The 52549-nt window shown below is 46.4% G+C and overlaps 4 protein-coding genes and 1 long non-coding RNA gene across 5 annotated transcripts; 3 read left to right on the top strand and 2 right to left on the bottom strand.

The window, feature by feature from the left end:
- Window positions 1-22538: 22538 nt before the first annotated feature.
- efcab2 (EF-hand calcium binding domain 2) lies at window positions 22539-25482 on the bottom strand. Its single transcript, XM_067260815.1, has 7 exons — window positions 25458-25482; window positions 25255-25339; window positions 24587-24659; window positions 24108-24187; window positions 23817-23859; window positions 23459-23525; window positions 22539-22657 (listed from the first exon to the last, which is right to left on the bottom strand). Exons 1-7 carry the CDS (start codon window positions 25480-25482, stop codon window positions 22539-22541), a joined length of 492 nt encoding a protein of 163 aa, XP_067116916.1.
- A 443-nt stretch (window positions 25483-25925) lies between these two features.
- hnrnpua (heterogeneous nuclear ribonucleoprotein Ua) lies at window positions 25926-35337 on the top strand. The gene is made up of 14 exons (XM_067260267.1): window positions 25926-26412; window positions 27001-27115; window positions 28283-28356; window positions 28446-28585; window positions 28797-28896; window positions 29158-29270; window positions 29608-29871; window positions 30164-30283; window positions 30698-30826; window positions 31116-31284; window positions 31600-31902; window positions 32017-32303; window positions 32472-32564; window positions 32750-35337. The coding sequence occupies exons 1-14, from the start codon at window positions 25926-25928 to the stop codon at window positions 32798-32800; spliced, it is 2445 nt and encodes an 814-aa protein (XP_067116368.1). The 3' UTR covers window positions 32801-35337.
- A 247-nt stretch (window positions 35338-35584) lies between these two features.
- LOC136965952 (uncharacterized) lies at window positions 35585-37165 on the bottom strand. Its single transcript, XR_010879353.1, has 3 exons — window positions 36863-37165; window positions 36616-36642; window positions 35585-36032 (listed from the first exon to the last, which is right to left on the bottom strand). It is a non-coding gene; the product is annotated as an uncharacterized lncRNA (long non-coding RNA).
- Window positions 35759-41538, top strand: adpgk2 (ADP-dependent glucokinase 2). Its single transcript, XM_067260266.1, has 6 exons — window positions 35759-36087; window positions 36954-37113; window positions 38490-38680; window positions 39065-39161; window positions 39312-39448; window positions 39854-41538. The coding sequence occupies exons 1-6, from the start codon at window positions 35895-35897 to the stop codon at window positions 40534-40536; spliced, it is 1461 nt and encodes a 486-aa protein (XP_067116367.1). The 5' UTR covers window positions 35759-35894; the 3' UTR covers window positions 40537-41538.
- A 2653-nt stretch (window positions 41539-44191) lies between these two features.
- On the top strand, window positions 44192-49762 carry adgrg7.1 (adhesion G protein-coupled receptor G7, tandem duplicate 1). The gene is made up of 14 exons (XM_067260897.1): window positions 44192-44308; window positions 44502-44611; window positions 44692-44835; window positions 45072-45157; window positions 45311-45444; window positions 45551-45664; window positions 45861-46039; window positions 47030-47182; window positions 47311-47423; window positions 47535-47866; window positions 48249-48330; window positions 48560-48718; window positions 48858-49017; window positions 49556-49762. Exons 1-14 carry the CDS (start codon window positions 44203-44205, stop codon window positions 49760-49762), a joined length of 2079 nt encoding a protein of 692 aa, XP_067116998.1. The 5' UTR covers window positions 44192-44202.
- Window positions 49763-52549: the final 2787 nt, after the last annotated feature.

Genomic DNA, 52549 nt, shown 5'->3' with positions numbered 1-52549 from the left:
ACACCTGGTCTCAACACACTTGGTCTCAACACACCTGGTCTTAACTATAACAGTCTTCTAGACCACAGCCATTTCCCGGCACAGTTAGAACACTTAGGGTGTACATGATTTGTGTCACCCAGATACTTAGATCATATGGATCAATCCCAAAAGGGCTCAAACGCACCTCATTCAGTCAGCCTGAGGGTCGAGGGGAATGGATTTACAGGAGGAACAGAGCGACGAGTGAATTTCACCCCCGGACGCCCCCCCCCCCCCCACACACACACACAGTCTGGGAGAGGGAGACTAGCTCAGCCCTGTCAGGGGGGGCGATACAGCTCTTAAAATACCTCTGTGTGAGTTATGAGTATAAATATTTATAGAAAACCCCCGGAAAGCCATCTATCTGCCTGGAGGGAGGGAGGAACACACACACACCCCACACACACACACACACACACATATTCAACGTACACACACACACCTATACACACACCTATACACATTAAAAAAATATAGAAAGGCACACACATTCACACATTGACAGGCAGGCACAAAGTCAGACACACTCCCATGTTTACCCACAGACACAGTCACACACACACACACACACACACACACACACACACACACACACACACCCTGAGGGAGTCCAGTGGGGTGGACAGCAGGAGAGCAGGGTATACAGATACCACAGTGACAAATTGACCCCCAGTCTACCTCCCCTCACTGTCACACACACACCACACACATACCTCAGACACACACACCACACATACCTCTCACACACACACACACACACACACACACACACACACCACACACTCCATCTCTTCCTATCACTCTCCCCCAGACAGAGACAGCTGTAAAGGATTGTGACACAAACACTTCATAATCTGCAGGTTTGTTGCCATGGACACACGCATGGCAGTTTGAAATGTGCAGAGGGCATGCTCTCTCTCCCCTCCCTCTCTCTTTCCCTCTGTCTCTCCCTCTCTCTCTATCTCTGTATCCAGGACATGGCAGAGTAAGGGGAGCCAATATGTCTTTGACATGGAACCAAATACATCCTTTCCCCTCAATCTCTCTCTTCTCTCCCCCCTCTCTCTCTCTCTCTCTCTCCCCTCAATCTCTCTCTCTCCCCCCCCTCCTCTCTCTCTTTCTCACCCCACCCCTCGTCTCTCTCTCTATTTTTCTCTCTCTTTCTTATTCTCCTTTGCTTGCCATTTCAGTCCACTCGGGTTTAGTCCTGTGTGTGTGTCGTGACAGCCCTAACACGGTTAGCTCCAAACACGGGTGAATCTAATCAGAGGTGTGTGTGTCGTGTCTGTGTCTGTGTGTGTGTGAGCCGGGACTCCAGTGACCCCTGACTCTGGTAAACTGTCCATAAGCAACCTCTATTTGCTTTTATTTATTATTTTTGTGATCAACGTTTATTTATTCTATTAGGTAGGAACAGGAATAATAACTGTAAACCAGGAAGCTATAAAATTAACCACTATAATACAAACGTAAAAAATAATAATAAAAAAAAAAAAGACATGTTTGTGTTTCTGGTTCTCCCGGGCCATCCAGCTGTGAGCTCATATTTACGGACGTTTGTCTCCTTGAACGTTGTGAACGATAAAAATAGACATTGGTTCAATAAAGCTTGATTTGATTTGAAAGCTCAGATCTGGCAGGAACGCACTATATGCCCACAAGCCTTGAGTGTGTGTGTGTGTGTGTGTATGTATGTGTGTAACAGATATGAAGTGTTTGATAGAGACATGTGTTTGTTGAAGCCTATCAATACATGAGTAATACAGACATGGTGGTTCAGAGTTTCAATGAGAGTAACAATCAATACAGAAGTAATGGACACACACACACACACACACGCACACACACAAACACACACACACACACACACACAAACATCATTATCATTAGAATTGGGTATTACAGTAAATTGCATTAAGAAATACTGAAAAGTATAAACCATATATATAATCCACTTAAAGTAATCCACAACTAGTACTCCTTGTATTCATGTGTATCCATGTAATCTGTACAGTATAGAACAGTTTCATGTGGACTGGTTCAGTATAGAGCAGTTTCATGACCGGTTCAGAACATCGTGGTCCAGATGGTATCAGTCCTGTTCTCTGGAACATAAACAAACTACAGGGGAGGCCAAACCTGCATCAATTACTGGTTTGTTAGGAGTTCTGTGTGTGTGTGTGAGTGTATGCCTGTGGGGGATGATTTGTGTGTGAGTGTTGGGATTTGTGTGTGTGTGTGTGTCTGCGTGTGGGGAGAGGTTGGTGGTATAAAGACTACCTTGTTGCTTCAACGAATTCAAAAAGATGGAATGAGACTAAATACACACACACACTCGTACACTTGTGCACACACACACACACACCAACAACATTTATCCTGACGGACATGACTGGCTGTGCTAATGCCCCAAGCAACATCCATTACTCCTTCCTTGAGGGATGAAAGGATGAAGGGAGGGGAGGAAGGGAGGAGGGAGGAAAAGACAGATTGAGAGAGAGGGGGCTGGCAGGGATGGATGGAGGTACGGGTTGCTAGGGAGGTAGAGAGGTAAGGAGGAAGGGAGGGAAAGAAGGAGAGAGGGTGTCGTGAGGAGAGCTGGAAGGAGCAAGATGGGTCAAACAGGGAGGGAGGGAGGGAGGGAGGGAGGGAGGGAGGGAGGGAGGGAGGGAGGGAGGGAGGGAGGGAGGGAGGGGGAGGGAGGGAGGGAGGGAAGGAGGGAGGGAGGGAGGGATGGAGGGAGGGGATGGAGGAGCCTCTTGATAAACGTACAGAGTCATTACAGATGCATGACATTCTGCCAACAGGTAATAAAGGCCATCTGTGTAGCTAGAGATCCAGTTACACACACACACACTCACACATATAACAACCACAAACAACCACACACACACCACACACACACAACCACACACACCACACACAAGCACACATTTGTACAAACACAAGCAGCCAGGAGAGCTATAAAGCCAACATGGTGCCCAGTGCTTGAGATGAGGACCCCGTTGTTCCAGATTAGCTGAGGTTGGTGCGGCTGCCAAAACGCCTGAACAAAAAAACTCAGAAAGAACAGCAGTGTTCTCAGATCTCAATCTGAATGATGAGCATGTTTGTGTGGTGTGGTATGTGTGTGTGGTGTGGTATTGTGTGTGTTGTGGTATAGTGTGTGACTGTGTGACTAATATACCACTATATAACACTAAACTACAACTAAACCAACACACTCAGACTACTCAACTTGTAATAGGCCTACAGGATATAGCAGCATTTATCTGCCTGCCTGTCTGCCTGCCTGCCTGCCTGCCTGCCTGCCTGCCTGCCTGTCTGTCTGCCTGTCTGTCTGTCTGTCTGTCTGTCTGTCTGCCTGTCTGCCTGTCTGCCTGTCTGTTTCTGTGGCTGCCTTGTTTTGCTAATAATGATCAAGGAAGAGGATGGACAGAGGACAAAGAAAGGAGGGAATGTGGAAGGTAGGGATGAATTGATGGATGGAGAGTAAAATGAAGGAATGGAGAAGAAAGCATAGAGGGAGGGATGTACGGATGGAGAGAAGGTGATATGGAGGGATAGAGGAAGAGAAGTAGGGGAATGTAGGGCTGGAGGGCTTAAAGGGTGGAGGAAGGCAGAGAGGGATGGAGGAAGAGGGATGGAGGGATGGAGGAAGGCAGAGAGGGAGATGGAGGGATGGAGGAAGAGGATGGAGGGATGGAGGAAGGCAGAGAGGGATGGAGGGATGGAGGAAGGCAGAGAGGATGGAGGGATGGAGGAAGGTAGAGAGGGATGGAGGGATGGAGGAAGGCAGAGAGGGATGGAGGGATGGATGAAGGCAGAGAGGGATGGAGGGATGGAGGAAGGTAGAAGGGATGGAGGGATGGAGGAAGGCAGAGAGGGATGGAGGGATGGAGGAAGGTAGAGAGGGATGGAGGGATGGAGGAAGGTAGAGAGGGATGGAGGGATGGAGGAAGGTAGAGAGGGATGGAGGGATGGAGGAAGGTAGAGAGGGATGGAGGGATGGAGGAAGGTAGAGAGGGATGGAGGGATGGAGGAAGGCAGAAACCCATGACCACAGGAGTGATGACCTCAGAGTGTATCAGTTTGCTAACAACCACTTTGAGAGTCCTGATTTCAGAGGAAGCTAGGCTGTACGTGTGTGTGTGTGTGTGGTGTGTCGGTGTGTGTGTGTGTGCTGACCTCAATGGAGAATTAAGTAAACCATTATCCTGATACATCTTTTGACTGTACTCAGCTCAACTCTACCCTCACATGAACACAATGTTAGAGACACAGTGGACATGGACGAACAGTGTGTGTGTGTGTGTGTGTGTGTGTGTGTGTGTGTGTGTGTGTGTGTGTGTGTGTGTGTCTGTGTGTGTCTGTGTGTGTGTCTGTGTGTGTGATTCATACGCTGCTAGGAGGCAGTAGACAGAAGGATGCTATTACTACTGTGATCTGAAGGGACCAGACAGGCTTGCACTGTGTGTGTGTGTGTGTGTGTGTGGTGTGTGTGTGTTTGTCTGAGCATGTGTCTGTGTGCATGTGTGTGCATCAGGTAAAGAGAAGAGTGCTATCTTATGGGATTTAAATAAAGTCAAGTCAAGTTTATTTGTATAGAACATTTCAACACAAGGCAATTCAAGTGCTTTACATAAAACCAGTAACCCTTGTGCTGACCTGAAGGGTCACAATGACCCGAAGATAACACAAGGGTTAAAGCATCAAACATAATGCAAAAGAAAACAAGATTTAAAAAGGTCCTTACTTAGCGAACTGCTCCCTATGTCTACCAGAAATCATGCATAAAACGGGGCTCCACCCCTCCCTCCCTCTCTCCCTTCCTGCCCCCTCTCAAGAGGGAGAGGAGGAGAGGGGGCAGGAAGGAGGGATGGTGGGGGGTGATAACATGGAGTGGAAAGGTTTGGGGGGTTGCACAGGAAATGGAGCTAGTCTTACCCACAATGCCGAGGGGGTGAGAGTTTATCGGCATGTAATAAGTTCCAGACCGCTACCCACAGAAGGTAATACCAACCACCTCTCTCCCTCTCTCTCTCCTCTCTCTCTCTCTCTCTCTCTCTCTCTCTCTCTCTCTCTCTCTCGCTTGCTCGCTCCCTCTCCCACACAATTACAATTTAGTCCAATTTTGCTTTATTGTCAGTACACATAAATACAAACACACACATACAAACACACCACACATACACCCACACATAGTAGAAAGGTCAGATCGTGTTGTGGTGTTGTCTATGCTATGTTAGACAACATGAAGGAGAATCAGCCACACACACACACACACACACACACACACACACAGGTGTGTCCTCAGCAGGTCTGGGATTAGTGAAGCAGTGTGAAAGCAAAGCATCCGGTCACTAGCAGCTGCTCTTAGTGTATACACACACACACACATACACACACACACACACACATATACAAACACATACCCACAAGATATGTCTGTCTGTATGTGTGACATGAGTGGAAAAGACACATTCTAGCACACAAATGGCTTCCCAGTAGGGGTTAAGGTGGGCTGAGCGGTGAGGGAATCGGACTAGTAATCCGAAGGTTGCCAGTTCGATTCCCGGTCATGCAAACTGACGTTGTGTCCTTGGGCAAGGCCACTTCACCCTACTTGCCTCGGGGGAATGTCCCTGTAATTACTGTAAGTCGCTCTGGATAGAGCGTCTGCTAAATGACTAAAAATGACTAAATTTTAAGGGGGGTATAGAGTGGGATAAGAGAGGGGGAGAGAGGGGGGGGATGAAAAAGAGAGGGGGAGAGAAAGAGGGGGAGGAAGAGGAAAGGGGTGACATTGGAGACTGATAAGGGGGAGGGGAATAGAAAAATAATGGAGCAGATCGTGCGTGTGCAGCTAGCACTCTCACTCAGTGCGTCTCATGAAGGAGAACCACAGTGGTATTGCAGTGTGTGTGTGTGTGTGTGTGTGTGTGTGTGTGTTCGTGGTGTATGAGTGCTGGTGTGGTGTATGTGGTTCATTTCTGCGCCCGCATGGAGTGTGTATGTGCTTGCATAGTTTGCGTGTGTGAAGATGGAGTTGTGTGGGCGGAAGGTCAATAACACCGTAGCAATAAATGACATCAGAAACATTCCATCATTATTTAATACACTGGTGGCACAGACACACACATACACAGGTCACCTACAGTTCCTTCAACCAGACCACCTTTCTGAGTCACACTCACACTCACTCACACACACACACACACACACACACACACACACACACACACTAGGAGTGTCTCAACTCATTGGGAGCCTGTAAACCAGTCCTATCTGTGTTTCAGGACTAACAACATACCTTACTTACTTAAAAAAAAAATACCTAAGATACGTACACTTCCACTTTCCCAGAAACCCTTTCTTTCACTGAGACGGACGCAGCGCCCAGATTGCTATGGTAATTAATGTCCAAGTTTCTATGGTAACGTACTCCTAATGTTTTTTTTCTTTGTTATTAATCTACTGTCAACATAATCAGGGAATACACCGTATAAGTGTGTGTGTGTGTGTGTGTGTGTGTGTGTACTGTGTGTATGCAGGTCTGCCAGTGTTTACTGCAGACAGTTTGTGTGGTGTGTGTTTTTTACAGTGTATGTGTGTTTGTACATTATATAGTGTATATTATGTGTATATTTGTAAACCTGTGTGTTTGCACAGTGTGTGTGTGTGTCTCTGTACCGTGTATATGCTACTAAAGCGGGTCAGAAGACTGAGCGGTTAGGGAATTGGGCTATTAATCAGAAGGCTGCCGGTTCGTTTCCTGGCCGTGCGGGAACTACAGGGAACTACTGTAAGTCGCTCTGGATAAGAGCGTCTGCTTAATGTAAATGTAAAGCCAAGGCTTTTGTTCTTCAGGCTAGTGCAGTTTGTGTATGTTGAGGGCCCTAGTGTAAACAAACTCTACTGGCCCCAAACACACACATACACACACACACACACACTGATCTCCTCAGCTTCTGTGAAAGTTGTTGTCAGATATGTTTTGTCTCAAAATAGCTGTTTTCTGGGAGAGAGACTTTGTATTTGGGGGCATGGGAGAATCACACAAACACACATTCACACTCAGACACACACAGACCTACAGGTTTTTTTGTATTCATTCAGCTATGAAAGTCAATCAAATGTTGCACATTGGGGCACAGACAGAGGCCACAGACAGATCAGACACACTATAACGACACAAACACACACACTCTTCAAACCTACACACACTACACACACACTATATACGCAAACATGAAAAACAGAAAGTGGCCTATAATGTCATGCATCAAATACAAACCAAACATACATGGGATCAATCATCAACCTCTCTCTTTCTCTCTCTCTTTTCTCTCTCTCTCTCTCTTTTTCTCTTTCTCTCTCTCTCTCTCTCTCTCTCTCTCTCTCTCTCTCTTCTCTCTCTCTCTCTCTCTTCTCTATGTAAATCTATCTATATATCTATGTCACTCTCTCTATATATATATATATATATATATATCTGTCTCACTCTATATATATCTCTCTCTCTCTTTTTCCTCTCATCGTCTTCCTCCCGCTTCTCAGCTTTTCTCTCGTTCTTTAAAAGTCTTAACCATTTCTCCCTCTTCCTCTACTTCTTCCTGTTTCTCTCTCCATCTCTCCATCTCTCCATTTCTCTCAATCTCTACATCTCTCCATCTGTCTCAATCTCTCCATCTCTCTCCTTCTCTCTGTATATCTCTCCATCTCTCTGTATCTCTCCATCTCTCTGTTTCTCTCTCACAACCCCCAGTATTGCACCTCCTCTCATTATAGCATATATGTAACTCTCAAGGGGGCTGTTCAACTGTCTGTAAGACTTGTAAGTGTGTGTGTGTGTGTGTGTGTGTGTGCGTGTGCGGAGTGATAGTGTGTGTTTGGTGTGACGCTAGATTCTCATTAATATCTGCTTCAGCAGCTGTGTAGTCAGAGCCCGTGTGCTAGCAGTAAGATAGCTGCCTGTTTCTGTGCCTGTGTGAAAATGCCAAGGCCCCATTAGGAGCACTGTCTCATTACCAAAAGGCTTACAAAGCCAAGTCTATCGCAGGACAGCCTGCACGGCAATGTAACAACACACACACGCACGCGCACAACACACACACACACACACACTCACACAGAAACACACACTATGTCATCACAGATGTTTAAGATTTCTCCCCCTCCTGTTTTTGCATTCTTTCTTACTACCCACATATATTCCCTCCATCTTTTCTTCTCACACACTTGCTTACTTTGCTTGTTCCTGTCTTTCGCTCTCTCTCTCTCCTTTCCCGCTCGGTCTCTCTCCCTCTCTTTCTACCTCCCACTCTCTCTCCTCCCTCTCCACTCCACTACCTCCCACTCTCTCTCTCTCTCTCTCTCTCTCTCTCTCTGTCTCTCTCTCTCTCTCTCTGACAGTGATAAATTGCCTCCAACTCCGCAGGTGATCCATCTTGCTAGACCCCAGGCCCAAACACGGGGTCTGCAACACCTTCTCTCCTGCCCTCTCTTCTTTCCGTCAGCTTCCCTCCATCCCTCCATCCCTCCATCCCTCCATCCCTCCATCCCTCCCTCCATCCCTCCATCCCTCCCTCCATCCCTCCATCCCTCCTCCATCCCTCCATCCCTCCATCCCTCCATCCCTCCCTCCATCCCTCCATCCCTCCCTCCATCCCTCCATCCCTCCATCCCTCCCTCCATCCCTCCATCCCTCCCTCCATCCCTCCATCCCTCCATCCCTCCCTCCATCCCTCCATCCCTCCCTCCATCCCTCCATCCCTCCCTCCCTCCATCCCTCCACCCCTCCATCCCTCCCTCCATCCCTCCATCCCTCCCTCCAAGGTCAGTGAAGCGTCATAAGGATGATCATAACCATAAGGTACATCAAACCCTACACACACACACACACACACACACACACACACACACAACACACACACACACACACCACCACACCATTGCAATGCCTGTAGTAGCATCAGCAAATGATCGTCCCTCTCTAACAAGCTGCTTGAAAGTGTTCAGGTGAGTACTAATAGTGTTAGCAGCTGCCTACCTGCCTGTCTCTCTCTCTCTCTCTCTCTCTCTCTCTCTCTCTGTCTCTCTCTCTCTCTCTCTCTCTCCCTCTCTCCCCTCTCTCCCTCTCTGTCTCTCTCTCTCCCTCTCTCCCTCTCTCTCTCTCTCTCCTCTCTGTCTCTCTCTCTCCCTCTCTGTCTCTCTCTCTCTCTCTCTCTCTCTCTCTCTCTCTCTCTCTGTCTCTCAGTCTGTCTGTCTGTCTGTCAGTCAGTCAAACAAAGAAAGAAAATGAAAGAAAGAAACCCTGCTTATCCAACCAATTGTACCTCTCGGCACCTGTCTGAGACCAGGTCACACGATCGATAGCCAAGCTTTGCAGACGAGAGCAGTTTCAGACCCTCTCAAACGAGCCCCACTCTCTCTCTCAATCTTTTCCAAGGTAATTGGAGAAGTTTAATAGGGGCCAGTTTCCTATTAGAGTGAGGTCTGGAGGTTGAGAAAACACAGGGGCAATCACCCTCTCTCTCTCATCCCTCCCTCTCTTCCTCCATCCCTCCCTCTCTTCCTCCATCCCTCCCTCTCTTTCTCTATCCCTCCCTCTCCTCCACCATCTATTCCTTCATCTTCCTCCCTCTGCCTCCTACCATTCCTTCCACATCTCCCTATATCTCCTACGCTACCTTCTTGTCTCCGTCTTTCTCTCCCTCCCTCCATCTCTCTCCCTCCATCTCTCTCCCTCCATCTCTCTCCCCTCCATCTCTCTCCCTCCCTCTCTCCAGCTGGTCACACTCGTTTATTGATAAAACAGGCAGAATGGAGGGGGCAGCAGAAACGTATGCGAGCGAGCGAGGGAGGGATGAGTTGAGGGAGGAGGAGAACGGAGAGATGGCAGATGATGTTTACGTCTGTAGGAACGAGGAGAGAGGAGGAGAAAAGGATGAGACAGAGAGGAAACATTACATTTAGTCATTTAGCAGACGCTCTTATCCAGAGCGACTTACAGTAAGTACAGGGACATTCCCCCCGAGGCAAGTAGGGTGAAGTGCCTTGCCCAAGGACACAACGTCATTTTGCACGGCCGGGAATCAAACCAACAACCTTCTGTTTACTAGCCCGACTCCCTAACCGCTCAGCCATCTGACCCCTTGAGAAACAGATAATGGTCTGTTATGAAACAGCAACACCTGCATGCCTGCACACAGACATGCACTCACACACTCAAAGCAGTAAGTGTGGCCAGTATAAAGGCTAGAGTGGCCAGATTTCTTGTTTTAGTCTCCAATTCCCTTGTCTCTCTTTGTCTTTCTCATCCTGTCTCTCCACCCCCCCCCCTCTCTCTTTCTTTCACTCTACCTCAGAATGTCAAACGCTTCTGTCAAAAGCTTCTAAATGCCACCTCACACAGACACTCCCTCACACCCACACCATCCCCCCCCTCCCCTCTATCCCTCACCCTTTGTTCTGTCCTCCCACCTGTTGGCCCTTACACTGACCCAACATGTCGGTTATTACCCCTCCTCTAACCACACACACATACACACACCAAAAACACACACACACACACAGTCCCTTTCCTGCATTGCCCAGGCTGTAGTCATCCTTGTAACACTGATAGTTAAACACAGGAATGCACTTACACCATAGACCACAAAACACACACATACACACACGTACACACACACACAGACACAGGCCATTCCATCTCTCTCCTCTCTCAGGAATGCTCTTACTGTGCTCGTAAAAACACATGCCTTGTTTTAGGCTGAGATTGCATCTACAGAACCTTAAAAGGTACACCCCCCCCTTCCATCTGCTCTCATCTTATTAAGTTACATCCTACAGTCGGCCCTCTGACACGGGAGGGGGGGGGCGGGAGGGGGCCGGGGGTGCGGGGATGGGGGGGGAGGGGGCAGGGGGGAGGGGAAGGGGGGGGGGGTCACGTCCCTTTTCATTCAATCAGTTCAGGAAGTGTAATTAAATCAAATCAACACATTCTGTTTTTGTTAGGGTCGTTTGCTTGCTCTGTGCTCGAGAAGCCCAGCAAGGGGAACATTCTAAATCTCCTCTAGCTTGTTGCAGAACACTCCGCAATGGAACATTCTAGATCTCCTCCAGCTTGGTGCAGAACACTTCAAAGCTCTGCGATGGAACATTCTAGAACCATGAATGATGGATGCTGTTCCGGAATCCTTTAGCAGCCCAGGTGAGTCAACCTCAGATATGGATCTCTGTTGTAGGTGGGGCCCTCGGGGTAAACAGGAAGTTGGACAGGAGGGGTAAATATAGCTTCTTCCTTTCCCTGTGGCTGCCCTGTGTGAGCTACGTAGAGGCTCTGTTACAGCTCTGCATCAACACTGTCTTTCATTCTTCATCTGCTATCTGGAAGAACACCCACACACACTCTGTTGTTCTGTGTGTGTGTGCGTGTAAGTATAAGTACGTGTCGGTGTGTGTGTCTGTGTCTTTGTGGGTGTATACGTACATGTGTATGTGCCTGTGTGTATGCATATGTGTGTATGTCCATGTGTGTGTGTGTGTATGTGTGTGCTGCACTCCATGTGTAAGGGTGTTTATTAGTCCCCAGGTGTAAAGTACATATGAGCTCATACAATCTGTAAATAGACTAACACTGAGCTCATTACACAAGCCAGAGGGATGTGTTTGTGTGTGTGTGTGTGTGTGTGTGTGTGTGTGTGTGTGTGTGTGTGTGTGTGTAAATGGGCCAGCTATACAACCCTGTACCATTACCCTTAAACAGTCCTGAAGCTAACTATTGACTCCAGTCTCCAGGGAGAAAAGCCTATCAGGTTCCTGATCCTGTCGCCTCGGCCCTCCTCACACCTCCTCAATATGACCCACTGGCTTTGGAGGAAAGGACACACCCTACATCTTCACCTGTGTTTTCCCTTTCTCCACCCCTCTCATTTTCTCTGTCCAACTCTTTATGGGACACACACACACACACCTCCTCCCCATTCCTTCACATCTCTTCGACAGCAAGGCAGTGTGTGCGTGCGTGCGTGTGCTTGTGTTGCTAATATTAGCACTGCAGATAGCAGTGGTTCACATAACCCTCTAGTCTTCCAAGACTTCCTCCCCTGCTGTCAGGCAGGGCTGGTTTTATGGACCAGACAGTCCGGTACACACTCTTGTACCTGTGATAGTCCTGTCTCAGTGTCAGTCTACTGTACTGAAGGATAGATGCTACTCTAATGTGATAGTTCTGTCCCAGTGTCAGTCTACTGTACTGAAGGATAGATGCTACTCTAATGTGATAGTTCTGTCCCAGTGTCAGTCTACTGTACTGAAGGATAGATGCTACTCTAATGTGATAGTCCTGTCTCAGTGTCAGTCTACTGTACTGAAGGATAGATGCTACTCTAATGTGATAGTTCTGTCTCAGTGTCAGTCTACTGTACTGAAGGATAGATGCTACTCTAATGTGATAGTTCTGTCTCAGTGTCAGTCTACTGTACTGAAGGATAGATGCTACTCTAATGTGATAGTTCTGTCCCAGTGTCAGTCTACTGTACTGAAGGATAGATGCTACTCTAATGTGATAGTCCTGTCTCAGTGTCAGTCTACTGTACTGAAGGATAGATGCTACTCTAATGTGATAGTTCTGTCTCAGTGTCAGTCTACTGTACTGAAGGATAGATGCTACTCTAATGTGATAGTTCTGTCTCAGTGTCAGTCTACTGTACTGAAGGATAGATGCTACTCTAATGTGATAGTTCTGTCTCAGTGTCAGTCTACTGTACTGAAGGATAGATGCTACTCTAATGTGATAGTTCTGTCCCAGTGTCAGTCTACTGTACTGAAGGATAGATGCTACTCTAATGTGATAGTTCTGTCTCAGTGTCAGTCTACTGTACTGAAGGATAGATGCTACTCTAATGTGATAGTTCTGTCCCAGTGTCAGTCTACTGTACTGAAGGATAGATGCTACTCTAATGTGATAGTCCTGTCTCAGTGTCAGTCTACTGTACTGAAGGATAGATGCTACTCTAATGTGATAGTTCTGTCTCAGTGTCAGTCTACTGTACTGAAGGATAGATGCTACTCTAATGTGATAGTTCTGTCTCAGTGTCAGTCTACTGTACTGAAGGATAGATGCTACTCTAATGTGATAGTTCTGTCTCAGTGTCAGTCTACTGTACTGAAGGATAGATGCTACTCTAATGTGATAGTTCTGTCCCAGTGTCAGTCTACTGTACTGAAGGATAGATGCTACTCTAATGTGATAGTTCTGTCTCAGTGTCAGTCTACTGTACTGAAGGATAGATGCTACTCTAATGTGATAGTTCTGTCTCAGTGTCAGTCTACTGTACTGAAGGATAGATGCTACTCTAATGTGATAGTTCTGTCTCAGTGTCAGTCTACTGTACTGAAGGATAGATGCTACTCTAATCAGCACAGCCTACATCACTAAACACCTTGTTTGGGCATCTGTAGAGTTAGGGTTGAGGTTGTCATATGAATTTTCTTTCTTTTAAAGCTTTTCACAAACTATTAGAGGTTATTTTGTATGTGAGAGAGAGAGTCCCTGTTCAGCATCATTCTGGCTGGGCAGCGTGTGATGACATCATATCAGATGAACTTTCACAGCTCTGTGACCTTTCTACTGATATGAATTGATTAGGGGTGTATGTGTGTCTGCGTGTGTGTGTGTGCGCGTGTGCATGGGTGTGTGTGCGTGTCAGCTGAAAGCACAGGAGTGATTGTGTAACGCAACGAGTTGTGGTATACAAGCTTTTATATTATCAATTTTGAAGCCTAACATGTAATCATAGAGCCTATTTATCCACTTAGGAACCAGACCATATTACTAGACCTTTACTGACACTGACAACTGTCTGGTCTCCCTAGAAACAGTCGGGGGCAACGAATACACACACAGCTACATAAATGAACCAGACAAACAGACACACACAATCACACACACACAGATAGAACCCTGAGATCCATTAATGTGTGTGTTGCCATTCCTGCTGTCCTAAATACCCAAACAAGCTTCCTGTTGAACACACACACTCACACAGTCACACACATGCAGCTTACAATCAAGTGTGAGATGTGTGAAAATCTGTGAGACAAACACACACAGCCATGCATGAGAGAGGAGAGAGAACCATCTATTTCCATCGCTGATCTTGTTATTGATTTGTCTATTTCAAATGTGTTTATTGTGCTTGCATCCACTGTGTTTGTGCTTGAGCCAAAACTAGTTCTGCCCTTCTCAGCGTTGCCATGGTACCCACCAACTGCCGCTCCAGATGACATGGCAGGTGCCCCTGGCACAATCTGGACACCATCCATGGTCCTGTGTGTGCGTTTGAGTGTGTTTCCACAGGCAGAAGGGATGATTAAGGATAGCCAGTCCCATAACCTTCCTTTCCCCTCATTCAGCGCTGAGAAGAGGAGTCCTGACAACCCTGTATTACAGTCTCCAAGCCCTGCCATACCATAATAAAACCGTGATCTACGTGCTCTGTAATCTTAGCAGAACCCCCGAGTGTGTCTCTGTGTGTTTCACACAGATGATGACACAACTATCCTTACCTGAACCAAGATCATGTGTGTGTGAGTGTGTTTGTGTGTCTGTGTGTGCGCCCCATACCAACCGGGAGATTCCGGAAGCTCAGCTCCCTAATTAAAACATCCGCAATACCTCAATCTGTACCACACACACACACACACACAGCCCCAATCCCCAGTGTAAATTCATGTCATGAAACATTAACAGAATTAGTAGTGTGAATTACCCCAGAAAAGTAGGTCAAAAAGTTAGCGAACCAAACTAAGATTATCTAGATCCAATACTCCTTTTTAAAAGAAGACAGGAAGAGAAAGAAAGAGAGAGAGAGGAAGAGAGAGAGAGAGAGAGAGAGAGAGAGAAAGAAAGAAAGAAGAAAGCAAGAAAGAGAGGGACACCAAAAGAAAAGAAAGGATGCTGATGGAGGTAGTAGAAAGAAAAGACACACATGGATGGATGGATGGATGGATAGATAAACACATGATGGTCTCCACATGTGATCTTAACCACTGGAAGCTGAGGCATGCTTTAACAAGCCACTAGGCTCCCTGCTGAGTGATGTCACAACTCTCCTCACACACACTCTAATGGGCAACACACACTCTACTGTGCAACACACACTCTACTGTGCAACACACACTCTACCGTCCAACACACACTCTACTGTGCAACACACACTCTCCTCTCTCTCTTTACTTAAAACACCCACGATTACGCTTTTAGATTACTGATGTGAAAATGACGTATTCACATGCACGCACACGCGCGCACACGCGCACACACACACACACATTCTCTCTTTCTTTCTATATTTTTTGTCTCTCTCACTGCACGTAAGAGTGTTCAATTACATTACATTTACATTTAGCAGATGCTCTTATCCAGAGTGACTTACAGTAAGTACAGGGACATTCCCCCCGGAGCAAGTAGGGTGAAGTGCCTTGCCCAAGGACACAACATCATTTGACATGGCCAGGAATCGAACCAGCGACCTTCTGATTACTAGCCCGATTCCCTAACCGCTCAGCCACCTGACTCCCTAATTGAAGGGGTGTGTCGACAGAGGCAGTGTGTGTGTAATTATAGCAGGAGAGGAAGTCACTAGCTATGACACGACCCCTTTGATGACACAATTAGGGAGAAAAGAAAAGGATTTCTCATTTCTGCAGTAAATGACAAACACGCGCGTACACACACATGCACACACAGGAACGCTCTTCATTAATGGCCTCATTTGGTAGACACACACTCCTAACCCTCTCTCCGTGTCCTCTGCAACAAGCTAATAGGCCACCATGTCTAGCAAACCAAGAGCTCAGAGAGGAGCTCTGTGTGTGTGTGTGTGTGTGTGTGTGTGTGTGTGTGTGTGTGTGTGTGTGTGTGTGTGTGTGTGTGTGTGTGTGTGTGTGTGTGTGTGTGAGTGTGTGTGTGTGTGTGTGTGTGTGTGTGTGTGTGTGTGTGTGTGTGTGTGTGTGTGTGTGTGTGTGTGTGTGTGTGTGTGTGTGTGTGTGTGTGTGTGTGTGTGTGTGTGTGTGTGTGTGTGTGTGTGTGTGTGTGTGTGTGTGTGTGTGTGTGTGTGTGTGTGTGTGTGTGTGTGTGTGTGTGTGTGTGTGTGTGTGTGTGTGTGTGTGTGTGTGTGTGTGTGTGTGTGTGTGTGTGTGTGTGTGTGTGTGTGTGTGTGTGTGTGTGTGTGTGTGTGTGTGTGTGTGTGTGTGTGTGTGTGTGTGTGTGTGTGTGTGTGTGTGTGTGTGTGTGTGTGTGTGTGTGTGTGTGTGTGTGTGTGTGTGTGTGTGTGTGTGGCATCTATAGGTGTTCTCCCCTTGCTTATTGTGGACTGTGGAGATAACAGGCCACTCTACTACAGTGACACCATCTCCCACAGACAGAGGGGGGGGGGGAGGGAGGGAGGGAGAATAAGAAGGGTTTGGTAGGAAAAGGCCAGGGACGTGAATGAGAAGCTCTTCAATTCAGCCGACATCAGCACCCCTTCCATCTCTCCCTCCCTCCCTCTCCCCTCTCTTTCTCACCCATCCATCCCTTCTCACCGTATTGACGAAGCGACCTCTTTATATGGTAATGCCTTCCTCACCTGAGAAGCATGAAGAGCACATTAACACACACACACACATTCACACACAGACCCTGACATGAGAGGCACATTAGTGCTGACTGAGATATGTATGCTGCTCACATCTGTCACACCTTGCTGCCGTAGCAACAGAGCTGGCGCCGTGGTTACGGTCGTCTAGCTGTAAGAGGGCCCATATCCACATCTGGACTGGAGAATCTACACATGATTCTGACACCAGGATGGCCTCCTCAAATGTGCACCATAACTGCCTATTATTAGGCATGAATAATTCATTATTATTATTCATTGCTCATTATTTATTCATATCCACAGAGCAAATGAGGCTGTATTGGAGCCGCAGCAGAGCACGAGGGCAGTGTGTATGTGAGTCTTTTCTACCTAAGGTGTAGGTCACCCACACTGACGTCAAACACCCTTCAAATTGAGCCAAGGACTTTCCCAGCAGTTTCCCTTATAGCTACCACACGCACACACACAACACACACACACACTGGCCCACTTTACAGAACCGAACCCGACTAACCGAGACCAGACCGCTCACCATTTCTGAAAGGGGCGGGGGGTCGAGGCCAACACACACAAGTGGCACCAAGCCCATAAGTGGCTTCATCTGGGGGAGCAGATGTGCTTTTAAGCCTCCAGCTACAAGTGTGTCTCTATAAAACTTAAAACACACATCGCTCTCCCTGATCCCCCCATAGGCCTTACACACACACACACACACACACACATTACCACCGCTCTCCTCCTAGACACCTCTCTCCTGTGTCTCTCTATCCTTCTTCGTTTTTCTTCTTTCCTGAAACAGGCACTCTCCAATTCGTCCGTCCTTCCCTCCTCTCTCTCCTTCTCTTTCCACTCCTCTCTTCTCTCCTCTCTCTCCTTCTCTTTCCACTCCTCTCTTCTCTCCTCTCCCTCTCCTCCCCCTTCCCTCCTCTCTCTCCTTCTCTTTCCACTCCTCTCTTCTCTCCTCTCCTTTTCCTCTCCTCCCCCTTCTCTGCTTTCTTGTTCTCTAACCTAACCCTTTCTGAGTAAGTCTTCATTCTCTTCTCCCATACCTTCTTCTCTCACTCTCCCTGAGATCTGAAATCGAATCAACATGTTTCCATAAGGAAGCCCATTGTTAAGTGTCTCTCTCCCTCTCTCTCTCGCTGTCTCTCTCCCCACCTCTCTCTCTCTCCCTCTCTCTGTCTCTCTCTCTCGCTGTCTCTCTCCCCACCTCTCTCCCTCCCTCTCTCTCTTTCCCTCTCTCTCTTTCCCTCTCTCTCTTTCCCTCTCTCTCTCTCTCTCTCTCTCTTTCTCCCTCTCTCGCTGTCTCTCCCCCCACCTCTTTCCCTCCCTCTCTCTCTTTCCCTCTCTCTCTTTCCCTCTCTCTCTCTCTCTCTCTCTCTCTCTCTCTCGCTGTCTCTCTCCCCACCTCTCTCTCTCTCTCCATCTGTTTCTCACGTCTCCACGCTGTATCCCAGAGTCCCGCTGACAGACACGGCGTTCACAGATCAAGAAGAGGGCCAGTGTTCCGACACGGCCACGGCGAGACAGCCTGGCAGCAGGTCACATCGTCGCGTAGCGTAGCGCCGCGCGTGTCGGTGTTTGGCTCCTCTCGTCACACATCCTGGGGCACGGCGGGGGGGCCCTGCGAGCACGCTCTGAAGGTCACGATTAGCATACCAGTTGTTTTCTGTCAACGAGGGTAGGAGTAGCTTCATGACCCCGTCCCCCTCAGGGAGAAGGTGGAGGGGTGGGGGGGTGGGAGGGTGGGTGGAGGGGTGGGGGGATGGGGGGGTGCGAGGGTGGGGGGGACATGGATACTGAATCTGGGATTAGTGTATGGAGACGCTCAATCGTTTTATCGTTGGAAGTGTTGAAGGATTCTATTTCAGATGGGGAAATATCCAATGTTCACTCCTTCTAAATATTCTGATTTATCTCTCTCTTTCTCTTTCTCTTTCTCTCTCTCTCTCTCTCTCTCTCTCTCTCTCTCTCTCTCTCTCTCTCTCTCTTTCTTTCTCTCTCTCTCTCTCTCTCTCTCTCTCTCTCACACACACACACACACACACACACACACACACACATACAACACACTCTCTTTCTCACCTGCTACAACTTAATAAGAGAGCTAAACAGGGTGAGAAAGAGGTAAACTTGTTATGAACCCAACTCCGTACACCCACACAGACACAAAATCTTCCTCACCACCATCAACTCACACACCTACCCAGCAAATTACCACTTCTCTGGCTATTAATGTTGATTGTGGATATCAATTGTATATGCAAGACTGACATTTGAGACGTTTGATATTTCCTATTTCTCAATCTAAACTGCTGGATGTTACCACCAGTTCAGGCCATTGTTTTGTCCTCCATCTAGACCAGTTACCCGCCTGTGTCTGCCGCTCTACAGCGCCCCCCTCGGCCTCTCTTGGGAACAGCTCAACACCTCCGTGGGCTCTCCGAAATACTTTTGATTGCAGGCAAACCCACAAAATCCAGTTCAGTCGCCAAAAACGATATATACCACTCTGCATTCTGGAAACGAAATTAATTACAAGACCGTCCAACAGAAAGACAGAACATGCCAATAAACACACAGATCTTAATTTTACGAAATTAGTTTCCTGAAATGCCTTCGGTCTCCTAATGACAGGGAGATAAGGGAAGGGTTAGATCGAGTGGAGATGAGAGTAGAACCCCAGATGTTCCAGATTGTCATGCCTCCCCTTGCGCTCGTGACGCCCTCTTAGATTACCCTTACCCGTAGAATAAAGGTGAAAACTTTTTTTTTTTACATCCTGAATAAAAATACATTTAAAAAACCGTTTCATTAAACGTTTTATATGGCGAAAGTCAGTCGGAATGCTTTAAAGAGGTGGGGAAAGGCTACACGGACAAATTACGCACACCAGTGAGGTACAACCAACCAACCTCAAGAGTAACGGTTTTAATTACTCCTGTCCAACCAACCTTAGCCGTTCGCCTGCAAGGCCTTAACGATGCCCCGAAACCCCCGCAGCTTTATAGCCAACATAATGACGCATTTCCTATTCAACCTCAGTTTACAACACATACGCGCTCTGCGCCACGCAGAACGCTGCTATTTGTACCCAATTAAGTATTCCCAGCCTCTCTTCCCTTCTTCCAACCCCAACCCAGCTCACGTCTCCCGCGGGTAGCCTGTGGCCTACACGTTCATGTTTTTGGGCATGGCACCAAAAACTGAACTTGGCAAGGCTGTGTGAAATCCTCTGCACGGTTTACACTCAGATAATGAGGCGCTCGGCAGTCTCTAATCTTAGCCGGCCAACAACACCTTCTCCTGTAACGCTCTCGAGGTTACAGACACAAAAATTGGTTTTCAGGCGATGGGATTATAAAGAGGATTCTCAGTACTGGCTTTGATTGAAACAGGACAGGAATCAAGAATGTTACCCAACAATTGTAATAGCCTAATAATGCTAATCTAGATGGTTTGAATAATGCTGAAACATACCCGTTTGGACAAAAAATCTATTTCTCATGTTAATCAATCATTTTCATCCTCCAACAAAACGATGCATAAAAGAGAAAATAGGTCTAATTGATTTTGGCGTTGAGCCCGATTAGATTGTGGATAAAATGAGTTGAGTCAGATCGATTTGTCGAATAAATTACCATGTTTGGCATAATGCCAATTGTCAGACAGCCTCAGAAGGCAATAGTCTGCACGTGCATGAGCAGAGCTGAGCCGTGCTCGCGCAGCATCACGCATCGATGACCGTCGGTTCACCTCCCATCAACGGCTAAATGAATGATCAAGTAAACTATTAATCGTAAAAAATAACAACTAACTCCACTATAAGCCATGAAAAAGTTGAGTCTGGGGGACAGTGGGTGTAAAGAGCCTATAGCCTTATACAGTCAAAGGGCAACGAGAACATCTTTTACCTTGCTGGAGTATGGACCGGGAATGAGCAGCTTCAGGGCTTGCCGTTTCAACTCCGCCAGCCGAGCGTTGCAGTTCTCACACCAGACTCCCCTCTCAGATCCCGGGGAGCTGCCGCTGGCTGAACCGGGCGACCCTGTCCCAAAACCGGGGGAGCCACCCAGTGACCCCGGGGAGCCTGTTCCGATCCCAGGTGATATGGTCCCGGGGGACCCTGAGAAAGACCCAGGGGAGGATGTGCCCGATCCCGGTGAAGGTGTGCCTGTAGAACTGGGCATGGAACCGGCACCCTCGGGTGCAGGGCGGCCACCGGTACGGGACTCTTCGTACGCTTTCCGGTACCATGTCTCCGGGGAGAAGGAGGCAGATTTGGTCGGGGATGTATCCGTCATCTATGGAACAATAGAAGAATATATCTAGAAATGATCAAAACGTCAAAAACTTGTGACTACAATACTGACACCACAAACACAAGTAATATAGGCTATGCAACCTAGCCTAAAAGGATTAGCTACATAAAAGTAAATCCAGGCACATATATTAGCTAATGTAAGACAGACTCGTGTCATGTAACACAATGTAAGCTAAGGTAGGTGAGCTTTCAGCGACTGAAAACCCATCAGACCGCAACCGATGAAGAAGACGTGTAGCCTACCCCGTATTTTCTGCTCCTGCTGGTCACAGACCTCTCTTTGCTCCCCGAGAGAGAAGTCATGCTGAAGGTGAGGAGAGGGAGACAGGGACTGGGGGAAAGAAATCTATGTTGTTTCACATCCAAGTAGACGCAATCGATTTCAATTCATTCCACGCCCCTCCTAGAGCTTCTCAATCATGAACCAATATCATGCGGATTCGTTATCCATATGGCAACGATGAATAACAGTATCCACTCCGATCACCTATTACGCGTACAGATTAGTTCCAATTAGTTCCTTCTTTTCAGACTTCTGATATCCACAAAACAACTGCCCGAAGTGGTCCACCTGTTTGAGGAGTGTGTGTCAGTCTCCAGGAGCGACCGGACTGTAACGAACCGACAAGAAATGCCATCGACGCAAGGGCTCACCGTAGAGACAGTCCGCAGCGCTAGCCTTGCAGAGCCTCCGCCTGGTATTCCGATAACGTCCGTGTGCCTAGCTAACTAGTCCGCAAGAGGCTGTACTCTTGTGGGGCCAGGGGTGCAGACTAGGAGAGAGGCGCACACATCTGGCTAGGGGGGAGGGTTCTGTCTGCCCCCTCCCTGCCAGCGGACCAATAGCGTAACGGCGTCTGGTTGAGTGACAGGTAAAGCTTGAAATTTCCTGGGTAAACTTCATGAGGGCTTTATAACGTTTAAGCGACAGGTAACGTAGCCTAGGCAACAAAGACGCCTGAAAGAAATACCTGAAGGCTCACGCAGTGACGTTTTTAGATAACGTTAAACTGTAAATGTTAACAGTGATACACAAATGTCTTCGAGTCAATTTAGTAGGCCTGTAGCCCCCTGAACGATTGGAAAAGAAGATGGACAAACGAATAATTTAGTCACGGCTCCTCTAACTTGACAGATTTGGATTTTACTGATCAAACCGAAGATGCACATTTTTGGTGTTCGTTAGCGCGAAGTCTCTCTTTGACAACGTACAGTGAACGAGCGCTGACATTGGGCCGATTGTTCAGTAGATACATAGCGCCACCTGTCGCCTCACACCGGTTACGACGTGGGAACAAAACGGACGTGGAAGGTTTACACAGACAGTATTCGTCAATGGGATAACACATATTCATTTACAAACGAGTCACAAACACACACATATATCTTTTTAGTTGCTTTATTTAGGGTTTAATTGTGTGGTACTATGAGCTGGTTTATATACTGTAACAAAAACTGACATGAGGTGAACTGTGTGTGTGTGTGTGTGTGTGTATGTGTGTGTGTGTGACAGCAGGATGGAGGTAGGTGGACCTCTGTCTCTATCTGTTGTCATCCACGGTCATCATGCTAACAAAGTCCTTGTAGAAGACCACGTCCTTGTCTGGGTCTCGAGCTGCCGACAGCATCTCGTCCATCTCCTCCTGGGTGAAGGGCTCCCCTGGACGGAGAGAGAGAGAGAGAGACACAGAGAGAGAGAGAGAGAGAGAGAGACACAGAGAGAGAGAGAGAGAGAGAGAGAGAGAGAGAGAGAGAGACACAGAGAGAGAGAGAGAGACACACAGAGAGAGAGAGAGAGAGAGAGACACACACACACACACACAGAGAGACAGATAGAGAGACAGAGAGAGACAGAGAGAGAGAGAGACAGAGAGACATATACATTGATTAATATCTCTGTAATTCTACCGTTGCTTTGGCAATATGAACAATTGTTGTTTTCATGTCAATAAAGCCCTTTGAACAGAACAGAACAGACAGAGAGACAGAGAGAGAGAGACAGAGAGAGACAGAGAGAGAGACAGAGAGAGACAGAGAGAGACAGAGAGAGAGACAGATAGAGAGACAGATAGAGAGACAGAGAGAGACAGAGAAAGAGACAGATAGAGAGACAGAGAGAGACAGTGAGAGAGACAGTGAGAGAGACAGAGAGAGACAGAGAGAGTAACAGAGTGACAGAGAGAGACAGAGAGAGAGACAGAGAGAGAGAGAGACAGAGAGAGAGAGAGAGAGAGAGAGAGAAAGGGAGAGAGAGAGAGAGAGAGAGAGAGAGAGAGAGAGAGAGAGAGAGAGAGAGAGAGAGAGAGAGAGAGAGAGAGAGAGAGAGAGAGAGAGGAAGGAAGAAAGAGAGAGGTTATAACCATTCAACTCTGCAAGTTTCAGACCATTTAGATTTTTCGATTCTGGCTGTTCAAGATCCGGAAAGACACTGCAGGACGTATGGTTCTAGGTTCTAATATACCTTCCTGAGTCATGTACTTGGTGAGTTTCTCTGGTTCCAAGTAGCCGTTTTTCTGCTGATCCAGAACCTGTGGACGAATCAGGCCGACAAGGGGGGGGGTGAAGGGGGGTGAAGGGGGGTGAAGGGGGGTGGGGCGTAAGTTGAGCATCTCATCAACTGTAGGTCAATTACAACTTAAGACGCTATCCAAGTTTGAACAAATCAATGGTCTACAGAGGATCCTGCAGAACTGGTCTGGAACTGGAAAAAATTGTCTTGCCCCGTGGTATTTTATGTTGAACCAATCCAAATCGCCTGAACCAATTAAAATCAGTGTTGTTACAGATGTGGATCACTCAACATGTCGGGATATAATCACCTCAAAGGCTTGAAGCAACAGGTCCTCTGGAATGGGTCGGAACCTGCACCCCCCCCCCCCCACACACACACACACACACACAAACACCCCCCCCCACACACACACACACACAAACACCCCCCCCCCCACACACACACACACACACACCCACACACCCCCCCCCAAACACACACACACCCCACACACACACACGCACCGATACATGAATATGATCTTAACACAGAAGGTAAATGTGACATTAATCAACTTGCATATGCACACACACACACACACACCCACAGGTGGACTTACCTTCGCTCCATCAGTACCTTGGTCATGGTAGGGAGAAACTTCTCAAAGCGGACATATCCTGTTGGCTCCTCCTCCTCTATCTGTGACATAGGTTGATATAAAACACAACTACTTTCCCCTAAAAAGCTTCACCAAAAGAAAGTTTGAAAACGCTACAATTTCTATTTTTCAGATTGTGTGTGAAAAAAGATGGAAAAAAATATTTTTGAAAAAAGGTTTATAAAAAAGACATTTGCATCATTGATGTTTGTGTGTGCTCTGCTTTAATAAATGTCCTAGGCTAGGCTTAATCTGGGTCTGCGAAACTAGCCCTACAACAGGTAGGCCTATATGTCAGCGCCCATACTTTAACTTGAGTGTAAACGTTTTTTTACCACTTTTACCAGTCTTTTTAAACATGAATATCTGTACTTCTACTTGAGTGAAGGATGTGTGGACTGTACCATCTCTGTAAAGAGGTAATGGTGTGCTTCTCTCACCTCTGCAATGACGTCATGTAACTCTCCCTCGGTGGGGAAACAGCCTAGGGACCGGATAATGGTGCCGATCTCTCTGTAGCAGGGGCGTTGTTAGACATAAAACTATCCTGGGGCACAGGCCCGTATTCATATCCCTTTTTTTTCTTCCAAGCTTGCTTCGCACAATGCACTACTAGGCTATAGAAACTCACCTTGCTTAACCCCACTATACAACAGTTCAGTTGAATAGTGTAGCCAGCGTAGCCAGTGTTGATATAATAATATCATCTTCTGAGCGCAACATGATATGAGCGTTGATTGGGATACTGCGTTGATTTTTTCCGGGATTATCCATCTAAATTAATGCACTGACTAATAATGTAAATTGTTGAAACTCAAACTTTTGATTTTACTGGGGCACAGCAGATTCATACTGGGGCACGGTACGGCCCCAGTAAAAAAGGGTCTAACGACGCCCCTGCTCTGCAGGATGAGGCATTATGAGTCAGAGGCAGAAAGGTTTCCTGACTCCAAACTTTTATAGCCTACATGGACACACAAAATCTCTGTCACTTTTTCTTTCTTTCTTTCTTTCTCTCTCTCTCTCTCTCTCTTTATGTCTCTCTCTCTTTATCTCTCTCTCTCACACACATAATCACACAGGCACATGCATTGGTGTTTCTGCTTACCGGACGTCAACTGTTTTGTTAAACCCGTGGTCAAACACATCAAAAGCTTCACTGATCTTTTTGTGGACATCCGACACAATGGCCTCTAAAACCACACAGACGGAAATAGCTAGTTATTTGTCAGCGTAGCGATGTGATTTCAGCGTAGCAATGTGATTTCTTGACTATTTTCTAAACAGAAATGTTTTTTTCCATTTTCTTACCTGCACTATCCTTATCGTCCGCCATGTTTTTTGTATTTAGTTACCGTTGCCAGGAGACCGAGGGCAGCATTTGATTGGCAGAGAATAATAATGCTCTTATATTTTTCCTTATCCTGATTAAAAACATAAACAACTAAAACTGTACTGAACAGTTTCGTTCCATCGTAAAGTATTTGTTGTTGTTATGTTAAAGCAAAATATCGAATAAAAGAATATGTTATTTGTTGCAGGTTTAGTATGTTAATTACGGTAGGGGTATATCGTCCTACTGGCATGCTCTCAGGCGCAGATGTCTGTTGTGTGGGGACTTGGAAGGGAGCGTGCTTGGCGCAGTGTAAATTCTTGTAGCCGACTGCTATCCATTTCTATCGCCAAATCGCGTCGGCCATCGTTCCGGCTTTTGTCTTTTCGCAGAAACGTTTTGTAGTATTTTATCTGTATTCATTGTGGATTTTTATCAATAACACAATGAGCTTTATCAACGTTAAAAAGTTAAAGGTAAACGAGCTGAAAGATGAGCTGAAAAGGCGACAGCTCTCTGACAAGGGGCTCAAGGCCGAATTGATGGACCGTCTGCAGGCCGCGTTAGATGAGGAGACTCAAGCCGGCGGTGCTTTCCCTGACACCGAAACCGATGAGAATGGCGCAGAGGGCGGTCAGGGTGACGGGGCGGTTGGCCTGAATGACATGGGCGACGAGGAGGACCTGGATGAAGACCTAGTCGGAGAGAGTATGGAGGCCGAGGAGGAAGAAGAGGGGGACGGGGGCGAGTACGGCTCGGCTCCGGGGGAATGCGCCAACCTCGACGATGATATGGCGGGGGAGGAGGAGGATGCGGGAGTCGAGATGGATAAATCTGGAGACGAGGATGAAGATACTCTTTTAAAAGAGGATGAAGACGAGGAGATGGATAAATTTGATGATGATGCTGCGCTAGTAGCTCTATCCGGTGAAGGTAAGCGAAAGCCTACTATGGACAGTTTGACCCCGGTCAGAATGGTTTGTTGTTGTTGCTAGCTACTGTATAGTACTACCTAGCACATTAGTAGTTCACGTCTGATGACATTTCATTAAATATGGCATGGTGGTCAACAGCCGGTTAGCTAGTTTCCTTGTAGACACTTAGCCTGGTTGGCTAGCTATCAATGGGTTTCAATAGGTCCAATATGGAATGAGGCTAGCTACAGCTAATACACGTCGTCTTTCGGGTATTTGCATATGTATCCATGATTTCGAAGCAGATATGAATCCCGTGTACTGAAAAGTGCACACGTCGTTTACATAATTAGAACTGTTCGTTTCAGTTACAACCGCAAACTAAACTAGCTAGCTTCAGATAAACGTCACCCCTTGATCCCTAGTGGCGAGACTGAGCAATGCATGTGTCCCGTTCCTGACATCCAAGGACAATACAATTAGTCTAACAGCAAATTGTTTGGATGGAATCGCGCCTATATTTCGCATGTTGTAGCTGTGTTGGTGTGCTCTACCTGGCCGGTGTGCTGCACACCTCAACATCTCTCACTGTTTTCTGATTCCCAAGGGGGCGTGGACAAGGATGCTGCCGCAGATCAAAGGAATAAGAAGGGGGTGAAGAGGCGACGAGAGGAGCACGGAAGGGGCTACTTTGAGTTCATTGAAGAAAGCAAATACAGCCGGTAAGCATGGTGACACACCTGCCTGTATGGGTCACCTCCAGCACTCCTGGAGAGCACACTCCTCTAGAACTCAGCCCAGGTTAACAGCTGTCACCACACACACACACACACACACACTCACACACACACACACACACACACACACACACACACACACACACACACACACACACACACACACACACACACACACACACACACACACGGGTGTGAGTGCATGGGCATGGAAGAGAAGGAAGAAAGTATGCTGCTGTGGCAATATAATTGGATTGTACTAAGAAATGGGTCATATTATTCTTATTATTTACTTGACTGATGCCAGGACTGAACAAGTTTGACAAACACTTAGATTACCCAATGCCTTTGTGGGGGTGGGGGGGTGGGGGATGCTGTGAGGTGTGGGGATGTAGGGGGGAGGGGTGACCCAAGTATTGTACAACAATGGAGGAGCAGCTGTGTCTGGACTCTAGACAGCAGGAGGGGAGGGGGAGGGGGTGGGGGTTCATCAATGATGAAAGATGTCTGCAGAGAAACTTCACAACTGATCTGTCTATCAGTCGTGTATATTGTGTATGTGACTGCCAATGGGTGCTTCTTTCAGCATGTGCTAATGCATGTGTGTGCACTCACATTTAAGATCATCACCACTGACTTTGTCCACGTTTCGTCCTTTCAGGCCAGGCGTGGTTTCATGGGTTTCAGATATCTCCCAGTAATCACTCTGATCTCCAACCAACCGTACAGTTAATGAAAGGCCTGATCACAGTGAAACACTTTCATATCGCCAGTTATAAGAGGGGAAAAACAGATTCTCTCCACTTGCATCAGTGCATAGTGTCTGTGCGTTCATTAATGAATTATTTAATTCATCGTTTCCTTCCAAGGCTGGTGATTGGGTAGGCGTGGCAGACCGTTTTAACAGAACCTTGTAGTTCCAGTGGAGTGTTTCCTGTAGTTTATTTCCGAGGTCATATTGAGCATTCGAACCTCCAAAAGGACGGAGGTTGTAGCTCAGGTTCCAATGTGGCAGCACCACCACGTGATGTCATCAGGGAAGTCCTTGGACACGGCCCTCCTTAAAGGGACAGTGTCGCATTGTGACAGGGGTAGAGACGTGTGCTTGCTGAGGAGCCACGCAGCTGAATAGCACCTGTCCTGTTCCAACAGGGCCAAGTCCCCACAGCCCCCCCTGGAGGAGGAGGACGAAGAGTTCGACGACACCACTGTCTGTCTGGACACCTGTAAGTACACAGTGGATATTTCAAGTTTGGACTGGAAACTCAGTATTCCGGAGTCCCTCTGATGTGTGTGTGCGTGTGTGTGTGTGTAGATAACAGCGACCTGCACTTCAAGGTGTCCAGGGACCGCTACAGTGCCTCGTCTCTCACCATGGAGAGCTTTGCCTACCTGTGGGCGGGTGGGCGGGCATCCTACGGCGTGGCACAGGGCAAGGCCTGCTTCGAGATGAAGGTGAGGAGGACATCATCATCTTACACACACACACACACACACACACACACACACACACACACACACACACACACACACACACACAAGGATGCTCTATTTGGAAGAAAGGCACACTTTACTTCTCTGGTGTCTTCTGCAGACACACACACACATCAACACCTCCCCCCCTGCTGATTACAGCCTATCAGTCGCTGACCTGCGTTCTCCTCAGATCATAGAGAAGATCCCTGTGAAGCACATCTCCAGTAAAGGCATGGACATACATGAAGTTCTGGTTGGCTGGTCCTTGGCCAATGGGACGCTGTTACTGGGTGAGTGGATGACTGACTGGTTGTCTGGCTGACTGACTGGTTGTCTTTCTGTGTGGCTGATTGACTGGTTGTCTGGCTGACTGACTGGTTGTCTGGCTGACTGACTGACTGGTTGTCTTTCTGTGTGGCTGACTGACTGGTTGTCTGGCTGACTGACTGGTTGTCTTTCTGTGTGGCTGACTGACTGGTTGTCTTGCTGACTGACTGGTTGGCTGGCTGGCTGTGTGGCTGACTGACTGTTGTTGTTGTGGGGGGGCTCAGGGGAGGAGGAACACTCGTACGCCTTCTCAGCCAGGGCCAAGAAAACCACCGACTGTGTCACCGAGGACTACGGAGAGGGTTTCGACGAGAACGACGTGGTGGGCTGCCTCATAGTAAGACGTCCCACACAACAGCTTTCATTCTTACTTCTTCTGTTTCCCGTGAGTTCCTGATGCATGTTTCTGTTGCTGACAGCTTCTTGCTGTCTTGGGCCCTATGCTGGATCGTAACAGAGCCACCGATAGGAAAGTAGAAAACAGATGTAGTCCAACCAGTAGGAGAGCAGACAGCAATCATACATGCTTTCCTGTTGGTTGTAGTCGTATCTCCTCACCTATTGGTTGGAGTGTGTCTGTTACCTGCGGTCCTGTTTGTTGGAGTGTGTGTGTGTGTGTGTGTGAGAGAGAGAGTGTGTGTCCTCCTCTGACCTGCATGTCCTCTCCTCCCCAGAACCTGGACGGGCCGGAGGCGGAGCTGTCCTTCACCAAGAACGGCAAGGACCTGGGCGTGGCCTACAGCTTCAGCAAGGCCTCCCTGGAGGGCCGGGCCCTCTTCCCTCACGTCCTCTGTCACAACTGCGCCGTGGAGTTCAACTTTGGCCAGCGGGAGGCGCCAGAGTTCCCCGTGCCGGAGGGCTTCAGCTTCCTCCAGCAGGTTCCTGTCAGCCTGAGGGTCCGGGGACCAAAGGGCCCGGACACCAAGGATGAGTGTGAGGTAGGAGGGACAGGCAGGGAGTGTGTGTGTGTGAGGGAGAGTGTGTGTGTGTGTGTGAGGGAGAGTGTGTGTGTGTGTAAATGTTCTGGTCAGAGCAGGGTGCAAACCCCAATAAAACGTAATACCGTAAACCGAGAGGAAGTTCCTCCCCCTTTACTGTTGTGGTATTTACTTTATTTTACATGAAACTACTGTCTCCTTGTTATGGATAAATGAGAATGGTGTTGTGTGTGTGTGTGTGGAACACCTATGGTTTAGGTGTTAACTCGTGTGTAACACCCCTGGTCTCCAGGTCATCGTCATGGTGGGCCTACCTGGCGCAGGCAAGACAGCATGGGTCACCAAGCACACCCAGGAGCACCCTGGGAAATACAACATCCTGGGTACCAACGCCATCCTGGAGAAGATGATGGTGAGGGGGGGGTGGAAGGCTGGGGTCCTGGGGGGTGAAGGGCTGGGGGGTGAAGGGCTGGGGTCCTGGGGGGTGGAGGGCTGGGGTCCTGGGGGGTGGAGGGCTGTGGTCCTGGGGGGTGAATGGGGGGAGGGCTGGGGTCCTGGGGGGTGGAGGGGTGGAGGGCTGGGGGGTGAAGGGGTGGAGGGCTGGGGTCCTGGGGGGTGGAGGGCTGGGGTCCTGGGGGGTGAAGGGGTGGAGGGCTGGGGTCCTGGGGGGTGGAGGGCTGGAGGGTGGAGGGCTGGGGAGTGATGGGGGCTGGTGGGGTGGAGCAAGGACAGAGGGGGGCTGGAGGGACAGACGGTGACCTGTCTTTCTACCTCATCGCTGGTCTCTCGCGGACGTTGGTTTGAAAGGCTGTTCCCCCTCCTCCAGATCGCCAGTCTCAAACGCCAGATGAAGGATGTCACCAAACTCACCACCATCTCCCAGCGTGCACCTCTCTTCCTGGGGAAGTTCATTGAGATTGCTGCTCGCAAGAAACGCAACTACATCCTGGATCAGGTGACCATACATTACCCTCATATTACCCACAACCCATCTCTCTCATATTATCCACAACACACATAATGCCTATCATCCATCTCTCTCAACCTACCATAATGATTATTCTTGTCATGTAAATCTACATAATCACTGTGGCATTATGATGATAATCTCCATTTTTGAACCTGGTCAGAAAGAAAGAAAAAGAGACAGAAAGAGACGAAGTTTAAGAGAGAGATAAGAGAGAGATAAGAGAGAGATATGAGAGAGAAAGACAGTAGGTGAAGGAGTGATTCCTCGTCCTCAGACCAACGTGTCGGCGCCGGCCCAGAGGAGGAAGATGTGTCTGTTCGCTGGCTTCCAGAGGAAGGCCGTGGTGGTATGTCCGTCAGATGATGACTACAAGCAGCGCACGCAGAAGAAGGCTGAGACAGATGGCAAGGACGTTCCAGAACATGCAGTCCTCAAGATGAAGGGTGAGTCTCTCTCTCTGTCTCTCTGTCTCTCGTTCTCTCTCTCTGTCTCTCGCTCTCTCTCTCTGTCTCTCGCTCTCTCTCTCTGTCTCTCGCTGTCTCTCTCTGTCTCTCGCTCTCTCTCTCTCTGTCTCTCTATGTCTCTCTATGTCTCTCTCTGTCTCTCTCTGTCTCTCTCGTCCTTGCTAAAAGCATCTGCGCCGTTAAACATCTGTGCTCTTACAGATAAAACAGTTATGATAATATAATCATATGATACAATAATCATCATCCTATTCCACGTCCGTACTGAGTCAGGTGACCCCTCCTTCCCTCCAGGCATATACACTCTCCCAGAGGCCGGGGATTGCTTTAGCGAGGTGAGCTACGTGGAGCTGCAGAAGGAGGAGGCGTCGGCGCTGCTGGAGCGCTACAAGGAGGAGAGCCGCTCCGCCCTGCCCCCGGAGAAGAAGCCCAACCAGGGGGGGGCGCCGCCCAAGAGGGGGGGGGGCAACCGTGGCCGGGGGGGCAAGAACCAGTTCCAGAGAGGAGGAGGAGGAGGAGGAGGTGACAGGCAGGGACAGAGGGGGGGTCGGGGGGGCTTCCAGATCAGAGGCCACTTCCGAGGAGGTGCGTGCGTGTGTGTGTGTGTGTGCCTTTTGATGTGTTAGGTAGTTCAGTGTTTGCGATATTATTTGTGTGCAGATATACGGTATTCCTCTCCTTCTCCGCCTTCATCTCCCTCTCCCTCCCCAGGTCCAGGACCTCGTGGGGGGGGGTTCAACCGACCCCCGCGGGGGTTCCTTCCCCCTCCAGCCTTCCGGGGAGGGTTCTCCAACAGGGGGAACTTCAACAGGGGGGGCGGGGGAGGCGGGATGCCCAATAGAGGAGGAGCCCCCAGAGGGGGGCCTGGCCGGGGCAACATGGGGGGCAGTATGGGAGGCAACATGGGAGGGGGGCGGGGGGGCAACATGCACAGGGGGGGCAGCATGAACCGAGGAGGAGGAGGGGGAGGAGGAGCCAACAGGGGAAACTTCTCTCAGGTGGGTCACACTTTACTGCCACTGGTCCATTTCTGATGATTGGCATACGGATGGGACAATCAGCTATGATCAAAAGAATATTGTTAACTTTAATGAATTGGAACACAGTACATGTTCTACCGTAGCTACCAGTCTGGTGTCTGATGCCATCTGTCTTTCTCCCAAAAGTTCAGGGGCAGAGGAGGCAATAACAGGGGCTTCAAGAATGGAAACTTTGGCATGAACAAGGCCCAGGCCTTCAACCAGAGCTGGCAACAAGGGGTAAGCATTTCTCTCTCTCTCTGTCTCTCATCTGTTTATATCTCTTTCTGCCTCTCCCTGTCTCTCACTCTGTCTCTCTCTCACCATGTCTTTCTTTGTCTCTGTCTTTCTCCTCTGTCTCTCATTCTCTTTTTCCTCTCTCTCTCTTTCTTTCTCTCTCTGTCTCTCTCTCTCTCTCCTTTCAGTTCTGGAACCAGAAGCCATGGAGTCAGCAGTACCAGCCAGGATACTACTGAGCATGTGCAGTAGAGAGACTTAACTGACAGCACACAGACACGTACACACACACACACACCCAGCGCCTCCGCAACAGTCAGTCTACTGAACCACTGTTCCACTCCACATGTTTTCCTCTCTGTTCCTCCTCCTCCTCCTCTTCCTCCTCCTCCTCGGTTTCCAGATGAAGGAACATTCCATCGCCGTGTTGGAACTGCTGGTTCTTAACGATGCAGCAAAGATTACAAACGCTTTACGATCTCTCTTTCTCTCCTGTTACTTCTCTCTCTTTCTCTCGTGTGGTCTCCTTCTCTCCATTTTCTCTGCGTTCTACTTTTGTACGTTTCTAAGGAGACAGAGATTCGCTGGTGCTTCAGGGTTGGACGTTTTCTAAAACAAAATCTAAACTTTCAGGGTTCTGTGTTTTTATCTGTAAAGAAGTACTTTTTACTATAACAATGATGAAGGATGATGGGTATAGATTCGTTTTAGTTTTTTTTTTTTTTCTGCATTTTTATTATCTTATTACATGTCTGGTTTGTGGACATTGTCAGTCCATAGTTGAATACTATTTGACCTAGAGAGGCTAGGAGGTCTCGGTCGTTGTAGTGCTGCCAGCCTCACGATGAACCTGCGTGTTTCCTGAAGACGCTTCACCTTTTTAGATGCATACATGAATAGAACTATAGCTAAGGAAGATTAGGCCGTAAACATTTAAACCCTGAACCACTCTTCGATGTTGACACCCTTTTCCCCCAACTAATGGAAGGAGTACCGAGGCGACCGTTGATGTAATTTATGTAAATATGGCTCCATCCGTGTAAATAATGGATATAGATCCATTGTAACCCAGAGCAGCAAGGCACTACCTCTTCTTATGCCAGACAGACTAACACCCCCCCCCCCCCCCCCGCCCCATAGCAGGCACATGGAACCCTCCATGATGCCTGTTGCTCTGTGGATCACTGGGCCAGCCTATCTATCAGGACGGGGGTGCATCAGAAGTTAGAAGTCAGTTACTTTAATACCCTCAAGCAGTTGGAATTCTGTTCAAAGGAGTTTTTAGATAGAAGTTTATACTAATGTAGCAATGTAATGCCCCTAGTTTGGTGTAAAGTCTTTTCAAGGTGTTATGTTTTCAGTTGTAATTAATGGAATTGTGTTTTACTTCATAGAACGTGTATTTTGATTTGACTGTTAGAAACGATGTTGGCTTGCATCAGCACTCTTTGTGGAAGCACAATTTTTATGTACGGCTGTTTTCCAGACAGCAAGATGGAAAAGTATTGACCTGAATAACCTTGTTTCTGCTTTGGCACTTGAAACCCTATTGGCTGCAGAATAGCTTTTTAAGTTGTATTGAATTGAAATACCATGAAAGATAAGATTCTACTAGTATTTATTTCATAGTTATATTTCTTAGATAAAATGCTTTGTTAGACTAGCATAGTGGAGACCAATTGTCTCTCTCTCACTTCCATGGACAGTTAGGCACCCAGACCATAATATGAGTTTCTAGTTGACAGTTTGGCTGCCGTGACAACAAGAGTTGTCACTGTAATGATAACAACTGAAATGGTGGATTAATGGTGCTAGGTGTGAGGTGGGAGGGGGAGGCGTCGCTGAGGTACTTTGTTAGGCAATAAACAAAACTGTTTGACCTGTACAAGGTATCTTTTAAAAGACTTATTAGTGTTACCGCTGCGTTCCTTGTACCAAGGTGTTTTTAAAACTGCAAAATAAGCTGACGTAAAAAAGGACACAGTCCCATGTTTATATTAGGTTGTTACATAGTGTCAGACTGTGTAGAGTAATTATATTCTCCTTGATTTGTTGTCAGTTCTTTCACTTTATATTGAATGCACTAGTTATTTTAATCCCCTGCTATGAGCTAAGAATAAAACATATTTTGGGTTGTGTATGAACATTTGATGTCCTGTACGTTTGTGTATCTTAAGTTACGGAGTTCACAAACAAGTCTGATGCAAGGGCAACACCCACCATTCCCATCTTATTTAACGTCAAGTTATTTATTTAATTTTTTTAACAAACTGTTTTAGTCTAAGGGATGGATATCAGTTTTCCGTAGAGAATTTTTTTGTAAAAAATAAATATATATATACAAAAAATGATTAAACTAAATTGCATTGATTATGATTGGCATGCTGTGTACAACTGCAGTTAAATTGAAGTGAGGCTTGCTTGTTGTGTTTGTGGCTGTATGCATTTAAAGTATTTGGTCAAGCAAGAGAGACACATTGTACCGAAAGGATGTTTAACATTTTGTAAGATACAGACATGAAAAAAAAAAAAAAAAAAGTTTCTTTTCTTTTTTATACCTTGCTATGTTTTGTATTTTAGGACAAAAAAATAAGATTGAAAATGTGATTATAAAATGAAAAGAAAAAGCTGACCAAATACTTGTTATTTTGTTGCTTCCCTTTACTGTGGAGGTAAAGAGATGATGTCCGTTGAAGTATGAATAAAACAGCTTAGAGTGCTTGTGTTTGTTTCACTTCCATACATTTACTTTCCTTCCATAAACACCTTTCCTGTGTTTTGGGTTATGTCAGAATTATACACCCAATTAGTTTTGTCTGTTACCTTGGTGTCAACTCTTGCATGACGTTCAACACAGCATGGTACAAGAAAATAAAATCTGATATTTTCAGTCGAGGTTACTTCTCGGATATGGAAGGCACGTTTTATATGGATCTGTTAAGCTTCCCGGTCATGTTGGACATGCTATTTGAGGCTAACGTAGAATGAACACACCACCGGAGGCCGATAAAATGTATGTTGGTTTAATAAATAACAATTTGGATCAAAACGATTACATTGGCTACATGCATCATAGCTATTTCAGTATTAGTGATATAACCGAAAAGGGTAGAAGTAAAAGATCACAAAACATTACAGATTCGTGTATGAGCAGAGCACTACTTCCGCCTTGCTTTGTGCTTCTGTGTCACTCCCCTTTTTCAGTTGAGTTGGACGCTTCGTGGCGCTGGTTGTGTTGAATGGGAAGCGCACACCAGCGAGTAGGAAGATACTAGCTAGTTATCTAGTCAGCAGGTGGGTCGGCTGCAGCTCGGTCCATTGCACCCTGTCACCATGGAGCGAGGAAGCGGATTTTCATACATGAAATATGGGACTGCCGTGTCCCTTTTAGTGATTCTGTTGTCTTACTGGTTTCGACCGCCCCAAAACGTGGGACTAGATGATCGGCTCGATGCTGTGCTCTCATCTCTTCTGCGGGCGGAACGAAAAGCAGCCGTGAACAACGACAGACCTCGGGTGGCCATAGGTAAAAACATTGCAATTAAGCTAGTCTAGCTAGTGCTAGCTACCACATTAGCATTGTATAGGCGAGCTGAATTCATTGACACCCCACCCCAAATGCCTATTCGGCTAACTAGGATGTTAGCGTGCTATTATTCCAAGCGTTTTTGTGCAAATACTAGTTAGTTATTGAAACCAAAAGGAGAAGTACAGTAGCTAGCGCTACAGCTGGCATCACCCTGTGTTCCTGGAAGAAGGCTGATACGAGCTACAGATCACCATTTGAACAATTGCCTTTTGTTTTAATTGAGGGATTTACTAGATAGTTAGCTTTTGTCTATATTTTGTTTTTAAGCTACAGTATTATCACACAGTATTCTTTTCTCAACTACACTTTGCTCAACTAATATAAAGTAGACTACTCGCTGGCATTTATTTAACTAAACCGTCGTTTGTGTTTTGAAAACAGATTAAAACTGCTGAGTCACAACGACTTAATCTGATATAAACGGTCCATCAGGATAGAGTAGAACTAAAATTGTTTTGCAAGTACCTGATGGTAACTGTTGAGCTGCTGCACCTGGGTCCAAAAGGATAATGTGGAGATTAGAGACAAGGACAAGATACTGAATCATGGACAATGCACCATTAGCCAAAAGTCTGAACTAACAGTTTTTTTTATCGCTTGAAAGTATTGATAAGCTGTGTCAAAAGTCGGAGCACTCCCAAACGGCATATGTCAAATAAACAATCGATCATCTGGAGACTCATTAGCATGAGTTAACTTTCACACCTCTTACTTGGTTAGTGTTTGGTGTTTGTATGGTGTCAGATTTCACTCCTCTCATCCTTTTCTCTTTATCCCTCTCTCCCTGTTCTCCTCCCCTCCAGGTTTTGGTGGCTGTGTGGACCTGATCGTAGATGGGGTGACCCTGCTGAACAAGATGGGCCTACCTCCCACACAGGAGCCTCTGCACCACGATTACATAGAGAGCCATGAACAGCTGGCTCAAAGCTTCGCCTACTTCTTCGCCCCAGGGGCAGCTGCAGAGTAAGTGTGTGTGTGTGTACGTGTGTGTGTGCCTGTGTACGTGTGTGTGTTAAGGTAAAAATATCGAGCCGCAAGCAATGCGACTGAAGACCAAACTTCAAATGTTCCTCCAGTCGCAGCCAAAGGCTTACCACCCCCTGACATGCAGGGTCACTGAAACACACACACACACTTAACCTTTCATTCCGAAGATCGTAAGGGGAGGAGAGTGAAGTCTTCTAGGAGAGCTGTGAGATATAAGCAGTATTTACATAAATAGGACTACACAAACTCACACCTTCTATTACACACACACACACTTGCGCGCACACACACACAGCATAAATGTCTGGACAGGGAGTCAGGTGGCTGAGCGGATAGGGAATCGAGCTAGTAATCTGAAGGTTGCCAGGTCGATTCCCGGCCGTGCCAAATGACGTTGTGTCCTTGGGCAAGGCACTTCACCCTACTTGCCTCGGGGGAATGTCCCTGTACTTACTGTAAGTCGCTCTGGATAAGAGCGTCTGCTAAATGACTAAATGTAAATGTGTGCTCAGTGGCTAGGCCGACACATAGATGAGGCTAGTTGGGTAAATCAGTAGACTCGGTTCGCTACCCACGGACTGGAACTAACTGCTAAAGACAACAGTCTGAGCTGACCTTCCCCTTACACACACACCCACTTAATCACACACACGGAAATATATACTCGCACCACACACACACACACACACACACACACAGCAGAGGGGAATTTGAGAACATGGAAGAGGGTTGGACGCTACCAAATTGCAGTCGTTGGCAGGAAAGTGAGATAGATCTGTTGCGCCAGTTCTCAGAGAGTCTGATGGATGAGGGCTTCGCGATGGCTCTATGTGGCCTCATAAGCTCTGCTCACGCTGGCCAGTAGCCAGGCTGACAGACTTGCTGTGAGCAGCACTGGCGCAGGCCCAGTGAGATGTGTGTTGGGCTTGTGTTGCAAGGGACAAGACACCTTTTTTTAAGAGGGGAGTGTGCTTTACTTTTCCTAACATGACTGCTGTGCTTAAAGCTGAATCGAATGGAAGTGTGTGTGTGATAACTTTGGTTGTTTTGTGTTTGTGTGTCACACTTGTATTCAGGTGAAAGGACTAACCCTAATTGAGTTTTAATGCACTGGAGGTTCTTCATGTCAAACTGGGTTAATCCTATGAAGATCTGAGTCACAGGCTCATACACACGCTAAACACACACACACGTCTAACAAACGCAACTTAAGACAGACAACGATTGTTTCTAGAAGGTTGTTCCCCGCCAACCTAGACGGTATAACTTGGCTCTTATCCCTGCCTCCTTCCCTCCCGACCCTCATCCTAATTTCTCCTCCTCTCTCCCTGTCTCCTCTCCTCCTCTCGCAGGAGGTTTGTGAGGAACGACACTCTCTTCCATGAACTGGTCGAGGCGTCTCGTGAGTTGCCGGGCAACCGCTGGTCAGTGGGCGGCAACGCGCCCGTGATGGCTGGTCGCATGGCAACAGAGGGTTGTGATGTGTTACTAGGGGGAAGCTTCAGCCCAGACTTCACAGATGTCCTGTCCCAGCACATCACAGGTGTACACACACACACACACATATACATACAGTCAGGTGGCTGAGCGGTGAGGGAATCGGGCTAGTAATCCGAAGGTTGCCAGTTCGATTCCCGGTCATGCAAACTGACGTTGTGTCCTTGGGCAAGACACTTCACCCTACTTGCCTCAGGGGAATGTCCCTGTACTTACTGTAAGTCGCTCTGGATAAGAGTGTCTGCTAAATGACTAAATGTAATGTAAATGTATCTCTCCCTTGTCTTAACTTGTATCTTTCCTCTACACATGTCCTTCCTCTCCCTCTCTCTTTCCTCCCCCTTTTTTCTCCCTCTTATACTATTTCACTTCCTGTCTATTGCTATATCCCCCCCTATCTCTCTGTCCCTCCCTCCCTTCCTCCCCCTAGTGGCAGGTAATGTAGTGGAGGAGCCTGATATCCACCTGATCCTGGAATACCCCTCAGGAGCCAGCTGGGGGCAATACACATCACGCAGGGCCAACAGGTGTGTGAGGGTGTCAGGTCCAACCTGCAATGTGGGCCCACCCTATAACCCACACCGTGGGTTTAGGACCCAAAAAACTCATTTGTCTGCAGCTGTGATGATGACATGTTAAATAGCGTCTGTGTATACTTCTGTCCTGCTTTCCGTCAGGTACATTGTCCACAGTGACGACCACAACCCCTACTTGGCGTCCATGGAGGACTTTGAGCTGAAGCTACAGACCTTCCAGCCAGACCTGCTGGTGGTGGGCGGTCTCCAGATGATGGACAGCTTCCCTTTCCAACAGGGTGAGTGGAGATTTTAGAAGTCAGCCAATCAGAGCCAATTTATTGGAGCTCTGTGACTGTTGATATAGACGCATATCCACTGTGTGTGTGTGTGTGTCGGCAGCCAGGCAGACCATGATGGGTTTCCACAGAGACTGTTTGTACTGGTGGATCAAGCCTGTCGCATTGGCCTGTGTGGGAAGACATAGATTGAGGACACACTGTGTGTGTGTGTGTGTGTAGTGAGGTGTGTGTGTGTGTGAGTGAGAGAGAGAGAATGTGTTTGTCTTGCCTGTGATATTCACACACACTATTTGGTGGTGATGAAGAGTATGTTCTGCAACACATACTGGAACCAATATTTAAATTTAAATCTCTACATTTCCTCGCCCAATTTCTCTCTCTCTCCCCATCTCTCTTCTCCAGGTGAACGGGAGGCTCTGCTCTCCCATCTCTCCCGCCTCCTCTCCTCCTCCTCCCCTCAGACAGGCGTCCATTTTGAGATGGCGAGCTTCGTGGACGAGGACCTGATGGAGGACCTGCTGGCTCTGGTGGTGCCCCAGGCTGACTCCCTGGGCATGAACGAGCAGGAACTGCCCAACCTCCTGAGCCTGCTCCGGGGCTCCAACGTCACCGTGTTGTCGGACCCCAACCCGCGCGTCGCCACCGTGCTCGACCAGATGCGGGACCTCTACCGCATCCTCAACCAGCGCCACCGTCAGGCCAGCGAGGGCGGGGCGGCGGGGCGCCCGCTGACCCGGCTCCATGTCCACACGCTGGCCTTCCAGGCCATGATCGTGACGCGAGGGTCCCAGTGGAAGAACACCATGTCGGCCGTCGCCAAGGCCTCCCTGACCGCTAACCGTCACGTGTGCGGGTCCTCGGACATCGACCCCAGCAAGGCGCGTCTCATCATGGACGAGTCGTTCTCGGTGAGCCGGGAGGAGGGTAGCCCCCGGATACCGCTGAAGGAGACCAGGCCTATCAGCTGCTGGGATGAGGACGACTACCAGATCTGCGTGGCTCCTGTGCTGGTGTGCACCGAGGTGTACCAGACAGCCGGCGGAGGGGACAACATATCTGCTGCTGGCCTGGTGTTGCAGATCTGAGCTAACTCCACAGTTGTTAACGGCTAACTAGCCACTAGTAGCTAACACTGGCCCTCGGTGGCTAACTAGCTGTTAGCGGCTAATGCTAAGGAAGCGTTTGTTAGTTGCCTGCTAAGACCAGGAATGAGAGGCAATTGGACATGGCCTTGCTGTGGATATCAGCCTCTTCATGATTCTTTTTCCCCCCAGGATGCAATGCAACACCAGAAATTTTATGGAAATCTTCTCCAGTCTCCAGGAACTTTCTTAACTGAGACAATGATTGTTAACGTGTGTGTTTTGTTTCTCCTGGTGTGTGTGTGTGTGTGTGTGTGTGTTTCCCATGGTGTCTTATGACCCTGTCTCTGTCTAGTTCCTCTCTCTTTCTCCCATTCTGCAGGTTTATGAAGCGATAGCTAGCTAGCAACTAGCTAGTTAGCAGCTTAGGATCCTTGAAATACCACCTAAGCTGTTTAGGCAGAGGGACACATCATCCCGTAACATGTGAAGACTTTTAGCATTGTGTTTTTATACGTTTGAGTGTGTATGTTTGATTTGTCTCGTTTGTTAAGGGAATTTTTGCGTCGTGAGTGCAATGCAAACGCAGGATTAGGCTAGGTTTGGTGAGATCGCCTCCTCAGTCTCCAACTGACCACTCAAAGGAACATGTGTGTTTCAGGTGTACAATTCAATTAAATATGCAACGACACACTCATCTGCATAACCACTCGTTATTATCCGTCTGCTGTGACTGCCTTTATTTATTCCTGTATCATTCCATACTTTCCCAGCGCTACCCATTAGTACGCGATACATTCCTCTCGTTCTGTCACCTCCAACATCTCAGCTGTGTGGTGTACGTGAAAACTGTTTTTCAAGGGAATGAGTTTCTGTTTCTGTGGAATGTTTTTGTTTCCTGTTGTCTAACTGAAAGCTGATATTGAATTAGGATCTGAGCCTTATTAAAAGTGTTTTTATTTAGCCACTGCCTGCATCCCTCATAATAAAACATTATACATTGCAGCTACAGGAGATGTGAATTTGTAGGTGGAAGCACGTTGCTATCGAAGTTAACATTGCACATGTTTGTGTGTCTTTCAAACAGATATCGCAGTGATTGCACTGTGTGCTCATTTCCGTCTTTGGATAAACTCTGTTAATCCAACATAATGGATGTTCTCATGTCGTTATTATATGTTAAGGTATCAAATGTCGCATGTATACATTGACCCCACTCAAGTAGGCCTTGCACAAGATTTAATTGAGGTTTAGCGTTATGAATATTCAGTTGCAACCCTTACCCACTAGATGGCGCTATTACTTTAAGTCCTGATATCTGCAGCTCAGTGTGTTTACCTTGCTGTAAATGTAAATCTCCTTATGATAATCTTTTCCTAGCAAGCAAACAAACATTGCAGTAAAATGAAAATAACGTAATTAAACACCACAGCCATGGCACACACAGCCTATGCAAGGTAGCAACCACCGGAGAAACTCGAAACTGTGGCGTTTAGGAAATTCAGGAGGTGGACGTCGAGTTCTCCGAGGGCTCTAAATTAAATAATATAAAAATTGCAAATGCAACTTAAATCAACTCACTATGACATTGGTATCAGAAAATGTAGACCAATTATGTTAGAAATATAATGGCAGGAGTACGCGTGTGGTCTAGCTTGACCACAAATTATTTAAGTAAGCTATTTGACTGACACTGATAACGCTCGAATAATGTGTTCCTGGTTCAAGTTAAACATTAACTGGCACTAACACATTTTTTGTTTTAGTTTTACCACAGTTGATAATGCTATTGTAAAACTATCACTCCTTCACCTCATGACTGCTGAAGGCCGATCTGAAAGCTGTTTGAGATGAGGGACATGCGGTTTTCATTCATTTTCATCATCGGTAAGACGAACATTTTAGGCTAGTCTACTACACACAGGTTGAACTAAAGTGCGTGGTACTGTCTAGTTTTGCGAAAGCCATGGGATTTGTATTAGTATGGAAGGCTCGTGATGTTTTCTGATTAGCTTTTTACTCTGTATAACTCGAGACAACGTACACCTCAGGATGCCATGTTATCGCTGATTTCTCAGCGTGATAAATGTTTGAAATGCGTGAGAAATTCAAGGTGTTGCGTGAGACGGTGAGAAATGGCTTAAATGCGCGAGACTTATTTGTTGGAGGATGGGTTTGATCCATGACATTCTTGACATGACAACAACTTTGTTGACATTGTTGATATGACAACAACTTTTTTGACATTGTTGACATGACAATGTCCATGACATTGTTGACCACGTTTCTGATGATCATTTATCTTGCCTTCTTTTTTTCCAGTGTTTTTTCAACACAGCGTCCCCCCCTTTCATACTTCAACCGCTGCGGACACTGTGGCTACTAACAATATGACTACTGACTATGTAACCACACCTGTTTTTCTCAGTTCTACTAATCCTGCAACCACTACTGACAGTGTGACTACTGACGATGTAACCACACCTAATCCTACAACTGACAGTGTAACTAACAAAATGATTACTGCCTATGCAACCACACCTAATCCTACAACTGACAGTGTAACTACTAACAATATGACTACTGATAATGTAACCACACCTAATCCTACAACTGACAGTGTAACTACTAACAATATGACTACTGATAATGTAACCACACCTAATCCTACAACTGACAGTGTAACTACTAACAAAATGACTACTGCCTATGCAACAACACCTAATCCTACAATTGACAGTGTAACTACTAACAATATGACTACTGATAATGTAACCACACCTAATCCTACAATTGACAATGTAACTACTAACAATATGACTACTGATAATGTAACCACACCTAATCCTGGAACTGACTGTGTAACTACTAACAATATGACTACTGATAATGTAACCACACCTAATCCTGCAACTGACAGTGTAACTACTAACAATATGACTACTGATAATGTAACCACACCTAATCCTACAATTGACAATGTAACTACTAACAATATGACTACTGATAATGTAACCACACCTAATCCTGCAACTGACAGTGTAACTACTAACAATATGACTACTGATAATGTAACCACACCTAATCCTACAACTGACAGTGTAACTACTAACAAAATGACTACTGCCTATGCAACCACACCTAATCCTACAATTGACAATGTAACTACTAACAATATGACTACTGATAATGTAACCACACCTAATCCTACAACTGACAGTGTAACCACTAACAATATGACTACTGCCTATGCAACCACACCTAATCCTGCAACCACTGCTGACCCTGTAACTCCCCCACCCACCATTCCTACCTCCATCCCCACAAGTACTACCATTCCCAGCTCCTCCATCAGTGCTACATCCACGCCCACCACTGCCCCCACCACCAGCACTCTTTCCACCACTGCCATCCACACAACCCACCCTCCTCTGAACTGCGCCAATGGAGGTGAGCTACAGAATGGATTCTGTGTCTGTCCCATTGAATGGACTGGAAGAAACTGCTCAATAGGTGGGTCTAAACTGCCACAGCTGTGATGGCACCTTCGCCTGTTCTAAACATGTTCTTAGTTATCATTATATTATTATATTGTTATCAGAGGTATATTCTGCTCTGTGTTTGATATAAACCGATGTACCACATTTAAATCTCTCAGAAAATGTCTGCATGGAAGAAACCATTCAAGTCATGAATCAAAACTTTACTTTCCCAAGAACTACCATCGGTTGGTTCGGTTATTCTGAGCAGAAGTGTGAACCTAATACATCTAGTGGTAAGATAAAGGATTTGTTGTTTTCCTGGTACAGAATTGCCCCATTTTTGTCTGCAGCGTATTGCGGCACCTGAGTGTGTTGACTCTCTTGGCACTGTGGCAACTGGCTTGGGATGGAATACCATCACTGGAGATATTTTAAATTAACATAAATATCTCTACATGACATTCACTGTTTTCTGTTTATCAACAGGGAATGTGCCGAGGGCTTCAGCAAGGTGTACCGGTCAATATGTGACTCCAAAGTTTGACACCCCAAATGTCTTACAGTGTGACATAACTCTCAGCAACATTCAAGGAAATGTAAGTAAAATTTAATTGGGACAATCTAAGTGCTTGTACAGTATTTAACTACATACATTATTTCGTTTTGATCCGCGTAGCTATCCAGCACATCTGATTTGCTGCAGTTAGCGAGTAGTACTCAGATTCTGACATCAAATCCAGAGACTCTAACAGCTGATAATGTTACCAAGGCGATTGACATAACCAACACCCTCCTTGAAAGGTCTTCAAATATCTCTGAGGTGCAGTGTTTCCAAACCACAACACACCATTAATTTGAACAATGAGGCTATATATATTGTTTTATTTATATATTGTAATTTATATGTATATATACAATATTTATACATACTGCATATTTATATTTGTTTTATCTACAATATACAAATAGTGTTTATCAGAGAAAGAGAGATACTATGTGAAATATTCCACTATTCTATTATTCAAAGCTAACTGTGGTGGTCTGGTACTATTGCAGGCAGTTGCCGTGGCAGCATTGACCACTGTTAGTCAGCTGCTAGAGGCTTCTGTACCGGACAGTGTAGCAGAGGTGTCTGGTGAGAGGTAATGTGGATTGCATAATTTACATTTTACTCATGTAGCGGACACCTTTTGAATCATCCAGACATGCTTAAGTGACCAGAGAGAAGGCCACATTACGGCAATGTTTTTCTTGTGAGGTAATTTTGTCTCTCTACCTTTCTGATTTGCCCACAGCCTAACTGAAAGTTTAGAGAATATCTCACTGGGGTCAGACAACACATCTCTAGTGGTCCAGCCCAACCTCGCGGTCCAGTCTGTCGTACTAACCAGTAACGACATAGTAGGCGTCCATTTCTCTGCACAAACAGGTTGATTGGAGAAAGCCTCGTTCATCCATCTTTGCAGATACATTTGCTGTCAACACTTTTTAGATTCTAATTAAATGATCAACACAATAATTTCCCCCTTCTCCAGGATTATCTAGTAATTTTTCAGCTGATAGAATTAGACTGAATACCAATGCGTCTGAACTTGTGTCTGACAATGGAAATACCACTGATGTCCAGATATTCATTAGATTATCACCAGGTGAGTTGACAGTGGACCTAACGCCATACAGTAGATTTACCATCAACCCCCTTAGAGTTTCCTTGTGTTTATCACATACGTCCTATGAGACATACTAAACAAAATCTCGCACAATACACAATCGAGTAGATAAAAATACAACTCTAATTTCTCCCTCCTTTTCTTTTCCTCTACAAACTGTGCCTCGTCCCCTCAGGAATGCGGCGTCGAAGTTCTGGCATCTCTGTTGGCTTTGCGCTCTACCAGAACGACAGATTCTTCAGATCAAGGGATTTCAGAGCCCACTTGGGCAGTCGTAGAAGGGTCATCTCGGGAAATGTGAAAGGAGCTGGAAGGATGGGGGCCGACCATGTGGAAATGATCTTCAGGCCAGTCGTAAGATCCCCTGAAGACCCGTGTTTTAGATTAGCTTTGCTTGATACAGCATGGCACTTGTTCATGATTATGGAGGCTGGATGAAACTGAATTATATTATTGTTGCTTGCTTTCCTCCAGGTACACTCTAGCAACTCAGGCCAATCGTAAGATCCCCTGCAGACCTGTGTTTTAGATTAGATGAAAGGGAACTGCTGTGTAAATACAAAACCCCAAATTACAATGGGATAAGTTACCCATTAACTCCTCTTAACAGTGGAACGGTCACTCCCCTGGCTGTGACACTGGTTCTGTTTCTTTCTTCCTTGTGTTCTCCTCCCTCCCTTTCCCTGTGTGTGCGTGCATGTGTGCATGGGCGGAGTCTCCCGGGAACAGACAACCATTCTCACCTGTGGCAGATCTGCAACCAACAACCTATTTAACCCTTGTGTTATCTTCGGGTCATTCTGACCCATCAGTCATTGGGACCCACCGTCGTATTGCGACAACTTTACCGCATACAAAAACAAAGTTAAGCATTTTCTTTTAACCGTTGGGCTGTCTCAGACCCCCCACATTGCGAAGGTTAAAAGAAAATTATTTTTATTTGTTTTTGTATTGGGTAAAATTGGGTCATGTGACCCGAAGGCAACACAAGGGTTAAACCCTGCTCACCATCCAGACTCTGCCAGATTGTTACATCAGCCACATGTTCCCGCTCGAGACTCCAGCTTTTCTCCAGCCAGCTACTTGCCTTGCCCTGCTCTCACCTGAACAACTGCAGCCCATAGTTTCACACACTCTTTCCTGGACATAAAATACTCACCTTTTGAGACTTTGTCTCTCAAGTCCGTTTTATGGTCTGAACATTGTTGCACTGTAACAGGAACAAGGAAGTCTTGGTGTATCAACTGTGCAACAGCATTCATCCATTTCACCACCATCTAAATGTCTATTTGTGTTTGGTTCTCCGGTTATGGTGATGACAAAGTAACTTGTTTCTTTTCTCAGAATGTCCCCAACACAACCCTCTACAACTTTGCATGCGTGTTCTGGAACTACAACAAAAGTGAATGGAGCACTGAAGGGTGCTCTAAAGTCAACGTTTCCTCTGAGGCCCTGAGTTGTTTTTGCAATCATACCACCAACTTTGCTGTGCTAATGGCAAGTCCTCTCTCACCTCTGTCTTTACTGCCCTCAGCTGTGAACTACTCACATACAAATCAAACAACCCTGTTATCTTTAAATCACTTTGGAATGTCATAGTTGTTTAGTTGTTTCTCCTCCTCTAGTCCTACAGGGTTAAATATGTCTACGCTGAAGCCCTGGACTGGATCACCTATCTGGGGTGTTCTGTGTCTGTTGTGGGCTTGATTATCACAATCGTTTTTTACGTAATGACCAGGTAAGATTCAAAAACAGGATCTTTGCTGTACCGTGATTTGGCAACCCTCACGAAAGAAACCTTCACACAGAAAGCAAATTGGTACGTTTACTTTTTTAATTGGTTCCTCAGGAAATCCGGTAACAGCAGCCCAGCAGTCCTGATGGTGAGCCTCTGTGTCAGTCTCCTCATCTTCACCCTCCTCTTCCTGCTGGGGATCGACAACACCAACCCACAGTCCCATGAACCTGAAGACAAGGATGCCAATGTCATGCCTTCCTCTGACATGCACGTCGACCCAGACCACGGACCCTGCACTGCCGTGGCAGTCTTACTGCAGTACTTCCTGATGGCCACCTTTGTCTGGAACTTTCTCTATGCCTGTCACATGTTCCTACTGCTCTGGAACCCCCTGAGGAGACCCCCATCCTACCTCCCGACTATCACCGTGGTCACTGGATGGGGTACGTAGGTAGCGGCGTAAAGTAACAAAGTAGAAAGTACTATTTGTCACTGTACCATTGTTTTTTTGTTGGGTTTCTGGTCTTTACTTAAGTATTCAACTTAATTCTGCTACTAAACTAAATGTCCAACAAACAGCAGATTGATGATACTCACCCCCCCCCCCCCCCCCCCCCCCTATTTATTACGTCTTCGCTTCATTTAAAAGAAGCCTAGACAAACACCATAAAATCATTATGCGTTACACCCTTTGCAGAGGCGCAGGCAGGGGGACAGGTGGACTGCAGGGGTGCTGCAGCAGGCCTGTGACAGGGCTGTGACAGGACACGCCCACTGCAGGGTGCTGCAGCTAGTTGTGTACCAACACTGTCTTCTCTCTCCCAGGAGTTCCTGCTGTTCTTGTTTCCATCACATTGGGAGTCACCTACAGAGTGGACAATCCATTAAACTACCGACAGGAAGAATTGTAAATCGAAACTTTACTTTCATTTTTTGTGGTTGTTTCAATATTACTTACAGTGCAAATTAATTCAATGGTGTACAGTAACAGCAACTGAACACGAACAAAGGGAAGCTTTTTGACATCAAATTTACTGTATAATATACTTCAGTACAAAACATATAGAGGTAGATTTTCACCACTGTACAGTACTTTACATCAACCACAAAGTAACTACTTCCTTTTGACCCTCCAGTTGCTGGCTTGCTGCTGTAAACCGAGAGGGACAGTTTGACTTTGCAAAGCCAATGTTCTGGGGGTTCCTCATCCCAGTGGCTCTAATTCTGATCTTTAACACAGTTATCCTATGCTATTTTAGCTACACAACATGCAGGACAGACCCGGAATTAACCAGGTACCGATGATGTAGCTCACTGCAATCATACATAAACAAATCCTCATAGTCGAAGGGCTTGTAAAAATGTTTTTATTGCACTTCTCTGTTGTGAGTGCTCTACTATCTGCTGTAAGCTTTTTTTCAATTTTCTCCACAGCACCACACAGTCCTCCAACAAGAAAAAACTTCTGAGTAGTTTCTCGTTATCAGTGGTGTTGGGTCTCTCCTGGATAATAGGCTACCTGATGCTCATCATACCAAAAAAGAACATGCACTTCATCCTGAACATCGTCTTCTGCCTGTGTACCACCACACAGGTACCTGTGTTGTGTTACCTATGTTCTCATTGAGTCAGACAGGCAGTACATAGGGGACATCCCTGGGGACAAGCTCTGTCAAATGTGTGATGAAAACATCCAAAATACCCCTGATGCCTATGCAGTATGCACACTCTTATTAGTGACTGTTTCAGCCCCCACATAGAATTGTGAGATAACTCCCAGGGAGTCAGATGGCTGAGCGGTGAGGGAGTCGGGCTAGTAATCTGAAGGTTACCAGTTCGATTCCCAGCCATGTCAAATGACGTTGTGTCCTTGGGCAAGGCACTTCACCCTACTTGCCTTGGGGGAATGTCCCTGTACTTACTGTAAGTCGCTCTGGATAAGAGTGTCTGCTAAATGACTAAATGTAAATAAGTGACATGGGAAACTCACTTACCATGTTGTTGCAACTCCCCAATAATCCTGTCTGAACAAACAATAGAACAGTTACAGCTCATAAAATGAAGACCTATAAATAATATAGACCTATAAATAATTCAGAACCATTCGCATCTATATTTTTTGTCTTTCACAGGGACTTCAAATCTTCATTCTGTTCGTAGCAAGAACGTCCAAATTCAGGCAAATGATATTTGATCTTCCTATCGGCCGCCATGTCAAAGGTTTCACTCTATGGAAACACAAAGCCAGAAATAAAATCGATTTATACAAAGAACTGGATGCATACAGCTCTAGCCAGTCAAAACTGGTTGTTTCAGAAGAGACAGTATTAGACCGCTAAACCTCTCTTTCCTCCATCATCACTGTTGGAGCCATTATACAACTTTGTTTTGTTTATATGATTTTTTGGATATGGAACAAATTGGAACTGTAACTTAATTCAGGAGTCGATGTGCAATGCACATAACGACAGTTGCAGACTCGAAACTTCAATGCACTGATTGAGCAATGACGACACACTCATCTGCATACCTACTCATTATTATCTGTCTGCTGTGACTGACGCCTGTGTTTATTCCTGTATCATTCCATTCTTTCCCAGCGCAACCCATTAGTACACGATACATTCCTCTCGTTCTGTCACCTCCTCCAACATCTCAGCTGTGTGGTGTACGTGAAAACTGTTTTTCAAGGGAATTAGTTTCTGTTTCTAGTTTCTATGGAATGTTTTTGTTTCCTGTTGTCTAACTGAAAGCTGATATTGAATTAATAAGGATCTGAGCCTTATTAAAAGTGTTTTATTTACGACGCGGTGTGAAAGGGAATCGTTCTTTTAGATTCAAATTTGCGGGCGTTCTTATTTACTACTCTAGGCTATGTTCCATTGTCATGTTCGGTACTGTGCATGAAAACAGGAATGATTCCTCCGTGTTGTGTTTCATACGTGAAGAAAACCCCTATTAGATGTGCACATGAACATGCATTTACCCCACCCTCTCATTGCCACTGCCTGCATCCCTCATAATAAAACGTTATACATTGTAGCTACAGGAGATGTGATTTTGTAGGTGGAAGCAAGTTGCTAACATTGCACATGTTTGTGTGTCTTTCAAACAGATATCGCAGTGATTGCACTGTGTGCTCATTTCCGTCTTTGGATAAACTCTGTTAATCCAACATAACGGATGTTCTTATGTCACATGGATACATTGACCACTCCTCAAGTAGGCCTCGCACAAGATTTAATTGGGGTTTAATATTCTGTTGCAACCCTTACCCACTAGATGGCGCTATTAATTTAATTTAGATTAATATAAATATAAATAATTAATATAAATAAAGTGTTGAATATTGATATGATCTGTTTCCCACCTTGTTAAGTCATTGTTGATAGTTATTGTGAGCAATCATTAACATGATCAGTGTCTTCACATAGATGAGGTATCAGTAATCATTATATAGGCCTATAACTAAAGGTAAACTGAGCAAATATGTTATTTTAGAAGAGTGTATCAAACTGGTAGCCCTTCGTATGAAGGGAGTCAGGTGGCTGAGCGGTTAGGGAATCGGTCTATTAATCAGAAGGTTGCTGGGTCGATTCCTGGCCACGCAAAATGATGTTGTGTCCTTGGGCGAGGCACTTCACCCTACTTGCCTCTGGGGAATGTCCCTGTACTTACTGTAAGTCGCTCTGGATAAGAGCGTCTGCTAAATGACTAAATAGGGAGTCAGGTGGCTGAGCGGTTGGGAATCGGTCTATTAATCAGAAGATTTCCGGTTCGATTACCGGCAGTGCCAAATGACATTGTGTCCTTGGGCAAGGCACTTCATCCTACTTGCCTCGGGGGGAATGTCCCTGTACTTACTGTAAGTCGCTCTGGATAAGAGCGTCTGCTAAATGACTAAATGTAATATGAATTAGCAGTATACTTAAGAATAATATTATTATCTACATTGGAGCTATATTGTTTGGACTATTAATAAAACGTATACAATTCTCTTTAAAAACTATTACTGTTTTCTGCTAGGGTACATACAAATAGACTCAATCAAATGCTTTCTTTGAGTGAAAAAATAGGAAAACTGAAAAAACGAATGTCAGAACAATAACATGAATATTTATAAATATTATTGTAAATGATGATTGGTTAGCAATTTTTATAAGTTTATTGTAATGTAAAAACATTATTGTCTCGTTTCAAAAATAAAATATTGATTGGAACTCTCAAGATATTCAGCTTTGTGGGAACTCAGCATAGGTTTAGATCTTGACTGCAATGGAATCTTTTATCTCACATTGCCTTGTGGAGGCGCCCACAGCCTACTCTATTCTTTTTTCCCAACCAGAACTCTCAGTGCACATATTACACATCAGTAATTTTCTCGGATTAAGGGCGTTTAGTCAACCTGCTGCATGTTTAGCTTGAATTTAGATTGATTATATTTAGATTAGGCAATTAGGTGGTTGCACCTAATGTGCAAATACCAAACGATGCATGATATTGTCATTTATTTTGCTTTAATTCGTGAAAGTTCTCTATTTTAATACATTAGCAGGTGTAAAATAGTAGTCTATTCTGTCGGATTTGTGAGTTGAAAGAAACAAGGATTTAGCCCTAGTGGGTTTTGGTTCATCCAGGGACACAACTTGAGCTTGTTGTTTAAGACAGCCGTTCACTGCTCAGGATGCACAGAGACCAGAAATTACACCGAACTGTAAAAGGAAATGGACTGCATTTATATAACGCTTTTCTACCTTGGCGGCACTCGAAGCGCTTTACAATGTATGCCTCTCATTCACCCATTCATACTCATACTCACACACCAACGGCAGCGAGCTACCATGCAAGGCGCCGGCGTGCCCATCGGGAACAACTTGGGGTTCAGAGTCTTGCTCAAGGATACTTCGGCACATGGCCTTGGAGGAGTCGGGGATCGAACCGCCAACCTTAATTAACAGACGACCCTCTCTACCCCCTGAGCCCACAAAAAGAGAAGAAGAAAAAAAAACAGTCTGTCGTGACGCATTTAGCCCTTTTTAATAGACACATGTTCACTTTTTACTATGAGTCGTTAGCTTCCTCTCCTTAAGTCCTTTGCCCGCTCAGTCTAGGTTCCAGTCATTTCC

This window comes from Osmerus mordax, chromosome 22, assembly GCF_038355195.1.
Source record: "Osmerus mordax isolate fOsmMor3 chromosome 22, fOsmMor3.pri, whole genome shotgun sequence".
Lineage (NCBI taxonomy): Eukaryota > Metazoa > Chordata > Actinopteri > Osmeriformes > Osmeridae > Osmerus > Osmerus mordax.
The sequence above is the reverse complement of the archived record's forward strand: the minus strand, read 5'-3'. Positions and strand labels throughout refer to the sequence as shown.

Excerpts from the sequence above, each read along its gene's own strand:
- efcab2 (XM_067260815.1), bottom strand. The coding sequence starts at position 25,482 with ATGGCGGACGATAAGGATAGTGCAG. Across the intron at positions 24,660-25,254 it reads AACAAAACAGTTGACGTCCG|AGAGATCGGCACCATTATCC; the intron begins GTAAGCAGAAAC and ends CCCCTGCTACAG. Across the intron at positions 22,658-23,458 it reads CAAGTACATGACTCAGGAAG|GGGAGCCCTTCACCCAGGAG; the intron begins GTATATTAGAAC and ends CTCTCCGTCCAG.
- hnrnpua (XM_067260267.1), top strand. The coding sequence starts at position 25,926 with ATGAGCTTTATCAACGTTAAAAAGTTAAAGGTAAACGAGCTGAAAGAT. Across the intron at positions 26,413-27,000 it reads AGTAGCTCTATCCGGTGAAG|GGGGCGTGGACAAGGATGCT; the intron begins GTAAGCGAAAGC and ends CTGATTCCCAAG. Across the intron at positions 30,827-31,115 it reads GCAACTACATCCTGGATCAG|ACCAACGTGTCGGCGCCGGC; the intron begins GTGACCATACAT and ends CCTCGTCCTCAG.
- adpgk2 (XM_067260266.1), top strand. The coding sequence starts at position 35,895 with ATGGAGCGAGGAAGCGGATTTTCATACATGAAATATGGGACTGCCGTG. Across the intron at positions 36,088-36,953 it reads CAGACCTCGGGTGGCCATAG|GTTTTGGTGGCTGTGTGGAC; the intron begins GTAAAAACATTG and ends CCTCCCCTCCAG. Across the intron at positions 39,162-39,311 it reads ACATCACGCAGGGCCAACAG|GTACATTGTCCACAGTGACG; the intron begins GTGTGTGAGGGT and ends GCTTTCCGTCAG.
- adgrg7.1 (XM_067260897.1), top strand. The coding sequence starts at position 44,203 with ATGGAAGAAACCATTCAAGTCATGAATCAAAACTTTACTTTCCCAAGA. Across the intron at positions 44,309-44,501 it reads TGAACCTAATACATCTAGTG|GGAATGTGCCGAGGGCTTCA; the intron begins GTAAGATAAAGG and ends GTTTATCAACAG. Across the intron at positions 45,665-45,860 it reads ATTCATTAGATTATCACCAG|GAATGCGGCGTCGAAGTTCT; the intron begins GTGAGTTGACAG and ends TCGTCCCCTCAG.